The 72089-nt window shown below is 42.6% G+C and overlaps 1 protein-coding gene and 1 long non-coding RNA gene across 2 annotated transcripts; one reads left to right on the top strand and one right to left on the bottom strand.

The window, feature by feature from the left end:
- Positions 1-8097: 8097 nt before the first annotated feature.
- LOC109873258 (uncharacterized) lies at positions 8098-40877 on the top strand. The gene is made up of 4 exons (XR_004206004.1): positions 8098-8591; positions 9348-9401; positions 12874-12908; positions 40197-40877. It is a non-coding gene; the product is annotated as an uncharacterized LOC109873258 (long non-coding RNA).
- A 13639-nt stretch (positions 40878-54516) lies between these two features.
- LOC109873044 (WSC domain-containing protein 1) lies at positions 54517-63165 on the bottom strand. Its single transcript, XM_020464546.2, has 9 exons — positions 62894-63165; positions 60116-60839; positions 59743-59857; positions 58497-58690; positions 58016-58137; positions 57083-57269; positions 56711-56875; positions 56226-56426; positions 54517-55969 (listed from the first exon to the last, which is right to left on the bottom strand). The coding sequence occupies exons 2-9, from the start codon at positions 60522-60524 to the stop codon at positions 55614-55616; spliced, it is 1749 nt and encodes a 582-aa protein (XP_020320135.1). The 5' UTR covers positions 60525-60839; positions 62894-63165; the 3' UTR covers positions 54517-55613.
- Positions 63166-72089: the final 8924 nt, after the last annotated feature.

A 72089-nucleotide genomic window follows, 5' to 3' on the forward strand; every position in this document is an offset into this window, starting at 1 on the left:
TGCCTGAGCACTATGGTTTACCACACTATAATCCTGAGCGCTATGGTTTACCACACTATATGCCTGAGCACTATGGTTTACCACACTATATGCCTGAGCACTATGGTTTACCACACTATATGCCTGAGCACTATGGTTTACCACACTATAATCCTGAGCGCTATGGTTTATGACACTATATTCCTGAGCGCTATGGTTTATGACACTATAATCCTGAGCGCTATGGTTTATGACAATATATTCCTGAACGCTATGGTTTATGACACTATATGATATGACATTTTTGGCCGATACCGATATCCAATATTTTCCTTGCCCAAAAAAATGATACCGGTTTCCCGGGTGGCGCAGTGGTCTAAGGCAGTGCGATGCAGTGCTAGCTGTGTCACCAGAGATTCTGGGTTCGAGCCCTGACTCTGCCGCAGCCGGCTGCGACTGGGAGGCTCATGGGGCGACGCACAATTGGCCCAGCGTCGTCTGGGTTAGGGAGGGTTTGGCCGGCAGGGATTTCCTTGTCTCATCGCGCACTAGTGACTTCTGTGGTGGGCCGGGCACAGTGCACGCTGACCAGGTTGCTAAGTGTATGGTGTTTCCTCTGACACATTGGTGCGGCTAGCTTCCGGGTTGGATGTGCGTTGTTTCAAGAAGCAGTGCGGCTTGGTTGGGTTGTTTCGGAGGACGCATGGCTCTCGACCTTCGCTCCTCCCAAGTCCGTACGGGAGTTGAGACAAGACAGTAACTACTACTAATTGGATACCACGAAATTGGGGAGAAAAGGGGGGCAAAAAAATAAATAAAATAAAAACAATACCAATATTAAAAATGTTAGCGGCCTTTTAAGCATTCTAGTACAGTTAAATAGTTAACACACACACATGGACGCAGTGGTCTCAGGCACTGCATCTCAGTGCAAGAGGCGTCACTACAGTCCCTGGTTCGAATCCAGGCTGCATCACATCTGGCCGTGATCGGGAGTCCCATAGGGCGGCGCACAATTGGCCCAGCGTCATCCGGGTTTGGCCGGGGTAGGCCGTCATTGTAAATAAGAATTTGTTCTTAACTGACTTGCCTAGTTAAATAAAGGTTACACACACACACACCACACTGACCAAAAAGTTATTCTGTTGGCATTTACGAATGTAAATGTAATCAAAACCTATTTCTTTCACTTACTTGCTGTGCTGTTTCGTTGTTCATTTGTTAAGTCGTTTCATCCTCAACCAGGATTTCTATGGAACGCCGTTTGGGTCTTTCCTATGGAACTCTGTTTGGGGCTTGTCAAAAAATATACTATTTAACACGTCAAATAGGCTTGTTGACCAATCAGGACCTGAATATGACTGCACGTCACATAATAATTTAACGCATTCATAAATGTTTTACCTAGTTATTGATTACATTGATTACACATTGATTACACTATCATTCGTATTTCATATGTCACAACGATTCATCGATATGCATGCTATGATGCTAGTAAAGTTGTCTCGCGCACCTACAGTGCTGGTCATTAAAAAAAAAGCTAGCTAGCTCTTGGATGCAAACAATGTTCTTCCCCAAAAACATAGCAAAATGACATAATCTGTTTCAGTAGCTAGCTAACTATATAGCTAGGTGTCATCGAAAATAACCCTAATTTATAAGACGGTTCTTATTTGATTAATGGTGGTCAGACCCATCTACAGTATGTGAAGCTAGCCACAATAAGGATTAGGCACAATAGTGGAATTTTCGGTTTGCCTTCAAAAAATATATAAAAAAATAACAACACACAACACAGTGCGGTCGAGCCTCACTAGCCAGATGAAGCTAGCTGGCTGCTTATAACGTTAGCTTTGGGCAACAGGGTTAAGTAGCTGGCTAGCTATTTATTTTCATGAACTGAAGTTCAATTTCAGTAGGTGAACAGGAAGTGGCTACCTAGCTAATACTTACTCACAAGGATTCCTAAATCATTGCTAATAATAATGAAAAGGACAGCAGTTTCTACTGGTCATTGTTTTCAGGCTGGTTGTATTGGTGCTAGCTAGGTACCCCAGAAGTTGCGGTCGAACAAATTATGTTTTATTACCAACGCGGTATTGTGAACACATTCTTCGTTGCCGGTGTTTGCTTGTTTTCAGACCTTTTTATACAGCTTTGACAGTGCTACTGTATTTTATTTGACACGCAACGACGCAAACGTTCCATAGCATGTATGTTGTAAAGCTAATAGCAGTGACGCCTTTACTGTGTAACTCTGGTCGGGCAACATCTGAAAAATAGCGCACTTGGTAGTGAGTACCGGTGCTCGACCAGTCGGCGAAAGCCAACATCACCCACGACAGAGTACGGTTGATTGTCAAGGGCAATGAATAACATTAACTTGGCTTTAATGTATTTCGCCTGTGAGTTGTCTCGCTGAAATTTTGTTTCTCTTTCAAACGACTGCTCGACTTGTTGACTGCTCGATCCACACAGCAGACATTGTGGGCTAGTTTAGGAATGCTGTATTACATATATAGGGCAAAATTTTGCGTGGCGTCATTACGTCATCTACCTACGTTATATAGGTATGCACGTCAGCTTTGACATCGGTTTTGCACATCGGCGTTAAACTCGACACCGATACCGATGTTGGCATTTTTAGCTAATATTGTCCGATTCCGATATGTTCACAGATATATCGTGCATCCCTATTCCTGAACATTATGGTTTACGTCACTATATTCCTGAGCATTATGGTTCACGTCACTATATTCCTGAACACTATGGTTTACGACACTATATTCCTGAGCACTATGGTTTATGACACTATATTCCTGAACACTATGGTTTACCACACTGTATTCCTGAGCTCTATGGTTTACCACACTGTATTCCTGAGCTCTATGGTTTACCACACTGTATTCCAGAAACATTACCTGAAATAGTCAGTGCATCGTTTGTGTCCGTTTTTTTTTTTACTGTGATAACAAAACCATAAAACATTTTATTGTAATGAATGATTAGGTTTATTTTTCACAGTGCAGAAACAATGTGAATATTCATACAGTGAGAATTGTTCGGGAAAAGTTTAGCAATATCTCACAAATGTCTAGATATCAAATTGTGTTTTGTAAGAATTTAGAAATATGACATAGACCATCAAACATTAATTAGTTGTGAGATGTAATGCATATTTCATATAGAGGTTTCAGTTAAGGGAGCATTTATATTTAGGATCATAGTTTTGTCTGGAATTTCACATCCAACATTAATGTGTCTGTGGTATTTTCAGACAGCACAGAATGATTTCAGAAAAATTTGTGCTAATAGAACAAGGAAATCTGTAGCCTACATTAATTGTGGGGTTTGTAGGACTATAATTTCAAACAGCTTGCAATGTAAAGTGTACATAGTTTGGTCAATGTTTTTAACAATAGATGGTGAATTGTTGTTTTCCTTTCTTTTTTATGTGTGTCTAAATAATTTTACATTTAGTTATATTGGGTGCAAAATCACTGCCCAATTTGCCATTTAGGATAGTTTGCAATACAGTTGATTAACCTGCAAGTCACCTGGCTGGCTGATTTACTCTGCTTGTTTTGGGAGAAGCATTAGCCTAGGAACTGACTAGCAGCTGTAAAGACATAGGCCCGACCTACACAATGGGCTCTACATTCAAGAGGATTGGGGAAAAGGCATCTAATAACACCAATAGTAATTTAAAAGCGATACAATATTAATGAATCTCTCCTCGGTTTATGGGTTTTACCTTATTGACTGGTTCTTCCTAATTGTGTCTGATTGCTTTGCAAAGAGCCTAATTACAGTCTTAGACAGGAAAAAAAAATCAAGGGCTTACACTAATTTGCGTAATTTCCAGTGCTCATTTTTCCATTGTCAGTCAATTGCTTTGATAATGAGAGGTTCGGAAGGGGATTGTCTTTGGGGAAAGCATTTGGTAAGGACATGCTGAGAGAAGGTATCATTATGGAAAGAGCCTACTCTGCTGCCAAATGAAAAGTTATCCTTAATATGGTAGATTACAGCCTGTTCATTGTCTGTCTGTCTGGGGAGGCCTGTGGAAAATCTATGTTGAGATAAAGAAGTGAAGGGTGTTTGCTATGTTTGAACATTTCCAGCTTGTCTCTCTGGACTGCAGAAAGGAGTCAATGGGTTGACATAACTGATGTGTTTAACGCTACCCCTATAGGACCTTATAAAATAGGATTTTAATGAAGAAATCTTGTTGTTATAAGACATTTTCTAACTCAGATTTTTACAATTTCATAAATGATTTCCATTGTTTCATTTGGAAGGGCCGTGCCACATTGCTTGCCCAGAACAGAGACATGGTGAAAGAAAAATAAGCTGTAGCCATCTTTGGTAAATCTTTCATCACGTCATCCTGCAGCAGCATCTCCCATATTGAAGAGATCTAACTTCTCTATGTTACCGGGCAGACTTTGGCCTGTCAGTCTGGTACTTTGTAATTACATTGCATACGGTGGCAATACTGGAGTTTTATCTTCATCCAATCATAATTAAATCAGGCCTATCAGTTTTTAAATGTTAAGCCAATGGCTGTGTGTAAAGATTAGCATTTTTCCTGTGTCCTTGTTCTAATGTTGAAATGCCTGAGCTGTGATATAAAGCCTTGGTAATTAAAACACAATGCCAGGTCATGAGGGGAGCCAGCCACACAATGTAAAGCTCTCGGAGATCCCGGCATGAAAGGTGCCATAGAAATCCAATCCATTTTAATTGTCTTTTGAATTCATTTGAAATGGCTCGGGTCAATTAAGACAATGCATTTATCCAGCTTTGTGTAATGCCATATCCATCGATCCATAGAGATGACTTTATACATTCATTCATGTGTAAGATATGTTTATGTTTTCCAAACTCCTGCCGTTTGGAATTCATTAGGTATTGATCCTTTTTAGCGACGCCGGTATAAAAGCACAAGGTCTGATAGCGGTCTTATCTGAAGACTCACCCAGCCCAGACCAGGTAATCAATTCAGTGCTATTCAGAGATTGATGCCCTTTCATTTTGTTATTGTTTGGCTGACTTCAACATTTGCTAGCTTTGCAAAAGCATCCACTGTCTTTACATCTGTGTGATGACTTTAACTCAAAGCTACTACTGTATCTTAATTAGAGACAAACCCTTCTCCAAAGACTTTGTTTCAGTTCATTGTCATTTTAGAGGGACTATCCATGGTCACTTACCACTGGAGAGAGACCCTGTGGCTCCGTACCAATTTATTGTTTGACAGCCTGCCCTGAATTATCAGTTTTTCATTTGAAAAAGACTTGATGGCAGGAAACGAAGTGATTTTGTCCAGATTCAATGTTGTTCCTGTGGTGTGATATTTCCTTGTTTTGAGGCAGTACCTGATTTGCTGGTTGGGTTTTTGGTGTGTCTGTTCTCTGCTCAACTCTCTTCTTATCCACACCGCTTAGAACCCTGGTCTGCGTACTTTATCCCTCCCCTCCCTGCTGATTGGCCCCGGAGGGGGCAGCTGCAGCCAATGAGGTTTGCCAAAAGTGTTAGTGTTTAGTCTGGCGCTAGGCAGCAGAATCGACTGACAGGCGGGTCAGGCAAAGTCATCGTCTTGGCTGGCTGCCTGGCAAACCTCTGGTACCATTTAAGAAGAGGGGCCAGAACAAGGCAAGGAAAGGCCTCTGCAGGGGAAGCAACCTCAATCCCCTTTCTCTGTCTCTCTCTCTGCCTCTCTCGCTCTCTCTCACTCTTCCTGAAAAGCTCACTCTCTGAAAAGGCTGAAGAGAAAGGCTGAAGATTTGTTTTTCAGTGCTTAAACTGGTTTGATTGCTTGGTTTTTCAACTTGCAACCTCCCTTGCTTCAATGGCAAGGGAGCACAAAACAGCCCTGTTGCCTGATCTGTAGCCTATGTTAACCACACGTAAACAAACGTGGTTCTCTACAGCAGATGCAGATGCGGTACAGTCCTCTCATTAACCTGACCCAGTCAAAGGACAGGACAGTGTGAACCTTCATCTGGATTAACCTGTGGGCGGTATATTTCCTGTCATGGCTGGAGGCAACATCAAATGAGTGGTGATAAGGGTGGACTCTTGGTTTAAGACATAAATAACACTGTCCCGTGTGAGCCTTTGGAGAATAAAACGGCTGATATTATCTTCCCCCAAAGCTTAGGCTGCCTGTAGCGCAGGCTTGTCGTGAAGATTAACAAACCGTGTAAAAAAAAATATATATAATTTTTACTTTACAATTTCACTCACAGCAAATGACATTTTGTAATGACTCTCACTCACATCATGCATTAGGTTCTATCAACATAGTCATCTTTAAACCGTCTTGGGATATTGTTTTTGTGGTTCAGATCAGATTAATTACAATTAGATAAATGCATTAAATGTCCAAGTCTAATGGTTTCCTATCCCCTACGTTTCACCCATTTTTCCCTCCCTGATTCTCAACTATTTCAAATTACTGTGTGTCTGTCAGATTTTTCACCCCTGTCTGGTTTATGATGGTATATTCCATCCCAGGGGAAACTATTTTTTCCTCCCTGGTCTTATTTGAACTTTGACCCTGGCCTCCTGCCTCTCAGGATATGAGATGACCCCTCAGTAGGGGTGAGGTGGGTGAGGGGGATGTTTTGGACCAGAGACTGTGTGGTTAATGGCGCTGGGAGCAGATGAGGCCCTGGCTGGGCCCTGCTTTGTTTGAGCTTCTTATTAATACTGAGGTTATTATTAAAGTCTGGCCCGGCCCCAGCGACAACACTGACTTACCCATTAGCTGACGGACTGACTCGAAACATTAGAAATGATAGAGACTAAACCAAATGTAATTAACGTTTGTAATACATTGGTTGAAGTTGTATGCTTGACTTGTCGGTGTCATACTGAGCTTTAACGGCAGCACTGACAATGATGACAGCATTATGTGTTGTGTTGTACTTCTCATCCATTTGTGTTGTCCCTATTTGACATGAACTTTTATCATCGTTACCATGTTACTACATGTTACTAGACAGGCTCGGAGATATGAAGTCAATATAAATTTACCTCCTAAAAGATAATAAATAATTTGGCTTGGTAACCTCTCCCCTTCCTCCATCTATTCCTCCCACCACAGACAGTCAGTCAATCCCAGACAGTCTCAGGCTCTCAGCGTATGTGTTTTTTAAGCAATGGCAGATTCTCAGCACTTTTGATTGAAGGCTATATTATGTGGGGGAAACATGTAAAAGAGGCTTTTGGGCATAAATTAGAGCTCCTCCATGGTGTATGGCTGGCTCTATGTGAGCCAGAGGGCCATGTTATATGTGTGAGTTATTGCCTTGGACCGCGTGACTCCTGTGGTTGTGTGTACTTCTACTGTGCGTAAGAGGGTCCCGTGGCCACAGTGTGTGTGTGTGTGTGTGTGTGTGTGTGTGTGTGTGTGTGTGTGTGTGTGTGTGTGTGTGTGTGTGTGTGTGTGTGTGTGTGTGTGTGTGTGTGTGTGTGTGTGTGTGTGTGTGTGTGTTTTCCTACTGTACCAGGGCCTCACTGTGAGTTTGTGAGAGAGCAGAAGAGAGGAGAAACATTGCACACTGTTTTTGATTCATGGTATGTTTCCAGGAGAGATCCAGCAACATAGGATAGTTTGACTTTTATCTGTACCTTTCCTGTATGTTCCCAGCCACAGCAGCAGGCTTGCTGTTTGTCATGATAGCTGGGACTAGAAATGTCATTTTACAACCTAGAGGATGAGGAGAAGAGCTGTATGAAGGACCAATGTCCAGTTACACAGACCAGCAGAGAAGACCGAGTATTATAGATGAATGTGAATGCTGGTAGATACTGTATATTCCAAGCAGTGTGTGTTTACGCGTGCTCAATGGGCAGAAGATGTAATCTGTAGAGCCCTTTTCATTTATTCTATTAAAAAGGGAACTGGTATATGAGGCGAATTGAAAGCTCCCACCATGAACATCAAATTGACTTTGGAAGGCTCCAGGCATTCCTGTTCGACAGCACATTAGCCGCGGCTACTCTCCACCTTGAGATGATGGGCAGCCTGCCAGGTAGAGGTTGCCATGACTCCTAACGCCACCCCTTCCCTCTGCACTCCCTGCCCCCTTGAATGTGCCAAATATTCGGGCAGGCTGGGCTGGCTAAGGTTTTGATTTAGACAAAAGATGTCTTAACAATGTCAGTAGAATGCTTTATGGGAATGCTGTGGCTTTCTGGTAGGAAATCATGTGACCTCCTCGGCCAAGGTTTTGTTATGGTGCCAGGAGGGAGAGAACGAGAGAGGGAGTGAAGGGGGAAACTTGGAATGCGATGCCAGCAAAGGGTTTTATTCTTTCTTTTTGGGGCTTTCTTTCATTCTTGTGTTTGCTGAGAAAATGGCGGACGGTGTGGAGCTGAAATGAACCCGACTTGCCAATGGAGCTGGGCACAACAACACAACTCAACTCTAGTATTTTTAAATCAAATTTTTTGCATGGCACCCATGTCTCATAGCTTTTTGATTCCTGATAAATCCTGCTTCCTATCTGTCTGTCTCCGGCTGGGTACAAAAGAGAGGTCTGAACAATCCAAATCAAGTAGAGATGATGAATGTCAAATGGTTAGTAGAGATCTGGGTAAGTGGCACTGGTGCTGGCACATTTGCACTATTCCATTCCATACCTGGCTTTGTCGCACTGCGGCCATGCAACCACAGCCAGGAATATTCTGATGTGTTGGGGAACGATGTAGTTGGCACCATTAATGCTAGCTGACCGTGGCATGCTCCATTACACTGGCATCACATTTGCCATGGCATCCCGTTCACCCGGGCAGATTTATACAGCTCCTTGCCACGATTTTCTAAATTGCTGTTGCTGTCTGTGATAAGTTGGGCTAACCTATCCTCTCCTCTCGCCACAGCCTCAGTGCTGCATGCTGGCCAGGAGGAGAGGAGGACTGCCCCTGCATGTGTCTCTGTGGGAAGAGATTAGACGGGGAGAGATCTTCTCCACAACATTTTTATTCTCACTGAAAAATGGACTTCCATGCACATTTCCTATCTAGAGGGAACTGCTGAAGCATGTGATGCTTATGAGCGGCTGCAACTGTAAATGGAATCTGCTTTAGAATGGACAGAATACTATTGCAATACATTTGCCGGTACTATCAGGGTTTTTGTGAAGCCGTTCTCTCTTCGTCTTTTTCTTTCTTTGCTTTATTATTCACCAGCACATTTATTTTCAGTCTGAAATATTGTGTGTTTAAAGATAATAATTTGTTTATATTGTACTATTCCTATTGATTTAGGAACCATGAAAGTGTGCAGTAGGGTGTGGAACTGCTGGTTTTGAACAAGCCAATTAATGTTGTTACTTTCTTTGTGTTTTCAGAGTGAGAAATGACCATGGGTGACTCCTTACCCTGAAAGGCACACGATCAACAAGGTAAGTTACCTTCAGAAATAAGTTACCCTCTACAGTACATTGTGCTATTATTTGTATCCTGAATTACCAAAAGCCAATGGCTGTTTCTTGAATTGTGGACCTTGGATTTGGCATAGACATTGTGTTGTATTCCTCTCCTCAGCTTGCCCTCTTGGTGCCATGTCTATAGGCCAGACAAAAAGCTATGGAGACATTCTTTGCCTTTGCAGTCTCACCTGTACATTCAAGCAATACATATGTAGTTATTTGGGTTTTGTAGCTGTATTTGGTTTGATCTGACTTAGTTTGTTAGACAGTTAGACAGGTACGGTATATTTTCAGATCATATGTGGGAGATTCTGCCCTGCAGTTTTCGTCTGGCTCTTTCTATTGTGCTGTTCTTTTTCAATTCCTATTTTGCTCAAAACACTTCAGATCCTTATACGATTCAACACATGTAGCAGAATTGACCACTCTGTGATTTAGATGGAACAGGGTTTTATTGTGTGGTTTATTGTCCTCACTGTATTGTTGATTATGATAGTGTAAGGATGACATTATGGATGTATTTGTGGACATCAACCTATGACTGACATTATTTTTGATTGGACAGCCTGTTGCATGCATGGTACAATTGACTTCTCCACTTACATAAAGTGACATATTAACAGAGTTGGGCCCCAGGTTTGTGGCATAGTGTAACATATTGTTCAGTGTAATTTGACATGTTTATTTTGATACTTTCCAACTAACCACTTGGCACAAACCCGTAGATCCGATCTTGTGGCGAATCTGACTTCACAAGCTCCTCTCTGTGGGTCTCTGTCATTGTGGTGTGAACAACATCTTTTTTTAAATGGCAACTTTGATGCCCTTTATTTGTAAAATGACTAATAATAGATATTTCCTGTCCTGTGGTGTTTAGGAGCTCCAATACATTGTTTGTGAGGCAGAATAGAACATTCTGATTATTATAACAAAGCCTGAACCATAATGTTTCAGTGTTGTTTGATTTGATAGCTTATTCCAACCTTTTGATGGTAATGGAAGCAACCTACAGTACAAATCAGAAGATTCTAGTGTTCTTGGCTTGCAAATAGTGGACAAGACAAGAAGAAGGCCTACTGAAAATGTGTGCATCCGGGTTGAGGTAGTAGGTTGTATGGTTTAGAATGACACCCTGGGAGTTAACGGTACAACCTTCTAGCTTTCCTTGGAGTACACTCATGACATCAAGCAAAAAGATGACCCTCATCATGTCTTTCAAAGCATAGCTTGGCTTGGTTTACATCAGCCAACTATTTTTGAGGGCCATGATGTCAAAATCTCACCGTCAATGTATTTTTCTCACTATTTTAATGTACGTGTGCATTTGTTTACACTCTGTAAGAACGTTTGTTGATCCTGTCGCTATGACTACAACAGGCTAGCTTGACTGGAGCTAACTATAGCCGACGTTAGCTTCTATGCTAACAGACTTTTATAAATTAAACTATGAAAACCCTATAAAAAATATAACAACAGTTACATTATTACACTCAGTTTAACTTGATGATAACGTTTAAAATATTGTGTTTATCTGGTGCTTTTCTCTTCAGTTTTAAGTTTGCTCTCATTTTCCTGACACTGACTGGGCAGGCTAGCGCGAGACCCACTGTAGAGTGAGAGCGCGTGAAGCCAACCACTAGAGCGAGCGACTCCCTCTGTGGTCCGAAACAGGCACAACACCCATTGACTATAAATACTGTAAAAGATTAGGCTACCATATACACTACCGTTCAAGAGTTTGGGGTCACTTAGAAATGTCCTTGTTTTTTAAAGAAAATCAAGTTTTTTTTGTTCATTAAAATAACATCAAATTGATCAGAAATACAGTGTAGACATTTTTTTATGTTATAAATGACTATTGTAGCTTGAGGCGTACGGCGGCGTACAGAGGCCCATTATCAGCAACCATCACTCCTGGGTTCCAATGGCACGTTGTGTTAGCTAATCCAAGTTTAGCAGTTTAAAAGGCTAACTGATCATTAGAAAACCCTTTTGCAATTATGTTAGCACAGCTGAAAACTATTGTTCTGATTGACGAAGCAATAAAACTGGCCTTCTTTAGACTAGTTGAGTATCTGGAGCATCAGCATTTGTGGGTTCGATTACAGATTCAAAATAACCAGAAACAAAGCACTTTCTTCTGAAACTCGTCAGTCTATTCTTGTTCTGAGAAATGTGAGCTATTCCATGAGAGAAATTGCCAAGAAACCTTAGATCTCGTTCAAAGCTGTGTACTACCCCTTTCACAGAACAGAGCAAACTGGCTCTAAACCAGAATAGAAAGAGGAGTGGGAGTCCCCGGTGCACAACTGAGCAAGAGGATAAGTACATTACTGGGAAGGCTTTCCACTAGATGATGAAACATGGCTGCGGGGACTTGCTTCCATTTAGCCACAAGAGCATTTGTGAGGTTGGGCACTGATGTTGGACGATTAAGCCTGGCTCGCAGTTGGCGTTCCAATTCATCTCAAAGGTGTTCCATGGAGTTAAGGTCAGGGCTTTGTGCAGGCCAGTCACGTTCTTCCACACCGATCTCAACAAGCCATTTCTGTATTGACCTTGTTTTGTGCACTGGGGCATTGTCATGCTGAAACAGGAAAGGGCCTTCCCCCTAACTGTTACCACAAAGTTGGAAGCAGCAAATTGTCTAGAATGTCATTATATGCTGTAATGTTAAGATTTCCCTTCACTGGAACTAAGGGGCCTAGCCCTAATCATGAAAAACAGCCCCAGACAATTATTCCTCCTCCACCAAACTTTACAGTTAGCGCTATACATTTGGGCAGGTAGTCTTCTTCTGGCATCCGCCAAACCCAGATTCTTCCGTCGGACTGACTCACAGATGAGGAGCATGATTCATCACTCCAGAGAATGCAATGGCAGCAAGCTTTACACCACTCCAGCCAACGCTTGGCATTGCGCATGGTGATCTTGGGCTTGTGTGTGGATGCTTTTGACCATGGAAACCCATTTCACGAAGCTACCGACGAACAGTTATTGTGCTGACGTTGCTTCCAGAGGCAGTTTGGAACTCGGTAGTGAGTGTTGCAACCGAGGACAGATGAGGACAGCACTCGAAAGTCCCGTTCTATGAGCTTGTGTGGCCTACCACTTTGCGGCTGAGCCGTTGTTGCTCCTAGACGTTTCCACTTCACAATAACAGCACTTACAGTTGACCGGGGCAGCTCTAGCAGGGCAGAAATGTAACAAACTGACTTGTTGGAAAGATGGCATCCTATGACGTTTCCATATCGAAAGTCACTGAGCTCTTCAGTAAGGCCATTCTACTGCCAATGTTTGTATGGCTGTGTGCTCTTTTTTATACACAGCAACGCGTGTGGCTGAAATCGCTGAATCCACTAATTAGAAATGGTGTCCACATACTTTTGTATATGTAGTGTATGTGTGTGTCCCTGCTCTTATAGCCTTTCCTTTCTCTACACAGGCTCCTAATGGACCTTTCCTGCCAGTAGACCCAAGGTCAGTCTGCCTTTAGAGGCACAAAACCTTCAATTAGTATTAGGTTGAAAGTGGTGTATTTTTAGGTGGTTGTCATCCACTCTGATAAGGAGGGAGGAATGACCAAACTGCATCAATCACACAGGGGATCTGTAATGTTAGACATCCACTGTATAGTATCACTACAACCACAAAAAAGAACACGACAAACAAAGGCTTTTCCCCTTGTTCTTTCACTATCCATGAGTATATAGTATATTACATGTATAACTGATTTATCTGCAGAAGGAATACAGTGAATGCACATTTTTTTATACTTTTTAAAAATCCATGATATGTTTTGCTATCGTGAATAGATCTAATTTTATTATTATTTTGTTAGAACACCCATTCACCATTTACTGCAGGTGCTGGATCTCACAGCAAGTGAATCTGCAATATGTCTTTCATAGCCTAATTCTGTCAAGCCATTCTGCTATTGCTGTTCAATTTTCTTACCAAGACAATTGTGTGGTGGAACTTATTTCACACAATACCAGTTTCCCCTGCATTTCACATTGCTCCCTGAGCCATTTCTGTGTTTTCGTAGCCTCCATTAGTCAGCCCAGGCAACACTCTCTCCAGTGCAACCCAGGCAACACTCTCTCCAGTGCAACCCAGGCAACACTCTCTCCAGTGCAGGCCAGACAACACTCTCCAGTGCAGGCCAGGCAACACTCTCCAGTGCAGGCCAGGCAACACTCTCTCCAGTGCAGGCCAGGCAACACTCTCTCCAGTGCAGGCCAGGCAACACTCTCTCCAGTGCAGGCCAGGCAACACTCTCTCCAGTGCAGGCCAGGCAACACTCTCTCCAGTGCAGGCCAGGCAACACTCTCTCCAGTGCAGGCCAGGCAACACTCTCTCCAGTGCAGGCCAGGCAACACTCCCTCCAGTGCAGGCCAGGCAACACTCCCTCCAGTGCAGGCCAGGCAACACTCTCTCCAGTGCAGGCCATTCTCCTGTGAGTTGAGCACTGAATCACAGCCACATTTTATGATGCCCAGATGGTTGGATGTAAACATCAAGTATGAAATGTAATAATCTCTGTTTAGCTGATTATTTTGTTTCAGAAAACATCAGACATCACCCTCAGCTTTTACTATGTATCCATTTGTGCTGTGGAATATAGTCCCCAGGTTCAGCCAGGTTCAGTGCCTTTCTTAAGGGGTTTAGTGGCTTGATTATCTCACCTACCTACCTACTGTACCTGCTGGAAGCAAGGCCGTTCCCCAAATTGCTTCAGCAGACATACAGACTGCTGTAATGTTAAAACTGTCCAGCATTGGAACAGTTTGTTTCCATGCACCAAGCCTTAGTTATGATCTATAGGCACTTATGCGACGGGGTGCAGTAGTGATGTCTGGTCTGATCTGGGGTTTATACCTGCTCCAGCCCAGCTTGGGCTGAAGTCTTTATTTACCACAGACCCAGTCGGTTTGTCTACTAAAATCAGGGGCTCTGTCTCCCTCTCTCTCTCTCTGGCAGTGGGGCACAGCTTGTAAGAGTTGGATCAACACAAAGGAGAACAAAATGCATATGTGGATCAGTTTTATCAGTCTACAGATTATTACAAATTCAAATTGAATTTGAAATATACTGAAAGCGAGAGGGTGTTGCTGTAATTCCTCTCTTCGTCAGAGCACCATGTCAGTTTTTTCTGACTTTGTTGATGGCTGATACTGTAATGTAAACCTCTCATATAGGGTCTTGAGTAAATACACCACTGTTATGATACTATTGTCTCTTTCACTTTACACTGTCAGTGGTTGGAAAGCAATCTCTTCAGTCTAGAGTGGATATGGGCGTCAGATTGTCCCTCCAATTCAACCTTAGTTCTCAAACCTGCAATGGCAGCTTTGTTCATACTTTTGGTTGCTATTCACGGCTATATTCCAATACCTGATATCACTACAACGAGACAAAGATGTTTTGACCAAGATGTCTTGGAAAAGACCAGAAGCCTTTCAAACACACTACTAAACCCATAGGGCCATAGCTTGACAGACATTGCCAGTTGCTAGGAGCGCCCTGCTCCACCCACCACCACAACTCTACAGCATTACCTCAGAGAGTACAGCCTCTCTCAGCTGGTGGAGCCTCTTATCAACAGGGCCGCCCAGTGAAAGGGACTTAGCACCTGTTAATTAGGGGCCAAACGAACTCAGAGTGTTATTAATGGGTGTTCAATGGCAGAGCGTGAGAGGCCTATAGGAAGACAGACTCATTGTAATGACTGAAATGGAATTAATGGAACGGAATCAAACGTATGGAAACCACATTTGACTCCGTTCCATTGATTTAATTCCACCCATTCCAATGAGCCCTTCCTTCTATAACTCTTCACACCAGTCTCCTCTGCTCTCCATGTAGGCTCAACAACCAGCCTCAGATGGCTCACAATGCCAACAGGTTGGCAAAACATATATGTTTAGCCTGATCCTGCTAAAACCCTGGAAACCCCAGAAGGTATGGCATTTTATCTGTATGGGGCCTCTTAGCGGATCTCTGTGGTGACTGCTCTGCTCTGTCAAAACAACAACTATAGTGGTACACCTCAGTCACTCAGTCTGTCTGGCCCTCTGGGGCTCTGGGGTCAGACTGAGTGAAAGGATATTGGTTAAGGTTCTGAATGATGTAAAGAACATTTAATTAACCATGTCTGAATGTCTGGAAGAGTACCAATATGAAATATATACTCATAATTCCAGTGTACATTTCTAGATCACTTTTTTGGTGATACATCTCTTGAGTTTTTAAGAAACAAATTAAATGATGTTGTAGTATGTATTATACAAATATATGTTTTGCCATTTACAGCCAGGTATGCAAATAGCCTTGGTTGGGTTCATCCTGTTCCTTCTCAGCCCTCCATAGTTATTGAACAGACTAGAGGAGCCAAGCTGCGTTGTGCCGGAGCACAGAGTTTATTTTAAGAGCTCTATTTTCCCCCTCTTTCCTCACCTCTGAACTGAATGGTCATCCAGATGTAGCTAGCAAGCGAGGCTGAGGCGAAGGGGACCTGCTGCCTCAGCACTCCCTGCTCCAACTGGCCCAGTGGCCAGGCAGGGCTAGGAGTCATTGGTTCCAGCTGTGCTTCCATTTATGGGATGGTTGGACAAATAAATGATGGGATTATATAGGAGAGGGGAGGTGAGACGGTGGGGGAGGTGAGACGGTGGGGGAGGAGAGACAGGGGGAGGAGAGACTGGGGGAGGAGAGACTGGGGGAGGTGAGACGGTGGGGGAGGAGAGACTGGGGGAGATGAGACGGTGGGGGAGGTGAGACGGTCGGGGGAAGAGAGGTTCTATTTTCACTGCACAAACCAATCAAGGCCTGCTGAACAGAAAAGCACACTGACAGGGAGCTCTAAAATAGGTAATTTAAATTATTTTACTGAAGTTTTACTTCAGGATATATCCTGCATTCCAGGTCATGCTAGGTAGCATTTATTTACATAAATGTCATGCCAGGTGAAATTGTGTCATGGCAGGTTAAATTGTAACAATGGAATGTTTTCAAACCAAATTATATGGGGGATTAGGCATGTAATTGTCTGATTATGAAATGTAATTTATCATTACATACAATTTTACATAATTGTTTTTCTTCTGTACACAGGAAGGAAATAGATGAATATCACAATCTCTCCAGGACCAGCTGCATTAGCAAAAGCATTGTTGACCTCTTTATGTCATAGTTGTAGAATAGTTGACTATTTTAACATTTTTTAAGTGTTTTTTTAGCCTCTACGTGTGCACAAAAAAAATAAACCCTATTGTAATAAGTATATTGAAGGTATTTTCAGTTAGTTATTGTTGGACATAATCCCCATACACATATACTGAATAAAAATGTAAATGCAGCATGCAGCAATTTCAAAGACTTTACTGAGTTACAATTCATATAAGGAAATCAGCAGTTGTACTTAAGTAAAAATACTTTAAAGTACTACTTTAAGTAGTTTTTTGAGTATCTGTACTCTACTTTACTATTTATATTTTTGACAACTTGTACTTTTACTTCACTACATTCCTAAATAAAATTATGTACTTTTTACTCCATACATTTTCCCTGACACCCAAAAGTACTCATTACTTTTGGAATGCTTAGCAGGACAGGAAAATGGTCCAATTCAAGCACTTATCAAGAGAACATCCCTGGTCATCCCTACTGCCTCTGATCTGGCAGACTCACTAAACACAAATGCTTCCTTTGTATTTATTAAAGATCCTTATTAGCTGCTGCCCCTGGGGTCCAGCAACATTAAAGCAATTATACAATTTAAAATATGACATGACAAACCCCATAACACCTAACACCTGTTCCCACAAGCCACTACTCTACAATCACATATCTACAATACGAAATCCATGTCTCTTCACAGTCCCCGCTGTTCCATAAGGTGTATTTTTATCTGCTTTTCAAATCTGATTCTACTGCTTGCATCAGTTACCTAATGTGGAATAGAGTTCCATGTACTGTAGCCATGGCACTATGTAATACACTGCGCCTCCCATAGTCTGTTCTTGATTTGGGGATTGTGAAGACACCTTTGTTGGCTTGTCTTGTGGGGTATGCATGGGTGTCCGAGCTGTGTGTTAGTAGTTTAAATAGTGGTGTAAAGTACTTAAGTAAAAAATACTTGAAAGTACTACTTGCTGTACTATATTTTTTACAACTTTTACTTCACTACATTCCTAAAGACAATAATGTACTTTTTACTCCATACATTTTCCCTGACACCCAAAAGTACTCGTTACATTTTGATTGCATAGCAGGACAGGAAATGGTCAAATTCATGCACTTATCAAGAGAACATACCTGGTCATCCTTACTGCCTCTGATCTGGAAGACTCACTAAACACATGCTTCATTTGTAAATTATGTCTGAGTGTTGGAGTGTGCCCCTGGCTATCCGTATTTTTTTTAGAAGTAAATAATAATATACTTAATAAGGAATTTGAAATGATTTATACTTTTACTTTTGACACTTAAGTATATTTTAGCAATTACATTTACTTTTGATACTTTATTATATTTAAAGCAAATACTTTGACTTTTACTCAATTATTTTACTGGATGACTTTCACTTACTTGAGTCATTTTCTATTAAAGTACCTTTCTTTTGTATGAAAAATTGGGTACTTTTTTACAGTTGAAACAGACACCTCAGTGCATTCAGCATGTCAACACTTCTTACAAAAACAAGTAGTGATGAAGTCAATCTCTCCTCCACTTTGAGCCATGAGAGATTGACATGCATGTTATTCATGTTTGCTCTCTGTGTACATTTAAGAGCCAGCCATGCTGCCCTGTTTTGAGCCAATCGTAATTTTCTGAGGTCCATCGGTGGCACCTGACCACACGACTGAATAGTTGTCCAGGTGCTACAAAATTCGGTCCTGTAGGTCGTGCCTTGTTGATAGTGTTAAAAGGGCAGAGTAGCACTTTATTATGGACAGACTGCTCCCCATCTTAGCTACCTTTGTATCAACATGACAGTTTACAATCCAGGGTTACTCCAAGCAGTTTAGTCAGCTCAACATGCTCAATTTCCACATTATTTATAACACAATTTAGTTTAGGTTTAGGGTTTAGTGAATGATGTCTCCCAAATACAACTAATTTATATTTTGAAATATTTAGGACTAATTTATTCCTTGCCACCGATTCTGAAACTAACTGCTGCTTTTTGTTAAGTGTTGCAGTGATTTCACTTGCTGTAGTGGCTGATGTGTGTAGTGTTGAGTCATCCGCATACATAGACAAGCTGGCTTTACTCAAATTCCTGATTCTACCTGGATTATGTTGGAGAGGCTTCCATTAGTTCCCCCTCGGCTCCCAGCTGTGCCCTGGACACCATTTGTGAATTGATCGCCCCCATCTAGCTTCAGAGTTTGTTCTGTTAGGTGACCTAAACTGGGATATGCTTAACACCCCGCCAGTCCTACAATCTAAGCTAGATGCCCTCAATCTCACACAAATCATCAAGGAACCCACCAGGTACAACCCTAACTCTGTAAACAAGGGCACCCTCATAGACGTCATCCTGACCAACTGGCCCTCCAAATACACCTCCGCTGTCTTCAACCAGGATCTCAGCGATCACTGCCTCATTGCCTGTATCCGCTACGGAGCCGCAGTCAAACGACCACCCCTCATCACTGTCAAGCGCTCCCTAAAACACTTCTGTGAGCAGGCCTTTCTAATCGACCTGGCCCGGGTATCCTGGAAGGACATTGACCTCATCCCGTCAGTTGAGGATGCCTGGTCATTCTTTAAAAGTAACTTCCTCACCATTTTAGATAAGCATGCTCCGTTCAAAAAATGCAGAACTAAGAACAGATACAGCCCTTGGTTCACCCCAGACCTGACTGCCCTCGACCAGCACAAAAACATCCTGTGGCGGACTGCAATAGCATCGAATAGTCCCCGTGATATGCAACTGTTCAGGGAAGTCCGGAACCAATACACGCAGTCAGTCAGGAAAGCTAAGGCCAGCTTCTTCAGGCAGAAGTTTGCATCCTGTAGCTCCAACTCCAAAAAGTTCTGGGACACTGTGAAGTCCATGGAGAACAAGAGCACCTCCTCCCAGCTGCCCACTGCACTGAGGCTAGGTAACACGGTCACCACTGATAAATCCATGATTATCGAAAACTTCAATAAGCATTTCTCAACGGCTGGCCATGCCTTCCGCCTGGCTACTTCAACCTCGGCCAACAGCTCCGCCCCCCCCGCAGCTCCTCGCCCAAGCCTCTCCAGGTTCTCCTTTACCCAAATCCAGATAGCAGATGTTCTGAAAGAGCTGCAAAACCTGGACCCGTACAAATCAGCTGGGCTTGACAATCTGGACCCTCTATTTCTGAAACTATCTGCCACCATTGTCGCAACCCCTATTACCAGCCTGTTCAACCTCTCTTTCATCTCGTCTGAGATCCCCAAGGATTGGAAAGCTGCCGCAGTCATCCCCCTCTTCAAAGGGGGAGACACCCTGGACCCAAACTGTTACAGACCTATATCCATCCTGCCCTGCCTATCTAAGGTCTTCGAAAGCCAAGTCAACAAACAGGTCACTGACCATCTCGAATCCCACCGTACCTTCTCCGCTGTGCAATCTGGTTTCCGAGCCGGTCATGGGTGCACCTCAGCCACACTCAAGGTACTAAACGACATCATAACCGCCATCGATAAAAGACAGTACTGTGCAGCCGTCTTCATCGACCTCGCCAAGGCTTTCGACTCTGTCAATCACCATATTCTTATCGGCAGACTCAGTAGCCTCGGTTTTTCGGATGACTGCCTTGCCTGGTTCACCAATTACTTTGCAGACAGAGTTCAGTGTGTCAAATCGGAGGGCATGCTGTCCGGTCCTCTGGCAGTCTCTATGGGGGTGCCACAGGGTTCAATTCTCGGGCCGACTCTTTTCTCTGTGTATATCAATGATGTTGCTCTTGCTGCGGGCGATTCCCTGATCCACCTCTACGCAGACGACACCATTCTATATACTTTCGGCCCGTCTTTGGACACTGTGCTATCTAACCTCCAAACAAGCTTCAATGCCATACAACACTCCTTCCGTGGCCTCCAACTGCTCTTAAACGCTAGTAAGACCAAATGCATGCTTTTCAACCGGTCGCTGCCTGCACCTGCATGCCCGACTAGCATCACCACCCTGGATGGTTCCGACCTAGAATATGTGGACGTCTATAAGTACCTAGGTGTCTGGCTAGACTGCAAACTCTCCTTCCAGACTCATATCAAACATCTCCAATCGAAAATCAAATCAAGAGTCGGCTTTCTATTCCGCAACAAAGCCTCCTTCACTCAAGCCGCCAAGCTTACCCTAGTAAAACTGACTATCCTACCGATCCTCGACTTCGGCGATGTCATCTACAAAATGGCTTCCAACACTCTACTCAGCAAACTGGATGCAGTCTATCACAGTGCCATCCGTTTTGTCACTAAAGCACCTTATACTACCCACCACTGCGACTTGTATGCTCTAGTCGGCTGGCCCTCGCTACATATTCGTCGCCAGACCCACTGGCTCCAGGTCATCTACAAGTCTATGCTAGGTAAAGCTCCGCCTTATCTCAGCTCACTGGTCACGATGGCAACACCCATCCGTAGCACGCGCTCCAGCAGGTGTATCTCACTGATCATCCCTAAAGCCAACACCTCATTTGGCCGCCTTTCGTTCCAGTACTCTGCTGCCTGTGACTGGAACGAATTGCAAAAATCGCTGAAGTTGGAGACTTTTATCTCCCTCACCAACTTCAAACATCAGCTATCTGAGCAGCTAACCGATCGCTGCAGCTGTACATAGTCTATTGGTAAATAGCCCACCCTTTTCACCTACCTCATCCCCGTACTGTTTCTATTTATTTACTTTTCTGCTCTTCTGCACACCAATATCTCTACCTGTACATGACCATCTGATCTTTTATCACTCCAGTGTTAATCTGCAAAATTGTAATTATTTGCCTACCTCCTCATGCCTTTTGCACACATTGTATATAGACCCCCCCTTCGTTTTCTACTGTGTTATTGACTTGTTAATTGTTTACTCCATGTGTAACTCTTTGTTGTATGCTCACACTGCTATGCTTTATCTTGGCCAGGTCGCAGTTGCAAATGAGAACTTGTTCTCAACTAGCCTACCTGGTTAAATAAAGGTGAAATAAAAAAAAAATAAAAAAAAAATAGACAAGCTGGCTTTACTCAAATTCCTGATTCTACCTGGATTATGTTGGAGAGGCTTCCATTAAAGAACACCCTCTATGTTATGTTAGACAGTTAACTCTTTATCCATAATATAGTAGGGGGTGTAAAGCCGTAACACATACGTTTTTCCATCAGTAGACTATGATCGATAATGTCAAAAGCCGCACTGAAGTCTAACGAAACAGCTTCCACAATCTTTTTCTCATGAATTTCTCTCAGCCAATCATCAGTCATTTGTGTCAGTGCTGTACTTGTTGAATGTCCTTTCTATAAGCAAGCTGAAAGTCTATTGTCAATTTGTTTACAGTAAAAATAGGATTGTATCTGGTCAAACACAACTTTTACCAAAAGTTTGCTAAGGCTTAGTAAAGGTCTGATTGATCGGCTATTTGAGCCAGTAAATGGGGTTTTACTGTTCTTGGGTAGCGGAATTAATTTTGCTTCCCTCCAGGCCTGAGGGGCATACTTTCTAATAGGCTTAAATTAAAGATGTGGCAAATAGGAGTGGCAATATCATCTGCTATTATCCTCAGTAATATTCCATCTAAGTTGTCAGACCCCGGTGGCTTGTCATTGTTGATAGACAACAATAATTGTTTCACCTCTTCCACTCACTCACCACTCACTTTACGGATTTCAAAATTACAATGCTTGTCTTTCATAATTTGATCGGTTATACTTGGATGTGTAGTGTCAGCGTTTGTTGCTGGCATGTCATGCCTAAGTTTGCTAATCTTGCCACTGAAAAAATCATTAAAGTAATTGGCAAAATCAGTGGGTTTTGTGATGAATGAGCTCTCTGATTCAGCTGAGTTTACCTTTTTGCTCAAAATTTAATTTAAGGTAAATGTCTGAGTGTTGCAGTGTGCCCCCGACTATCAGTACAATTATTTTTTTAACTAGAAAATGGTGCCGTCTGGTTTGCTTAATATAAGGAATTAGAAATTATTTATACTTTTACTATTGATGCTTAAGTATATTTTAGCAATTACATTTACTTTTGATACCTAAGTATATTTAAAGCCAAATACTTAAAAAAATATATATTATATTCATTTTTTACCTATTTTTCTCCCCAATTGGTAGCTACAATCTTGTCCCATCTCTGCAACTCCCGTAAGGACTCAGGAGAGGCAAAGGTCGAGAGCCATGTGTCCTCTGAAACACTGTACAGCTGGCGATGAAGTCAGTGTGCATGCGCCCAGTCGCCACAAGGTTGCTAGAGCGAGATGCGACAAGGACATCTCAGCCGTTCAAATCCTCCCCTAATCCGGACGATGCTGGGCCAATTGTGCGCCTCCTGATGGGCCTCCTGGTCGCGGCCGGCTCCGACACAGCCCGGGATCAAACCTGCTTCTGTATTTACGTCTCTAGCACTGTGATGCAGTACCTTAGTCCGCTGCGCCACTCGGGAGGCCCCCTACTTTTAGACTTTTACTCAAGTAGTATTTTACTGGGTTACTTTTACGTGAGTCATTTTCTATTAAGGTATCTTTACTTTTACTCAAGTATGACAATTGGGTACTTTTTCCACCACTGGAAATCAATCAATTGAAATAAATTAATTAGGCCCTCATCTATGAATTTCACATGACTAGAAATACAGATATGCATCTGTTGGTCACAGCTACCTTTAAAAAAAAAAAAGTGGGGACGTTGATCAGAAAACCAGTCAGTATCTGGTGTGACCACCATTTGTCTAATGCAGCGCGACACATCTCTTTCGCATAAAGTTGATCAGGCTGTTGATTGTGGCTTGTGGAATGTTGTCCCACTCCTCTTCAATGGCTGTGCGAAGTTGCTGAATATTGGCAGGAACTGGAACACGTTGTCGATCCAGAGCATCCCAAACATGCTCAATGGGTGACATGTCTGGTGAGTATGCAGGCCAAGGAAGAACTGGGACATTTTCAGCGTCCATGAATTGTGTACAGATCCTTGCAATATGGGGTCGTGCATTATCATGCTGAAACATGAGGTGATGGCGCGGATGAATGGCACGACAATGGGCCTCAGGATCTCGTCATGGTATCTCTGTGAATTCAAATTGCCATCGATAAAATCCAATTGTGTTCATTGACAGTAGCTTATACCTGCCCATACCATAACCCCACCGCCACCTTGGGGCACTCGATGCCATACGCGTGGTCTGTGTCTGTGAGGACGGTTGGACATACTGCCAAATTCTCTAAAACAACATTGGAGGCGGCTTATGGTAGATAAATGAAAATGAAATTCTCTGGCAACAGCTCTTGTGGACATTGCTGGAGTCAGCATGCCAATTGCACACTCCCTCAAAACTTGAGACATCTGTGGCATTGTGTTGTTTGACAAAACTGCACATTTTAGAGTGTCTGTTTATTGTCCCCAGCACAAGGTGCACCTGTGTAAGACCATGCTGTTTAATCAGCTTCTTGATATGCCACACATTTCAGGTGGATGGATTATCTTGGCAAAGGAGAAATGCTCACTATAAACTTTTTTGGGGTGGACAATTTCTGGGATTTTTTATTTCAGCTCATGAACCATGGGACCAACACTTTACATGTTGCATTTATATTTTTGTTCAGTGTACATACATGTAAATGCAAATTCAGTTGATTCATGCTTTTGACTGAGTGAGAGCCCTTTTAACAAGGTAATTTGTCTGCTGGTCCTGCCCTCAGTAAACACTATAGAGACCTTGATCAAATGAAAACATGAAGGATTGTAGCCTGACACTGTTGTTACTAGCCAGACAGGCAGCTACTAGCCAGCTACAAATCCCCCCGTTCATACAGCAGCAGCTTGTGATTTGGTGAAGTCTCTGCAATGCTGCTAGTATTTTTCCCCAAGGCGAGATATCCCCTTAATGTGATCCGTTTAGTGGCAAATGAATAACCATAACACATCCATGGCAGACGGGTGTCCCATTGATCTGTCTGGAATCAGTCAGCCCCCTCTCCCCCTTTCCTCTCGGTCTACTGCTGCATCAGCCACTCTCCCCTATCGATACGCTCTTGCCCCTTGACCCCTGGGACAGATCAATGGTATTGATCGAGAAGGGCAAGGGCAGGGTCCGCTGACTGGCCCCACCAATCCCCCCGTCCGTCCGTCAGCTAGTGTGACAAGACATGATCGTCATTAATGTCCCGCTGGCTGGCTGGGCCCCCCTTCCCCCACACACGCATCCCTGTCCCCCCAGTTACCTGCTCGCCACTAATGGTGCTGTCTGTCTCCCTGCTTGTCTGCCTGTATGTCTGCCTGCCTGTATGTCTGCCTGTATGTCTGTCTGTATGCTAGGCGTCCTTTGTTTGGATACTTGTCTGATTGACACTCGCCTGCCGCTTTGTAAGACACCGTTATCTGAATTCAGGCTTATCGTTAAATGGGTGGACGTGGTGTAATAGCGTTTTGATAGTTTATATTGGTTCTCAAGTCATTGTGTGCACTGCCTTCCTGTTAGTTTTTTTTGTGTTCTTTGAGACTACAGTATTTCTGGGGTGTAAATCATAATACTTCTGTCATGACAACGTTCTCTTTTATGTTAGTAGTGCATCATAGAGGTTTGAGGAGATGTACTTACTCTACCTTCCTGATACTTACATTCCTTCTTCCTTTAGATTTTTACTGGAGACAAGGATCATTAATGTTTATGACATTGTACACATGTTCTGTTTCCACAAATACCACGACCAACTGTGGTATTCCAAGATTTGCTACACAGTCTAGCCTAGAGAAATGGAGAGGGTGGGAGTATAGAGGAGGAGAAGTGGGGGGAGGAGAGGAGGGTCAATGCGTGTCGTCTAGTCGTGTGCGTGTGTTGGGGGGGGGGGGGGTAGCTCTGCATTGATGGGAGTGTCTCAGGGATTGTGTGTGTGTGTGTGTGTGTGTGTGTGTGTGTGTGTGTGTGTGTGTGTGTGTGTGTGTGTGTGTGTGTGTGTGTGTGTGTGTGTGTGTGTGTGTGTGTGTGTGTGTGTGTGTGTGTGTGTGTGTGTGTGTGTGTGTGTGTGTGTGTGTGTGTGCGATGGGGTGTGTGTGTGTGGCGGGGCGGTGGTAGCTCCAGACATTGCAGTGACACTGCTGTAATGGAGCTGATTGATCACCAGTCCTGTTGTACAGACTGCCGCCTCCTCTCCTTTTCCTCTCTCCCTCGCTCCCACCTCCCCTCTCTCATACACAATAACTAGGAATGGGGGTTTGAAATAATTTTACTATTCTGAATAGTATCATGAATTTTGGTAGGATATTCAGATATTAGAAATACATGTGTTTATTTATTTTTTTACTTACATTTTTAACCTGAGCACTGCTGCACGAGGTACAGACTGGCACTTTATTGTTACAGCTGCAGAACGGGCCGAGAGAGATGGGAGCGAGCAGACTATAGCTAGCTAGGCTAATTGACGCCACATGCTGCGCATTCCCCCCAACCCAATTCAGATAAAACTACAGCCTACCTGTTTGTTGCTCTTTGTTGCCTACTCCTTCAAATTTCAAGAGGAAGATAATGTAATAATACAATATTTTTTTTAAACTGTTGGCGTTCTAGGTCTTGATGTTGTTTTGAGCTAAAATACACATTTCTGTGTGTGGACCGCCAGAGTGATTTATCTGAAGGATCTCTGCATTGCAGCAAAGCCGAGACTTGGGGGTTTCGCAGTGTGAATTCAGGGCTCCAGGCATAAGTTACATAAGCGGTCGCCGACAAAAATATATCAATACAATTTGAAACTCTTACTGTTGAGAGTTATAATAGTATAATACACAAGGTGCAATTTCAAAATTTGGTTGTGCATCAGCAGTTTTTATATTGTTATATGTCACTCACTGACAGTCACTTAATTAGCCATGTCAGCTAACAATGTTTAGATTGGTAAGTTAGTCTAGCCAGTTATCTAGTCATCATGGCCAAATACCGACAAGGCACATAGGGCACGTGCCCAGTGGCCCTGACCTCCAGGGGGCCCACATTGATTTTGTTAGTCACTCTCACTCAGGTATCATCAACATGGCATAAGTCATAGTGTGTCTACAAAATGTGTAGAATTGTAAGGTGCAGGGAGCTTTAAAACTGAAAAAAAATCTCTCCACCCGATGGCAAAATGAGTAGAATTTCAGGAAATTTGCTTTAAAACAGCTAAAATTTATCTCTGCCCCATGCTAAAATAAGTAGAATTGTACTTTTGTGTTATAAAATTGCAACATATTCTTTCTTCCCCATGGCAAAATGTGTAGAATTGCAGGAGAAAAACGTTTACATTTTCCTCTCCAAGAGGGGGGCCACTAAAAATGTTTGCCCTCTTGGTGGGGAGGCCCCCCATCCAAATCTCGCTTAGGGCCCCTGAAAAGGCTAGCACATAATCAATCAATGATAACAATTTGCAGTCCCCCTTCTCTGTCGCACGGGGTCGCGACCCTAATCCATCTGGGGTGTTGAGGGTGATAGGTCAGGGGCTCTGAGATTAGGACAAGCCGTCAAGGTCAGATCTAACTCAGATAGAGAAAAAATAACCCATCGTCTGTTTTCTTTGTTTTGCTCTGTCTTATGACTTAGTTCCATTTGCTGTGCCTCATAACAACACTTTAGTGTTCATTGTATTCTACCAAGCGATGACAGACTGTATTTAAATAACCTCAACTTAAATAAAGGTCATTTCATTCATCATCTTATCCTCAAATGTGTAAGATGAGTAAGGTCTGTGGTATTTATTCTACCTTGGGATGAGGAGGATAGTGAATCTCGAAGGCTGTGTATAGCAGGGGCTGGACATAAAGAAGTAGTCAGCCTATGTGAGACTATACAGTATGTCTTTAACTGATGGGATGGTTTTGCTAAAGGTCCTGCTTTGTTAACTGCAGTGCTGTAGTGTGGATGTTGTATGAAATCTTAAGGGGATAGATAGACGTGCTGCTAGAAAGAGAGAAACTAGATAGAATACTTCAGGTTAGGTTTAGCCACTTCACTCCGAAACCTGTCCAAGCAGAAAATCTCACAAACAGCCCTGCCCTGTGATTTCTCTGTCATTTAGCACTTTTAAGCTGTTATGCTATTCTTTGTCTGGTCTGGTGAAATACAGTGCTGTTGAACTGCGTCGTCTGTCTGTGTGCACGCTTCAATGCTTCGGTCACAATATTGTGAAAGTGTCAGTGTTTTTGATTGTGTCTGTGTTCAGTGTTGGTGTATGTGTCATTCTGTTTGCACTCTGCCTTTCTATGCCTATATGTTGTGTGTAGGGGGCTTGTGACAGTGTCTGTCTCTGGTATGTTATTTGTGTCAGTTTGCTTGTTGTTTATGTTTTGTCTACGACTGTGTCTGTGTTGTGTGTCAACATGTCTGTGTTGGATATGTACTCTGAGTTGTGTGTCAACATGTCTGTGTTGGATATGTACTCTGAGTTGTGTGTCAACATGTCTGTGTTGGATATGTACTCTGAGTTGTGTGTCAGTATGTTTGTGTCTCTAGTGTAACAGCATGAGCCACTACAGGGCGTCCTCCTCCTTGACCAACCCACCAGGCGGCTGGCGGGTTGCAGTGTGTTCGTGCTCCTTAGGAAAGAGAAGGAATTGATCAGCAGAATGGGTGGAACGTGTGCGTCGGCAGAGGCTGTATGGAGGGAGTGAGATAGAGGGAGGGCTGTCGCTGCAGACTCCCATTGCCGTAGTGTAGTACCACACTCTAGGCGAGTGAACAGCCACAGACAGGAGTCACAGACAGCCAGATGAGCAGACAGGTAGAGACCTGGGGATGGGGAGAAGAGGAGGGGTGATGGGAATAGGAGTTGGCCAGTGTTTTGGGAGACAAAATGTTTTGGCATCACCGTTTTCTCCCGATGGCCCTGTTGTCAATGTGGTGTTAGTCTTGGACCTGCGTGGAAAAAAACAGGATAGATAACAGTGTCACGATGCGGCTGAGATCCTGGAGCCTAAGACGGAGGTGGGGGGTGATGAGATGGAGCTGATGATGCAAGCGGTGAGGGAGGGGGAGGAGAGGCGTCCCACCTCACTGACCTGCGTCTGGCTCAGCCACCGTGGTCTCAGCGTCTCCCTTTCTGCTTTTCTTTTCCTTTGCTTTTCTTATGCCTGCTGTTTTTTTTATTATCCTTTTCTTCCTCATCCTCCACTCAAAGATGGATGACAAAGGCAGTCGGCACAGAGACGGAGGATTGTGCGAGGCAACAAAGACAGCACTTGCGTTTCCGGAAGCTTCCGCTTTGCTGTGTGTTCCCCTGAGTGAGGCATCTATCGATCTAATTATTAGTGGGAGGAGTTATGGGGGTATAGTGTACAAATTACATTTGGTTGCAATGTGGTGCGTTTGCAGTTTGCTTTCTGTCATGAAAATGATGATTGTGTGTCTCTGGTTACCACAGCCTGTGACTACTCTGTGTGTGTCTGAACTCTGTCTGTGATGAGAGGACTGAATGTGGCTTCTCTCGCTTGGCACTGTGGCGGTGACAACTTATTTCTGTACCTTGCCGAGCTCGCCACCATGGCAGTGGGTGCAAGGGGGGGGACGGTTAACATTAGAGAAAGCAGTTTGGGGGGGGGGGGGGGGGGGTACGCGTTGCTGTCTGGAGCAGGGAGTGGGAGGGAAGCACTGTGAAAGCTCTGCACGGAACAACTTTATTTCAAAAAAAAAATCCCTGATTAGTATCGGTTTTTACCTGCCACTTCCGCAAAGCGGGTCAGCCAAGAGTGGTGGTGTCGTGTAAAGATATATTTTCTTATTATTTCATTTCTGACTGAGGTTATCCACAGAGGGTGGGGGGGGGGGGTCTCTGGTCCCCCCAGTGGTGGAACACCTCAGACTGAGGTTGTCAGGCAGCTCTCCTCCCTGGCGGTGGTGTGGTGGTCAGCAGCGGTTAGTGCATGCAAGGTTTCGGAAGGGTACTGTGCAGTGGCCAGCACTGGGTCCAGCCATCCCGAGAGGGAGATGTAGACTGATGATCTGCCTGTATGTCGACACTCAGAGGACAAAGAGGCGAGATGGCTGCCTGGCTAGGGGGGCTTTCGTCTGCCAGCACAAAGGCTAGTTAGCACAGGGCACAGCATAGCAGGGAATGCTGGCTCGTCTGTCTATGGCTAGGTCTGGCTTCTGCGCCGCGACAGGGGAAATTAAGGTCTGACCATCTCCAGCAAGCCTTATTCCTCTTTTTTGCCCTCTTCGTTTTCTCTCATGTCATTATTCTTTGTCTCTGCCATTATTGTCTTGTTGTGCTATGGTGTTACCGTTTACTGTGTTTGTGGCGTGTATTCTGGTAGGTCTATGTCTATGCCCATCTTTGTGTGCTGAGCCATCAGCTCATCTCTAACTCCAGCTCTCTGAATTGAAGGGATAACTATCCGCAGTGAAGGAGGGGAAAAGGGGGACATTTTTTCTCCTGCTTCGTCCACAGAGGACGACTGTTGTTTGACAGAGCCAGTCGGCACATTACCCAAGCGGTCAGACTGGACCGGACACTGGGCAGACAGACACGCGGAGGTGGTTTTGGGTCAGGATGGAGAGGGTAGGCACCTAGGGGTGGTGGTAGTGAGAGATAGAGTACGACCGAGAGGGGTGCCATGCTGCTCACCCCCACGTCCGGCCGACTGGTTGACTGACTGAATGTGTGCGGCTCCTCAGTGCCGGAACCCTGTTGTACTTCTCCTGCTCCCTGAGACCCTAACTTGTGAGCTCTCTCTATGAAAAATCACGGGTTAGGCTCTTGGGACGCGGGCGGAGGGCACAAGCGACTACAGTGGCAACCCAATGTGCCTGCCAAGGGTGGAGTCGGGACGGAACAGCTGCTGACATCAATGTTACACGCATCAGGATGTATGGGGAAAGGGAGGAATGGGAAGACAGGGGGAGATAGAGGGGATGAGGAAGGGGGACCGAAAGAGAGTATTGTTGGTAGTGGAATGAAAACGTGTAGTTGTTTTTGGATGGACTTTACTATCGAGTTATCCCTCACTCACATCCCTGTGTTCAATGTATGATCATCCATACATGGCAAAGAATAGAGGTAGATATTATACTATGCATACCTGTGTGGCTTAGCAAATGTAAAGACAATGGTTGATAACAAAGGTGTGTTTTGTCCATAGCGTCGAGGAATCATCAAGGCCAACATATGTCACCACAGTAATGTAATTCAACACAATGCCCGTCGGTCGATCCATTCTATCACGGTACTCGGCCAAGATGTCGCATTGAACTGGTTTTCTCCATCTTGCTTGTGTGAATAACAGTCAAACTGCTATGGACAAACATGTACCTCCATGAAGCGCACGTTTGGGATTTGCTTTTCCATGTATGTTTCCATATGAAATTGTTGGCGTAAATGTAAGATCCAAAATGTCTTCAAGCCACCACACCCCATACTCGACTAGCAAACCAACTAGATGGCATGACAAAGTCAATATTTTTTGATCAGCATCAAATCAGATACACATTGCATCTACAGTACCTACTTTATTTATTCACACCAATGTTGCTTGGGCCAGTTTGAAACTTGGTATTTTACTGTTACACTACCCTGCTTCAAATATGGTGGTATCATACAGCAGGCACACCTCATATCAAATCATTCAATACAGCAGGCACACCTCATATCAAATCATTCAATACAGCAGGCACACCTCATATCAAATCATTCAATACAGCAGGCACACCTCATATCAAATCATTCAATACAGCAGGCACACCTCATATCAAATCATTCAATACAGCAGGCACACCTCATATCAAATCATTCAATACAGCAGGCACACCTCATATCAAATCATTCAATACAGCAGGCACACCTCATATCAAATCATTCAATACAGCAGGCACACCTCATCAAATCATTCAATACAGCAGGCACACCTCATATCAAATCATTCAATACAGCAGGCACACCTCATATCAAATCATTCAATACAGCAGGCACACCTCATATCAAATCATTCAATACAGCAGGCACACCTCATATCAAATCATTCAATACAGCAGGCACACCTCATATCAAATCATTCAATACAGCAGGCACACCTCATATCAAATCATTCAATACAGCGTGTGTGTGTGTGTGTGTGTGTGTGTGTGTGTGTGTGTGTGTGTGTGTGTGTGTGTGTGTGTGTGTGTGTGTGTGTGTGTGTATGTATATATATATATATATCTTAAAGTTAATATTTCAATGATGTATGAAAGAATCTGAAAGCATACTTTAATTTCAGCATCCCTATAACTGCTTTATGGTTTAAATCTAAATGGATGCAAAAAACTTCCCCTGAAGACACAATTATATTTTAATGACCTCAACCCAGCAAATCTGAAGTTAGGAATAACAATTACTCTTCTGTTGCAAACATTTGTTTTCATTAATTACTCTACTATATTTGCACTGTAAATGATACACTATATGGAATTATAGTACATATTTGTTGGGCACAGAATTTTTTTTTACCTATGTAAATAGTTTTCCATATGGTTTTCCAAATTGGTTCTATTTATTTCCATACATTTTACATAGAGATCTACAAGATGTGTGGAAACTAGGTGATGTTCAAGCAGTTTAATATGTGGTGCTTAAATATTTGTCATGTTTCAAACATGTGTAAATGCTTCTTAAAAACCTTATATAATCTCAAATGATCAACTTCAATATAATAAAGTCCAGGCCCCAAGTTTCTCTGAAATCCATCTTAATTCAGGGAGTCTGAGAAGATTTCAGATAGGATGTAAAATGGGAACACATGATTTGTTGTTATACAAAATCAATCTGAACTTTTGACCAAGACAATACCATTACAAACCCATACAAATTCACCATGATCTGACTGTTAGAAATTCACCATCACAGCCTCATTTTTAAACTTTCTGCTTTTCCCAAGGCAGCTAGCTTTTTTGTAAAAAAAAACGAATTTCTGCTCAATGACCCACATTAGAAATGCAGTTTCAAAACAATAGATTTTCTCTCTATGCCCCCCGCCCCCTCTCTGTCTTTCTCTTTTCTCTCTCTCTCTTACTAATTATGTTTTTTCCTATCTATTCCCCATTTGGTGTTCATAGTGAACAATGCCGATGCCAACTAATCAGTCTGTGTCTGTGCCACAGAGCCCCCCAGCACTAGCTGAAAGAGTGAGTGCCATGCCCCAATGAATACCAAGCAGCCAGGCACGGTGCGGCGAGCTCCTAGCAGTCAGACACGGCGCAGCGAGTGTAGAGCTGGTGCCCACAAAACAGCCAGACAGTTTTATTAGGATGTGTCTGACACGCAGCAAAGTCTGGCAGTCAGGGAGGCAGCTAGCGCTCGCAGGAAGCCCACTGATAAAATGGTCAATGCATCAATGCATTTCGCTACTCTCGCAATAACATCTGCTAACCATGTGTATGTGACCAATAAAATTTGATTTGATTTGATGCAGTGCTAGACTGCTAGCTCCGCTAAAACGAACAAAGCAGGCAGGCTGCTCTGCTCAGCCCATATCGTCATCTGAAGGAAGCAATAAATATTACATTCACATCATCTCAGCAACCCTCGGGGCTTTAGCCTCTAACACTGTTCAATACGGAATAGCCTAGACAAACTATTTTACAATGAGAAACTGGTCCAAATTATATGGATTTATTTTGTATTGAAATGCAGTAAAGTAGCCTGAGTCTGAAGGGAAAATACTACAATATGGAGAGAATCCCGAAATAGTGTAAAAGAGAATTCTGGATATTACTTTTGTGAATTATAACTTTGGTTCTCTTCTTCCTGTGTTGAGTGGATTCTACAACATGAGAGGAGGAATAGACAGACACATTGCAATAAATGAATAGCTCAAACATGTCAGATTTCGGGGGTGTAGTGTAAAATCCATGTAAATTGAGAGGCAATTCACAATTCAAACAATTAACTCTCCCTCCCTCTTCTAAAGTGTGTGTTGATATGGTAAAGGTTGATGAACTCTGATAGAAAACTGTTTGTATAGTCTGCAGAAAGAAAATGAACAAAGATAACAAGGAAAAACAGTGCCTACCAATAAAAAAACAAAGACTAATCTTGTGGAACTTTATTTGTATTATTACAAATCGGCAACGAATCATCCAATTGTTTTCTCATATTTATTTCAATCATTTATGCCAAAAATTGCGATATCCTAATTCATTCATTTCAAACAAAGACCGACAAGGTACAGTAGGACAGATGCTATTACTATGATCTGCCTCTTGTCTGAAGCTGGTTTTGACTTTATATCATGAGATTATATCTTGAACCACTGTGGAGGTGGGTCCTCAGGTTAAAGACATAGTAAGAGATAAACATACTGTCTTGTCATTTCCCGCATTGATCATCAGCAACAGTAGTTCTATATTTCATTATTACGTCATGTATCAAAAGCCCCTCTTGCCATTTTGCCATATAGAGTAATTAAACCATATTACATTTTGGCTATATGGATTGTAATTGGATGTATTAGAAGAAAAATATTTGTGCATTCAGTGTGACATTTTATACAGCATTCAGACTCTGTAGCTCAGAAAAAATGTGCTTGATTGATACTGCAACCAGCTGTGGATTAATCCAGGCTCCAGATGATTCTAGATTAAAGTCCATTCGCCAACGGACCCGGGGTGTGTAAAGACTGGCATCCGCACGCCCGCCAGATGGGCCGGACCATCATTTAATGGTGGCGGGCTGGTTGAAATTGACAAAATCATAAAAATATATGCAATGCCTTGAGAAAGTATTCACACCCCTTGACTTATTCCACATTTTGTTGTGTTACAGCCTGAATTCAACATTTATGAAATAAACTACACACAATTCCCCAAAATGACAAAGTGAAAACATGTTTTTAGAAATGTTTGCCTTATTTATTGAAAATGAAATTATTCACACCATTGAGTCAATACATGTTAGAACCACCTTTGGCGGCGATTACAGCTGTGAGTCTTTCTGGGTACGTCTCTAAGAGCTTTGCAAACATGGATTGTACAATATTTCTTTATTCTTTTCAAAATTCTTCAAGCCTTGTCAAATTGGTTGTTGATCATTGCTAGACAACAATTTTCAAGTTTTGCTATATATTTTCAAAGCAGATTTATGTCAAAACTGTAACTCGGCCACTCAGGAACATTCACTGTCTTCTTGGCAAGCAACTCCAATGTAGATTTTGCCTTGTGTTTTAGGTTATTGTCCTGCTGAAAGGGGAATTCACCTCCCAGTGTCTGGTGGAAAGCAGACTGAACCAGATTTTCCTCTAGGATTTTGCCTGTGCCATTCTCTTTATTTTGTATCCTGAAAAACTCCCCTGTCCTTAATGACTACAAGCATACCCATAACATGATGCAGCCACAACTATGCTTGACAATATGGAGAGGGGTACTCAGTAGTGTGTTGTATTGGATTTGCCCCAAACATAACACTTTGTATTCACAACAAAAAGTTAATTTTTTGCAGCATTACTTTAGTGCCTTGTTGCAAACAGGATGCATGTTGTGGAATATTTTTTTTATTCTGTACAGGCTTCCTTCTTTTCACTCAGTTAGGTTAGTATTGTGGAGTATTTTGGAGTAACTACAAAGTTATTGATCCATCCTCAGTTTTCTCCTATCACAGCCATTCAACTCTGTTTTAAAGTCACAATTGGCATGGTGAAATTCTTGAATGGTTTCCTTCCTCTCTGGCAACTGAGTTAGGAAAGACTCCTGTATCTTCGTAGTGACTGGATGTATTGATACATCAGCCAAAGTGTAATTAATAACTTCACCATGCACAAAGGGATATTCAATGTTTTTTTTTACCCATCTACCTATAGGTGACCTTCTTTGCGAGGCATTGGAAAACCTCCCTGGTCTTTGTGGTTGAATCTGTGTTTGAAATTCACTGCTCAACTGAGGGACCTTACAGATAATTGCATGTGTTGGGTACAGAGATGTTAAACAAAAATCATGTTCAACACTTATTGCACACAGAGTGAGTCCATGCAACTTGTTAAACACATTCTTTACTCCTGAATTTATTTAAGATTACCATAAAAAAGGGGTTGAATACTTATTGACTCAACACATTTCAGCTTTTATTTTTCTATTAATTTGTACAAAATAAAAAATAAAAAAACATAATTCCACTTTGACATTATGGGGTATTGTGTGTCTGCCAGTGTCAAAAAATATAAATGTATCCATTTTAAATCCAGGCTGTAAGACAAAATGTGGGGAAAAAGTCAAGTGGTGTGAATACTTTCTGAAGGGACTGTTTTTTAAAATGACTTTTGCGCTCTTTATCTGTTTTCCTAATGATCTATTTTGATGCATTTGGTTGACCAGTGGGCAACGGCCAACCCGGTTTTCTGATTGGCTCAGTTGAGGTGGCGCAAATTCACATTCAAAGTCAAACGCTCATCATTAATGAGTGAGACCCACTCTGACTCTGTCAGAGAAAGGCACACTGACACAGATCATGCCTACTACTGAGATGGTTTGAGATGAGTTGGACCGCAGAGTGAAGGAATAGCAGCCAACAAGTGCTCAGCTTATGTTTGTGTGGGTTTTGATGTCATCACTATTATTCTACAATGTAGAAAATAGTAAAAAATAAAGAAAAACTCTTGAATGACTAGGTGTGTCCAAACTTTTGACTGGTACTGTATACATTTAATTTTATTTATCATTTCTACTAATTCTACTAAAAAAAAAATTATCTGCGTTGTTGGGAAAGGCCCTTAAGTAAGCATTTCACTGTTAGTCTGCAGCGTTTGTTTATGAAATGACAAATACATTTGTTGAGATTTTCAAATTGCATAGGCAGGACTTTCCAGCCTTCAGTGGCTATCTCCCTCTTATTATATTCGCTGAAAGGCCTGTCACTTCTTGATGTAAATCTATTCGCAGCCACTTAAACTTCTCCCGGCATCATTCTTTGAAAAAACACAGAAGGTTGTATTTTGAATTCAATAGAAGAAAACAGAGGGCGGGAGAGACTGCCAGTTCCTTAACTTAAGTTCCTTAACTTCAATCTAAGTAGCATAATAAAAGAATCCCCATCAAACCTCGTTAATTTAAGCTAGGGATATCAGGGCTGCGTCTCAATCAACCACATTCGCTTATGTCAGCTTTCCACATCTGCGGTGGAAGGTGGCCGAGCTACAGTTGTATTTGTCAGACCTCGAGACATCCCGAAAATCGGTATTTTCACGAAAATGTCTGTAGCATCCGAATGGTTAGGCCTACAAACTATTATGACCACTCTATGGAACACGATGGTGTTCTCCGTTTCCCTGTACGACCCCCACAAGTGTCAGGTAACTCGTCTGAAGGAAACCCATACAAACAAATTGAAATATGGAGGTAGTTTTGTGTAATCTAAAATAAGGGGTTAAATATGTGTCAAAAAAAAAAAAAATATATATATATATACGGCATATCCTAGATATAGGAAAGACACTTCAAAAACGTATTCCTTATTATTTATATTTTGACTGTCTTTTTTTCAATTTATGAATGCGTTATTCAGTGTGTTTCTATGGGCTATTGTAGTAAAGGCCAAATTTAATATTTAATCAAATAATGTTTTTATTTATTATTTTTATAGCTAAAAGGGTCCTAAATTCTAAATCAAATAGCTAGATGATCCATCATATGACCATCTTAAAACAATTCCGTATGTTAGCTTTGTACTTTGTAAATGTTTTGAGTGACCAGTGTAATTTCTCCCAAAAAGATGAGCATGCCATTGGACATTCCTGATGCACCTGGTAAAAAGAACAAGCACACAACATAAGATGTTTCTGGAAATATATATACATGTGTGAATAACTAGCTTACTAACATTTACCAATGTGGTAGTAAAGGTTAATAAATGGTGAGCAAATGGTTTGTAAAATGCCTTAGAAATACCTTATAAATGAGTTTATTATGGACACTTAAAATAGAGTGTTAACCTAGGATGTTGCTGGGCCCAGGGTCTTCTGGTCCCAGTGATGCTCGTCTTAGAACATTGTATTTGTCTTAAACATGAGCTGGTTAAAAAAGGAGGACCATGTTTCATGGGTCACTGGTACAGTAAAAGTTGAGATGCTGTACTATAGTTACCTATGTTATGTGTCAGTAGCATTACTGCCTTTGTGTGTAACAGTCACGGTGATGTGGGCTGGTGTGGCTGAAATGCCAGGGCAGATTTTTTGTCCAAGTCCGTGTGTGTGTGTGTGTGTGTGTGTGTGTGATGCTCAGCGCTTCCCATTTGTGTGTGATAAAATGTAATAAGGGCAGATTAAAGCCCGGCTCGCACATTTCAAATGGACAGAGTTGACACAGAAATTTGATGGATTTAAAGGGATTTTTTAATTTGTTTTCTACCGTTGATTGTCAGGCATTGTTGTGCCTTGTGCGTTGCAGCTCAGCAGATCTCTTATCTCAGGTAGATGGGGGAGCAGCAGGTGTGTGAGAGATCGTGGGGGGGGGGGGGGGGGGGGGTGACTATGTCTGTGTTTCCAGACACTGCGGCAGGAGGCCAGACAGTCACCTGAAAACACACAAATTAAAACTTTCGTTCCCCGAAAAGCCATCCAAATTCAAATGTCATTTTATATTTTAATCTAATTTAGGGGAATGTAGTGCTCTCCTGCCTCCCAGACGTTTCACATTTTGGTTTTAACACTTAACTGGCACAACGTGATTCAATTATTCAACTAATCATTAATCCTTTGACTAATTGAATCAGGTGTGCCAGTTTAGGGTTAAAACAAAAAATAAGGAGATGGTTCGGAAACCCTGATTTAGACAATATACGTGCAGCACTTTACACCAGTGTTTCCCATACTCACACCTCGGACCTCCAAGAGGTGCACATATTGGGATTTTCCCTAGCACTACACAGATTATTCAAATAACTCAATATCAAGCTTTGGTTATTTGAATCAGCTGTGTAGTGCTAGGGAAAATCCCAATATGTGTACCTCTTGGAGGTCAAAAAACAAAATGTGCACCCGGGGGGGACCCAGGACCGAGTTTAGGAAACTCTGCTTTAGACAATACAACCACGGCACCAAAATATACAGGGCCAAGTTTTCCCTTTTATGCTCAGGGCAGCAATGCCCAGGGATACACTTCACTGCAGTAAGTTGAACAGTGGAAGGGCAGTATCTCCCTCTTCCTGACCTGAGACATCGTTTCAACCATAGGTATGGGGATGGAGTATAGAGACACTGATGTATGTGCATGACCATTAGCATGTCCACTGGTATGCACTTTGTGTGTGCCTAAGTATGTGTGTGTGTTTGTATGTGTACTGCATGTGTGAGTGCATGTCTATCTGCGTGTCATGTGCATTCTATCTGTGTACGTGCATTCTAACGGCCCATGATGGTGTTCTAGCTGAGTACTACTCCCTCCCTCTTCCACCCCCTCTCCATTCCCCCGTTCCTCCCTCCCTCCCTCCTCCCTACATCCACGGTTACCTCCCGTCTCACTCTGATCTGCAAATCACTTATTCGTAGTCGTTGCCACGGAAACGTGGTATCTTGCTGCCAGCTTGCTGGAGTTATTGAACCGCAACTGCCTGGGATAATTAGGATCTGTCTTGCAGGTTGGGTTTCAACTGGCTGGGACTTGAATGTGACCTACAGCTGGCCTGGCTGTGTCGCCACAGGCAAATGCTTTTAACCCATTGGTTGGTTGGCCAACAGCTACTTGGACCAATTAATGAATGTATCTTTTACCTGGCAAGGACATGCCCAGTCAGAGACTGTAGACCTAGTCACAGAGACTGCACACAGACCTGCACAAACACATTTACACACACACTCAAATACTGCATACTGGCTCCCTTGTGTCACTGCTGAAAGCGATCATGACAGAGGAAATTCTTTGTGTGTCCTCGAGTGCACTGCACTGCCCAACCAATGCATAGGTGGTCACATGGACCCAATCTGTGTAGTCATATTTCACACTGAGTGGTTATGATGTGAATTACTATGCCTGGATGTTTGTGTGACTCAGATATATGCATTCCCAGAATGGTCCTGTAATGTTTCTCCTCTAATCATTGTTAACATGATTAACATCCTTTTCCCCTTGTACTTTTTATGCTCTCACTAATTACCCCCCCCCCCCCCACCCACCCCTTCTCTCTATGTGTCTGCTCACTCACAGGTAAGACCAAATCACAGTCACTGTAACACTGGGGTCTGCCATTTGCCATCTCCAAATCTGTTACATTTGGAGAAATGAATCTCTGTGTTTTCATTTAAGTTTTTCCTGTTTTGGTACACATGGCGTATTGGCTCGCCATGAGTCAGTAGAAATGTCAGGCGTGCTGGCTGCTTTTCTAACTGACAGACAGATAGCCTGGAGCTGGGTAATTAGCCAGAGTCGTTTGGGGCTAGCTGGTAGCACTGCTCTGCAGATCTAGATTCCCACTGTGCAGAGGGAGACACCATACAACCTTTCAGTCTGTCCTGTCCCACTGTAGTCACTTAAAACACTGGTGTATGTCCCTCCCCCTTTATGTCTCTCTCCCTCTTTCTATTTTTTCTTGTTTCTCTTTTTCCATCTGCCTCTATTTCCCTCTCACTCTCTTTCTCTCTCTGCCTCCCTCTCTCTTTCCCCAGACCGAAGAGGAGGAGGTGGTAGCGGAGGTGTAGGGGAGGGGGTGGCAGAAGGGAGGCTGTTCCTCAGACGGCACAGAGCGCTCTCTTCTCGTCTCCCCACATCATTGGTATGCAGTGACTGTTCCCCAGGCGACAGGGCCACTGGGTTGGGGCTAAACTGACTGCAGGAGAGTCAGGTCTACAAAGTAAATGAGAGGAGAGCAAGATAGCAGGTAAGGGTAATGAGAACAGGCAGAGAGAGGGAGGGAGGAGGACAAGAGAAAGGCGGAAGGGAAGCTAGATGTCCCAAGGGGCTTTGGGGGTGAGGCACCGCCTGACCCCTCACACTCCGTTCACTGTCCAGGCCCACACACATACACACACACATATTAATGCTTAAACTCCCGACCAGATACATTATGTTCAAGTGCACATCATGTATCCAAAAAACAACATATCAGTTAGGCTAACGATTTTTTTTGCAAGAGCTTTTATGACTATATAGTGATAATGTAATGTTTCTTGAGATGTGTGCATATGATTTCCTCAAATATTTGTATTTTATTATGTTATTCCATAAAACATGAATCTTTAAACAGTATATTTGAATATATTTGTAAAGAAAGCAAATGATGGAATGCAAATAGTGCAAAATGTCATTACAAATAAAAAGAAAGTGTGAAAATAAACGGATGAATATTACACATCTGTCTTTTATTTCTAGGGATCCCTACAACCTACAGGATAAGTTAAACCCAGGTGATATATAAGAAACCCCACATAGTGTTGTAACAATTTGATTTCCACTTCTCTAGTAAAGTTTTTATTCCCTGCTCATGAATTGGTTGAGTAGGCATTGGTTGGTGGAGGTGAATTAGCAACAAATATCCTAGGTTCACTGTGTGTATATATATATATATATATATATATATATATATATATATATATATATATATATATATATATATATATATATATCTCATAGCCAGACTGTGCTTGGGGAGCACTGGGGCCACACTGCATATATCATCCATCATTGGCCCAGGGGCTGCTGGTAAGGCAGCAGACAGCTCCTCGGCATTGACGACGGGAGCTGCATCCTAATTCTTCAACTCGGATCGCTCGGAACACTCACTCTCTACGCTCCTCCCCCGCCACCCAGGACGGAAAATCGTTAACCCTGCAATCTGGGAACAAAGCACAGAGCTTAGCCAGTCCACCAGAGCCTGCTGCTAGCGTCATCTCTATTACTCTTCATATTTAACAATGTCTTACAGATCACACACTCAATGAGAATTGTGTTGTTACTGAGGTGAAAGATAAGAATTTAAAAAATCTGTAATAATGTGAAGCCATGGTCATAAACGTTCTTTAGATGGATTATTATTATACTGTATTGCATAAGTCATAAACTTCCAACTGTTAATAACATGCATATAGTCCAGATGTTCAAAGATACTCATAAGACGCTATTCAGCAATGTAGGGCCCTCTTTATACAAAGTTGTACAGTTAATTTGCCTTGGTATAGTATTCCTATACATGCAAGACAAGGGCCTTCTATGTATTACAAGACAAAAAAGGCAAACCTATGTTTACATTTATAGGCTACACACTTCAATGTGTCATGAACATGTCACATCGTGAGGTAACCAATTAATCAAATCATTCATGAATAACATGAAATCTCAAAGTGTATCCTACTGTAACAGTTCTGAAGCAGTTGGTTATAATTCATCTACCTCACAAAGTATGTGTGTAACATTAATGACATTATACACTTCTTGTTCTTCAGGCTGTTGATGCATTTTTATGAATAATTGTTTAATTTCTTTGATAAACAATTTCCATTTGAATTCTTCTCCCTGGCTCTCCACTGAGGATGGTGGACTCTTTCATTCCTTTGCTCGTGGTGGGTGAGAGAGAGTTAACAGAGCACTTCTGCAGTCTGTTTTTCTATCGCTGGAAATCAGTTGAACCACAGCTCTGAAATGTTGTTCTGAACTCAAAAGACCCTCCTGAACTAGCAGGCTGGGGAATAAAATCCTGCTCCACACAAAGGCCACTTTGATTTCTGATGAGTAAAACAAACACCCTGCTTGTACATGTTATCAGAATCTGCTGACTGTTCTCTTATAGTTTTGCCCCCAAGGGATCTCACATAAAAAACAAGACATCAACAGCATATGGCCAAACACAAGCTTCTCACTGTTAGGAAAGGGGATGCCTAGCCAGTTGTACAACTGAATGCCTTCAACTGAAATGTGTCTTCCGCATTTAACCCAACCCCTCTGAATCAGAGAGGTGCGGGGAGCTTACAAATTACACTTGAAAAATACATTTTACTCAACCAAAGCAAACAACTGTCAGAGGGATAAGTGTGTGTGTGCGTGCTCACAAGCAAACACATTCAAAGTACATTAACAGTACCAACACCTGGTCTATTCATAGACTTCAACTGCAATGTTGTATGAACATTTTACCTTTGACTTTGCATATCATCATTCAATGGAGTTCATGTTGACAATTCATATTGAAACTATATTTGAAACCCCCAGGACCACATATTTGGTCCCTGGGATCATCAACTAAAGACAATTACTCTTTAAAGAGCTATAAACACACAATTGGAGAAATAGGCGTTTATCAAACAAAGACCTTCATGTGCCTCATTTGCACCAAAGCAAATAGACACAGAGCCTTTAGATTCATTGTTATTTTGCAGAAGAAAAGAAACTGCAACTCAGCTCACATAACAATGATGGTGGACAAGGCTTGCCGCGCACCACAGCCAGGCTTGTATGTGTGTGACTGCATTTGATGTGCTCTTGCCATGCGCTGTGAGCAGCAGCTTGTAGGAGCAGAATAGTTGGATATACAGATGTCTCCATCCTTCACAGGCTCACAAGGCCTACTGTACACCCAGTCTGTGCTACTGGAGAAAAGACACAACAGCAGTACTGTACACACAGAGACATACTGTAGGGTTCAGAGCAGATACTTACTGTAGGCTATAGCAGTGTTTTGTTACACCAAGCGCTTGTGCTGGAAAGACTGGATGTAGATTGATATATATGACCATTTATTGAAGTGCTTTTTAGTGATGCCTTGACACATCATGGTTCATGTTCTGAACAAAAGGCCCAAGCCTAATTCCCTAAAAGACAACCTATGGTGATAGTTGCATTAATGGATAATGGGCTATAAATGGCAGGGAAATGGGTTAGTGGACAGAGGGTTAATTCACTGTTGAAAATATATCAGGCTAATAACTTTGGAAATGAGAAAGTTGGGAACTTCCAAATTTGTAGTGATCAATACAGTAGGGTTTTGGTGCAGTGCGCTATGTAGAATGTTCCCTCTTAAAAAGAGCTCTGGCGCCATCTTCTACAAGTTAAGTACACTGCACTCTGTTTTGACCAACTCTTGGCATTTGAATACCATACAATGGACACAATTACCTGATCAATGTTCTTTTTGTCATCTTTTTTTTTTTTTACAAATTGTATATAACCCCAAATATATAAAACGAGCATTCCTTAATGTAACCTTAATTTATACAGGCTAATCTCATTGAGAATTATATGCCTACAGTGTTAGGAAAGGGCAGTTTGGATTATTTTGTTTAGACATTGTACAATTCTTTTACAAGAGTTTTGCTATTTCATGATACATTTATGTCACAGATAGAGGATCTTAGGTCTTTGCACCTGTGCCATTATGGAGTCTGTGACAGTAGTACATTTTCTTCTTAGTTTGTGTTTAAAAAAAGCATAATATTCAAGTCAAGTCATATTGGTGATGTACCTCCAACTGCAGTGCTGGAGTCCTGTGCTGGAGTCCTGAAATAAATAGATGTTTATGTTTATTTCTTGATCTAGCTTAAAGCCATTTACTAACCATAGGCAACCAAATTTGAATAAGACAATGCTCTGATAATAAGCTGATCGCTCCCGACCCGTAGGAATCCCAACCCAGTTGACTACTTTAAAATGGTGGAAGCCCTCAATGTCAATGCTAAAATGGTTTATATCCACCTACAGTCCTCTATCTAACTCTATAGTTTATGCACATCTCTACCATGGAATCTGCTATTTTGTTATTTACCTGGTAACTATAATTATATAATTATATCTGATTGGCCAGCGCTTTAATTGTATGGTACAATTCCCAACTACTTCCTGGATTAACCCTGCATTCATAACCAAGTGGGAATGTGGTATTTACCACATATGTTTGTGAAAAATTCACTTGAACGCCCCTCGAACTGGTAATTACTGGTGGGGAAACTCGTCTATCATCCCTGGGCTCCAAATTCTCCCACACGGTGACCTCTGATAAAACATTTATACAAAGCAATCTATTAATATGTTATAATTATAATTAACACTATAATTTGTTTGCGAGCATGATTGCAATAGTTTTAGTTTATGGTTGATGAAGCTTGTTTGGCAATAGCAATTCAACGTTTCTCAAAAGCATGTGAATACATCCAACTCATATATACTACTTCACAACTGGAAATTATACCTTTCCACATGGATATGAATGCAGCGTAATTGAAAGAAAACGCAATCAAATACCTTATTTACATAAGTATTCAGACCCTTTGCTAAGTATTCAGACCCTTTGCTAAGTATTCAGACCCTTTGCTATTGAGCTCAGGTGCCTCCTGTTTCCTTTGATTATCCTTGAGATGTTTCTATATCTTGATTTGAGTCCACCTGTGGTAAATTCAATTGATTGGACATGATTTGGAAAGGCACACACCTATCTATATAAGGTCCCACAGTTGACAGTGAATGTCAGAGGAAAAACCAAGGCATGAGGTCAAAGGAATTGTCCGTAGAGCTCCGAGTCGAGGCGCAGATCTGGGGAAGGGTACCAAAACATTTCTTCACCATTGATGGTCCCCAAGAACACAGTGGCCTCGAGCATTCTTTTACAGGTAGGCCATCAGTGTAAATAAGAATTTGTTCTTAACTGACTTGCCTTGTTAAATGTAAAATAAAATCTTTGGAACCACCAAGACTTCCTAGAGCTGGCCGCCCGGACAAACTAAGCAAACGGGGGAGAAGGGCCTTGGTCAGGGAGGTGACCAAGAACCCAATGGTCTCTCTGACCAGAGTTCCTCTGTGAGAGTTTCCCATGTCTGGAATACACTGCCATCAGACACACATAACTGCACCACCTATCACACTTTCACAAAATGCAAGACATGGCTAAAGGTCAATCAGATTTGTGAACATGGTCTCTAGCTGTGTGTTGTCGCTTTCCATGTCTGGTGTCTGTAGCTTGTGAGGTGTGGAAACAATGTTGCTTTTATGAATTTTGTCTTGCTGCTTTTTGTTCTATGTTGCTATGTCTGTATGCTACGTCTTGCTTATCCTTTGTTGCTCTGTCTGTATGCTATGTCTTGCTTGTCCTATGTTGCTATTGTCTATATTGTAATTGTTTTTAATAACTTGCCCAGGGACTGCGGTTGAAAATTAGCTGGCTGGCTAAAACCGGCACTTTTACTGAAACGTTGATTAATGTGCAATGTGCACAGAAGGACAACCATCTCTGCAGCACTCCACCAATTAGGCCTCTATGGTAGTGGCCAGACTGAAGCCACTCCTTAGTAAAAGGCACATGACAGCCCACTAAGAGTTTGCCAAAAGGCACCTAAAGACTCTCAGACCATGAGAAACAAGATTATCTGGTTTGATGGCCTGAATGCCAAGAGTCACGTCATGAGGAAACCTGGCACCATTCCCACGGTGAAGCATGGTGGTGGCCGCATCATGTTTTGGGGATGTTTTCAGCAGCAGGGACTGGGAGACTAGTCAGGATCGAGGCAAAGGTGAACGGAGCAAAGTACAGAGAGATCCTTGATGAAACCTGCTCCAGAGCACTCAGGACCTCAGACTGGGGCGACGGTTCACCTCCCAACAAGACAACAACAAGAAGCACACTGCCAAGACAACGCAGGAGTGGCTTCGGGACAAGTCTCTGAATGTACTTGTTTGCCCCAGCCAGAGCCCGGACTTGAACCCGATAAAACATCTCTGGAGAGACCAGCTCGCTCATTAATGTCTTAATCTAAATTACGGATCGCCTCTTATCCGCTCTTATCCGCTCCGCCCCTTATGCTATAGTTTGTACATCTCAATTCTCAGTAGAAACTACATCTGTTTAAGCAAGTCAGCCATGTCAGCTATGTTTTTTTTAAAGGCAGTAAATGAAACTGAATGTTTGAAACTGTTTCGCTGCCAGACAAGGCTCCGCTGATAGCCAGGTGTAGCAGTGGTAAGGATTCACTCCGTGGTGCTGAAAAGAAAGCTAGGCTGTTGGGACAGCTTAATGTAGACCCTAACAGTTTGTGGGCACCGATTGTCACCGTTATAGTGCAATTAATGTATTGTTTAGTGTTGTGTAGAGGCTTTGGTGGCATGCATCTAAAAAAAAATGTTTTAGTTTGCCCCACCTAGATTTACATGCCTAAATGACCACTGGGTAGAAGTAAATTAATCCACAAATATAATTTGACATATTATAAATTACTTTTCATTAATTTGATTATATAATATTGAAGGCCATTCAAAAACAGTGTGAGACATGATCCAGGAAGTAAGCAGGACTTTCATACCATATTGACACAGGACGTTTGTCTAATTGTGTTCTATGTGGTTTGATCATTTAAGGCGTAAAATAAGTAGTTACATACTAATAGTTATCCTTGTCCAGTCAGTTCTTGCCCCTTCTAGAAAGTAATCAATCCACCTCTACAAGGACCCTCAATTTCATGGATGGTAGCTACACTTTCAAGGCTACTCCTTTTGGCTAGCCCACCCTCTGGTTCGGATCTTCCAGATGACACGTGTTGGAGAAAGAGATGGACATTTGGACTGTATGGACTGATCTGGGACACAAGCCCTTTTAAAGTATTGCATGTAATGGTATCACAAGAACTGAACGACCGAGCGCTGGAGCTGGCCGACCCAAAGTCATGTCAGAGGTAAGCAGCTGAAGAAGGTAAACGGTCTTGTACCCAGATTTGACTTAGCCTAGCTGTACAAATAGATGTAGAACTTCATTAACCAGGTGGTTCGAGGCCTGAATGCTGATGGGCTGAAAGTCGTGGTATATCAGACCATTTACCATGGGTATGACACAAAAATACTATTTACTGGTCTAATTATGTTGTTAACCAGTTTATAATAGCAACATTGGTGGTTTGTGGTATATGGCCAATATACCCCGGCTAAGGGCTGTATCCAGGCACCCTGCGTTTCGTCTTGTATAAGAACAGCCCTTAGCGTGGCCATATTTTTATTTAAACTTTATTTAACTAGGCAAGTCAGATAAGAACAAATTCTTATTTACAATGACAGCCTACCGGGGAACAGTGGTTTAACTGCCTTGTTCAGGTGCAGAACAATAGATTTTTACCTTGTCAGCTCGGGGATTCAATCCAACAATCTTTCAGTTACTGGCCCAAGGCTCTAACCACAAGGCTACCTGCTGCCCCTAACCACACCTCCTCGGGCCTTATTGCTTAATTATACCAGCAGGTGGTAGCAATGCAGCACCCTCTTCAACCCATAGACCACAGTGCTCATCAACTGTTCATAAATAAAACCTATGGTCCATAAATGACAATCAACTTTTACAAGATGTAATTTGAAGTTTGGGTCCTGGATGCTGATCGGCTGAAATGTGTGGTTTGTATATCTAGCCTGGTCATCTGTTACTGGGCTTTGTGGGTCTCCATTATCATCTGGGTTTAAGGTGGCCAGCCGTTCAGTGGCAACCCATCATTCAAGGCAGGTGGGGCACCTGTTTAGCAAAAATAATTAGATATATATATCTAAAAAATGTTATTTTGGTATTATTATGTGTCACATCAGTTTGCAAACAATGTAAAAAAATAAAAATAAATTGTCCCATTGTCTTATCGTTCTTCAGTACCGTTGTGGAATAGCTGTGCAGGTGCCTTATTTTGCACAAAGGGAGGGAGCTCCTGTCTCACTTTGTTCATGGTGCCTGCCAGACTTGTTTTTGTTGCAAGCAACTTGTTCACCAATGACATTTCTACCCTTGCCAACGTACGGGGAGACTCAAATGATGTCAGTTAGCCTATCAGAAGCTTCTAAAGCCATGACATAATTTTCTGGAATTTTCCAAGCTGTTTAAAGGCACAGTCAACTTAGTGTATGTAAACTTCTGACCCACTGGAATTGTGACACAGTGAATTATAAATTACATAATCTGTCTGTAAACAATTGTAGGAAAAATGACGTGTCATGCACAAAGTAGATGTCCTTAACCGACTTGCCAAAACTATAGTTTGTTAACAAGACATTTGTGGAGTGGTTGAAAAACGAGTTTTAATGATTCCAACCTAAGTGTGTGTAAATTTCCGACTTCAGCTGTAGAACGCTTGTTGATTTCTGAGCATTCTTCTATCTCCTAGATATAGTACAGACACCTCAGCCTTATTCCTTATGATTTATTTGTTTTGAAGATCTGTTTTGCCATTTTTTTGTGTGTATTCAATGCATTTCTATGGGCTATATATAGCAGGCCAAATTCAATGTTTTATCAAATAATTTGTGAAGAATTTTTATATATACCTACAGGGCTCCTCAAATTAAAAATCGAATAGCTAAATGATCCATGGTAAGCTCATCTTAAAACAATTCCATATGTTAAATTTGTAGAAATATACGGTGCATTCAGAAAGTATTCAGACCCCTTGATCTTTTCCACATTTTGTTACGTTAGCGCCTTACTGACAAAGCAAATACATGTTTGTAGAAATTTTATCAAATGTGTAAAATAAACAAAAACAGATGTCACAAATACCGTTGAAAAACATCCCCACAGCATGATGCGGCCACCACTATGCTTCACAGTAGGGATGTTTCCAGGTTTCCTCCAGATTCAGGCCAAAGAGATCTTGGTTTCATCAGACCAGAGAATCTTGTTTCTCATGGTCTGAGAGTCCTTTAAGTCCCTTTTGGCAAAGTCCAAGCAGGCCTTTTACTGAGGAGTGGCTTCCGTCTGGCCACTCTACCATATAGGCCTGATTGGCGGAGTGCTGCAGAGATGGTTGTCCTTCTGGAAGGTTCTCCCATCTCCACAGAGGTACTCTGGAGCTCTGTCAGAGTGAACATCGGGTTCTTGGTTACCTTCCTGACCAAGGCCCTTCTCCCCCGTTTGCTTAGTTTGTCTGGGCGGCCAGCTCTAGGAAGTCTTGGTGGTTCCAAAGATTTAACTTTTATTTCACTAGGCAAGTCCGTTAAGAACAAATGATTATTTACAATGACGGCCTACCTGTAAAAGAATGATGGAGGCCACTGTGTTCTTGGGGACCGTCAATGGTTAAGAAATGTTTTGGTACCCTTCCCCAGATCTGCGCCTCGACACAATCCAGTTTCGGAGCTCTACGGACAATTCCTTTGACCTCATGTCTTGGTTTTTCCTCTGACATGCACTGTCAACTGTGGGACCTTATATAGATAGGCGTGTGCCTTTCCAAATCATGTCCAATCAATTGAATTTACCACAGGTGGACTCCAGTCAAGATACAGAAATATCTCAAGGATGATCAAAGGAAACAGGATGCACCTGAGCTCAATAGCAAAGGGTTTGAATACATAAAAATGTAAATAAACCTGTTTTCGCTTTGTCATTATGAGGTATTGTGTGAAGATCGATGATGAAAAAAAGTCATTTAATACATTTTAATATAAGGTTGTAACGTAACAAAATGTGGAAAAAGTGAAGGGGTCCGAATACTTTCCAAATGCACCGTATACCATATACAGTAGGTGTAACAATATCAGACAATTAAAAGTGGATATGGATATCTTCCAATGGAGCAACTCATGGGTCAGACAGCCTGTTCCATCAGCCAAGTACATCCCCTAATAAAGAGACTGAGGATCCATTCTGGAGAGCGGAGGCCCATTGTGTTTGAGCCAAAATGTTCTGTTACTTTCCCTGGTAGGCTACAGAGCCAGTCTCAGTTCATTTAGATTAAACATCTCAGATGCCTCACAGTGCACACAGAGGGGAAAAAAGGTCTACTGGGTTCAGCACACACAATTACTCTGTCCGGGATGGATGTCATCCACTCCACTGTCTAGTTGTGCTCGTCAAGCTTGATTGCCTATTCTCATGTTTTCTGGCCGCTTATACTTTTTCATGGCCAATAAAGCATTAGGGAAAAGGGATTTGAATGGGAATTGTAGTTTCCAACGCTATGGCTCATTTTATTTTGTTATAAAAGTGATACATTTTGTTGTCATCCATCTGTCTATTGAGATGAGAATCTAAATGAAGTAATTAACAGTCAGTGCATTCTATTCCAATTAGGATGTCTGATATCCTCTTGCTTTCCACTGTAGTCCACGGCGCCACTGGTTTTCCCCTCTGGCTAGGACCTTTTCAAGGTTGTCATGTAATGGAATGATTGGCTGGTTCAATCGAATGAAACACCTTTTCATAGCCACAGAATGTGGTGACTAAACAGAATGGTTGCCAATGTGTTCTGGAAAGGTCAAGGTCACTATTAGTTAGGATTCAACTCTTTACTCTTTCTTTCATGCACTTTGTTAAAACGTGACAAAAAGTAACCTTTTCCAAGGAAACTAGAACTGTGCATATAAAAATCTACCAACCACTTAGTAAAAAATATTCATTTGAATCGGGGTGTTCATCAGGATGTTCATCAGGATGTTAAAAGGCAAAATAGAAGGCAGCAAGTTTGAGTTTGAAGAGCCTTTTATCTTGACATTTCTGAAGAAAATGTTTAAATGCAGACATGCAATCAAAACGCCAACATGTTTCGGCACAGCTCATTTTAGCACAGGGCCTTCATCTGTTAACTTTTCCTTTCTACATAAAGGGGCTTGAATAAAGAGTCTATAATTCAGAAGGATTCATATACAGCTTGGAGAGAACACAAAGTCTGAATATCTTACAGGAAGCACTCTGGCTGTCGTTAATGGCTGGAGATGGTGGAGTAGATAACAATTCTGTTTTGATTCTATGGTGATGTTAATGTTAAATGACTATTAGAAGGCAGGTGTAATTCTAACTTTGATTTGAATGCTCTCATAACTCACTCATTTTCAGAGGTCACTGAAAAACCTCACCTCTGGTTTATCTTTTCCAGACGTGGGTAGTAAAACGGGAACATTCGTTCACTCATGCCCCATTAGCAGATGAAGTCAATTTAGCGGAGGTACTAAAGGCAAGGAAAAGCATGGTGGCAATATACATTTATAGGAGTAATAGCAACTGTGACGGGTGTGAAGAGAGGCTTTCAGTGAAGCTCACCTCTGAGGAAAAAAAAGGATTCTCTTACTTCTGCCTGGTTCTGTTGTCATCATTGGGATTTCAGTTTTTGTTCATATCAGGAAAATAATTGTTTCTTACCCATAGAGGTCTGGCTTGAATGTTCTTAGACAAGTGTGACTTGTACTGATACCTCATTAACAGAGAAATATGTTTGGGTTGGGCAATTGCAACATAACAGAATGATGCTGAGACGCCTATTTTTCACTTTAAAAGGTCTGTCAAACAAAAAACGCTGATTGAAAAGTCAAACAAACCATACAACTCTATGCACAAGGATGACTTTGAACAATTTCCACTGAAAGTTTTACAAAAGCACATTTACCTGAAGAACATTTCAGATGCAAAGTTTGGTAACAGAATGACGGCAAAAACAGCATTCTGTTTCTCATTCTGTTACCAAACTTTGCATCTCCACTGCTCTTCAAGTAAACGTGTTTTTGTAGTGTTCAGTAGAATTTGTGAAAAGTAGTTCTTCCTTGTACATAGTTCTATGGTTTGTTTGAATTTGCTCATTGTGTTGGTTTGACATACATTTTAAAGTGAAAAATCTGAATCTCAACATCATTCTGTTACCGTGGTATTGACCGGTTCTTTTGCATAGTGTCAGGTCCAGAACAAAGAGTTGAGCTCTTACATCCATAGAATGGAGCCTAAATGTTGGTGATGAGGTTGTGATTATTGATCAATCCTCCCTCTCTCCTCTTATGACATGTGTGGGGGGTAATATAAGCGTTATTGGACACCTTGTCCTGAGATTTAAACTTTGAGTGATTAATGACAGTCATAATAGATGTTGAGCCTGTCACCATCAGGGCCCCCATGGCAGCAACGATTGCACAGCCCCCCCACCCCATTCAAAGATGACACATGTCCTATACAGCCAACCTGCTTTCAGCATGAGTTGCTTATGCAGTAAGTAAGAATTTCAAATGTTTTCATTTGAATAGCGAAAGATTGTTTGAATGCACTGTGCTGTATTCTCTCAGTGAAAGCTGCTCATCCAGATGTGTTATGAAAGTAGTTGATCAACAATCTACTGTATCTGGATGGTGATACTCAGTCTGTGTGTCCTTTATCGTTTATCTCCTCTCCCTCTTCCCAGAAAGATAAATCAGTATGTTTGCAGCACAAAGATAACCCACAAATATAGACTAAATAATAAAACTGTCCAACGTGTTCTGAAGCAACAAAGATTCAGAACACGTTAGACAGTTTTATTATTTAGTCTATATGTGTGGGTTATCTTTGTGCTGCAAACATACTGATTTATCTTTCTGGGAAGAGGGAGAGGAGATAGATGATAAAGGACAAAGGTGGGATTCCACTGGAATATTGGCAATCCATAGACAACACAACAGTCTGTGTCTCATTTGCCTCAGGACAGTTATAACCAACCTATTGTAACTTTGCTGCTCTGCATTTCACCCAGGAGAATGTTTATGATTTGAAAAAGGGCCTGTTGAGCCAAAAGAGGGCTGTATGAATACATGATGAGAATTAGCCGTGTCTGAGTTACTGTGTGTGAACGCATACGGCTGAGTTAGAATTGATACCAACTGGCTGCTAAAGTTTTTTGTTGGCTGAGTGGGCTGACACTTAGGTTCCCCCAAGCTCAGTTTTCTGATTTTTCTACCTTGGTGCTGAAATAATGGGCATTGTGGAAGTGAATGTAAATGCTGTACTGTAGACCCACTGAGTTACTAATGATGAATGGAGTGTGCATACTGATACAACTAGTACACCATATTCACTGGCAACTCCAGCTAGCTGTATAAGTAAAGATATCAGAATGAATACTGAGTGAGACTGAACACTTTAATGGAAAACGATGTATTGTGAAAAGCTGTGGAGAGAGGTCAGGAAGCAGAATAAAACAACATCAATTTGCCATGAAAAGTAAACTTCTTTATCCTCAATGTGGGAAACAGAAGGAAATGCTCTCTCTGGCTGTGGAGAAAGGGATTGGGAAGCATTGTCACCATGCTGACTGTTTCTGTGGGTTTTACTGTCACATGTTATTTGGCAGATGGAGTCGCCTGTTTGGTGCGTCAATTCAACACAGACACCCTGTCAGTACAAAAAAAACTATTTGGCAGGCTACCACACAGGGGTCCCATATGCCTCTGCTTCACTATTTCAGCTTTCGTTTGAACCCTAGTATTCACACTATAAAGTGTTGCTGAGAGAACATATTGAGAGAGAGAGAGAGAGAGAGAGAGAACAGTGAGATGACAGACCTGTTCTAGTAGCTAAGGCAATCAACATGATGGGCCGACTTCACACTTGTCACTCTGGACGCAGCAATTAAGAGCCGTCAGAGTTTTATCAGGAAAAGACCGTTTGGATATCATTCACTACAGTTCTTCACTCTGCACCTCTAATGAACATCCCCCTGAGAAATGGTTCTCATACTTTGCTCTTTTCAAAAGATGCATCATTTATTAGACTTACCCTGAGCAACTTTCCTTCAAATGCTTTTCTGAAAGTTTTAGAGTATCATTAATCCAAAACCGTTGACTTTCTAGTCGGCAGTACTTAACTGTTGACTTGATTTTATAGTCCAATAGTTTTTATTTATTTTGGATGAAACAAATAAACTACACCTTTGAAAAATACATTTGAAAAAACATTGAGAGCAATGCATTGACTATATTTCAATGAGCTAGTTACACTATAGTCGTCACCCTTGTGCCAGGGTAAGAGACGATGAATAATGACAATGAGTTACAGACTCAGCCTTTTGACAGATGGGTTAATGGTATTATTGAGGGTTTTGATAGGGAGTGGCTCTTCTCAGTGGCTTAGGGCCCACATCACTATGTAAATAGTTAATCCTCTCATTTAAACTATAGGGTCCAATGATTTTAATTTGTTATGTTGTCTTTGTGTGAAATTCAATGGCAGACATCCAGAGAGAGTCACACCTTATTTATTTTCTAATGAATCTGTGTTTGTTTTGTTCCACCACTATGCCACTGCTGTCGTTTGTCTGTGCATGGATCCAGCTTTTAGATTTATTAATATGACACATTTTTTGTTCGGCATTTTTTAAGATAAACAGACAATCTGGACATTATCTTTCCAATGTGTTGACTTGTTGTTTTGCCGTCACAGACTGAACAATAAGGCATGCAATTAAAATTATAATTTGGGAAACTGCATTCAAGTGTAAGTATTCTATTCTCACGAGGTAGCCTACACTCTCCCTGATAAACATTAGAAACCTATTTGACCAAGATTCACAGCCACAATTTGAACAAGATATGGTACAGAACGTGATGCAAAAGGCCTGTTCACAATGTCATGTCACTTTAGGTCTCTCAGAGAGATGGAACGCACTTACAAACATACAAACCACCAGGAATACATTTGTAGAATTGCCTGTATATGACCGAACACCAGCAGTAATGAAAAAGCAGACAATAGAGCTAAACATATGGAGATTTAATTGGCATAAGTCCATTACAACGATCCGAATAACATTGTTGAATGGCACATTTTGTGTTTAACTGCCCTCTACCAGTAAAACTGATATTAAACATGACAAAAATCCCAAACAAATAGAAATAACCTAAAGATTCCATGTAAAGCTAAAAGCCTCAGAGCCTACAATGCTTGATTGAATTGTTTTTGCAGACAGGCACTTGCTCCATACTCCCAACGCCTGCAGTGAAAAGGGGGATGTTTCCCTTTTCTTCCAATAGAGAGAGTCTGGCTCTTGCCCTGAGACCTTTCAGCAGGAGCTGTAATGTTCAGCCATGTTTTCATCCCAGTGACACTGACAGTTTACACTGACGTTTAACTCCATGTTACTACACTCTCGGCAGCCACTCACGGTGGGTTGGACATGTCAAGTGTGTCAAACAATTACCCATTGGTGTGTTCATACAGTCACTTTCCCTCTGAGTCACTCTTCTGAAAATGTTCTGTAGCTGACAGAATTCTCCAACACATGTAAAAACCTTTCACCCAACCATGCTAATGACTAGACTGGACCTTTGGAGTGGTGGCAGAGATTACACCTTCCCCCTCCCCTTTATTTGTTGACGTGTCCTTTTGGACTCCAGTTTGGATCAGCTGAGGAGGATCACCTGGGTATGTAGTCGTGCGGCAGGCCGCTGTAGTTCCTGTCCCTCAGGGCCTGGTCCACTGTGTGGATGTAGGAGTCAATGGTGCTCCTCAACTCTGCTGTGAAGGGGTCGAAGGAGGGCCGCTGGGCCCTACCAGAGCGTTTGAAGTGACCGTCCTGGTTGCTCTGGGCACACATCAGCCTCTCCTCCGTTATGGTGGCGTTGAGGAAGGAGGTGAGGAGGCGGAGCTGGGGAAAGAGCGCCCTCTGCAGGTCCTCGTAGTGCACCACCAACAGGCGACGGCCAAACTGTAGCCAGCTCAGAGCGTGGGACGCCCACCAGGGGGCATAGCTGTCAACAAACTCTGGCCACTCTGAGGTAAACAGAGGAGAGAAGAAACCGAGGTATCTGATCAGTGTGTACTGTGCACAGACATGGCTGACATCCGCCATTCCTTTTATGCAGCGATATGGCAGCTGACTATTTGTCACCATTTATGAACATCTGTTTGAAACAGACCAATAGTTGACCAAAATCTCTTTTTGTTGGTTTATGTGTTTTGCATGCCTTAGTTGGCACATAACCCCCAGTCCATTTCCCAAACCACTGAGCTGTGATTGTTGTGTTACCTTTGCTCCTCCACTGTTTGTCTGTGGCATAGCCAAGGTGTCCGGCACACTTCCTGTTGAACTCTGCCATGAGGGAACGGTAGGGGTTCCGGATCAGTAATATGGCAGAGTCAAACATCTCGATCTCCCTCTGCCCACTCTCATGGGTCTTCACACAGATGCTACGCCCACTCTTCCAGTAGTCCTTCTCCCCTTTGAAACCTGGTAGAAAACCCCAGATACACAAGAAGATCAAACCTCCGCAAGGCCATGTGTCACAAAGCACTAAAGGTCCAGATCAAGTTACTGTCATAGATATTTGTAAGTACTGTACAAGTAAATACATTAGAGAAATTCTATGAGAGCCCACGGTTTAGAAAATGGTACCGTGTACTTGAAAATGATACAATGATATATTCCAGGAGAGAAACATCAATCATTCCTGGTATACTGTATGTTATTATTATCCATCACAACACCTGAGCTGTGTTCACGTTCTGCCTCACCTCTGTTGTAAAGTGTGCCATCAAAGTAGAAGCTGCCAGTGTAGTAGCCCGTCACGAGCTCGATCAGGTGGCGTACCCAGGTGTTGCCAGCTCCGGGGAAGCTGGAGAGAGCCACCAGGGAGGTGGACCTCTCAGGTAGAAACATCCTCTCTTTGCACCTGGAGTCTGAATGAGGCAGAAACATCAGGGTTGAACATCGCCATAGACACAGGCCATTGATCGATCTTTGAGCTACTGTATTGAAGCATGCTGTTGCTAAGAGTTTAAATTACAGTAAAGTATAAAGCCTGAATATTTGGCAGTATGTTATGTTTATGGTTTAAATCTTGGATTGTAGTATAAGTGAAACTGAAGGTTATTCAAGACTCTCACCAAGCACAGGTGTCTGGTAGACCTGGTAGTAGTATGGGCCCGCCCGGGATGTGGAGGCAACTGTGTGTGCTGTGCCGTTGGTCTCCAGACATGGCTGGTCTGGTGGCAGACGTTGGTTCAGTCTAAACAGAGATGAGGCCCAGGCACAGTAACAGTGTGGGTTCCTCAACACAGCCAGTGGGAGCTCCTGCAATACCGAACCAGGACCATTAAAAACATCAGAGGCATAACTTCAAGCAGTAATTTACAGTTCAAGGAATATGACTGGGCACTCATTCCCCCTCTGGTGGATTGGATGTGATTTCACCCTTGGGTAACGTGATGGGTGGGTTATATAAGATGTCTGAACCACCCCTGTCCTATTTCCTTTGATTCCTTTTTTTCCCCCAAGTTCAGATATTTTTTGCACAAGTTGTCCTAGTTTTTCTATTCAACATAGTATAGCCCCCACCACCCCACACTATATGGAGTTACAATTTCTATGGAGGCTGACTCTGACGGTGCTCTTTGTTTATTGACACTGGGAGTTACACAAATGTGAAAACACACAAAGCACAAAAGTGTACACACACACACAGTGAATAGGCTAAATCAAATTCAATATTATCTCCCAGCCAATTGTGTGTAGAGCAGAGTAAAGTAGAGCAGAGTACCCTACTGATGCACCCAGACTGTGTGAAGGCCTGATTACAGCCCCATCTATTTCTCATTAGAGGGACATTTAACCTTAAACAGTCAAATGGTGTTCCAGTAGCTTCATCACACAGAGCCATGCCATTCTAATCTACCATCTGAGGAGAGCAGAGACAGCGCATGATCCATGATACCTCACCCCTGGGTCTGTGTGAGGAAGACTTTGGTCTGGGCTGGTGGTGAAGATTAAATAAATGTTTCAGTGGTTTTCAGGGTTTCTTGCTGGGAACAGAATCAAACCTTATCTGTGCAGGTCTCGATGCAGGACTGTGACGTGGAGTTTGACTGGAGGGAGTAGACAGGGAAGACTATGGTGATGTTTTTGGGCAACTTGAAGCAGCCACTGTAGCGGACGTTTCTGACTGTAGAACAGAGGTATGCAGACATCAGGCCACAGCGTATAAACATAACTAAATATATTCCATGTATTTTCTCTTTGTGAGCTGCAATGTTGATCAATGCAAACATATTAGTCTTACACTGCCAAGCTTAAATCAAATGTTGCCCATAGAAATCGACCTATTATCCACTTACCCTAGATGGGAAATGACTAAACTGCATAGTGGCTATGGCTCATATAGTGTATGCATTAGTATAGCACTGGTCTCTCGTGACACTTTTGGCCAGGACACATGTCAAGTGCTTCTGGGTTCAGAGATTAGTCAAGCACATTACAGCCGCTCAGTCAGCCAGTGCTCTATACCAGGTTCCGTGTACTCACATTTCCTCTGTCCTGGGAGCTGTTCCTCCACCTTGTAGATGGAGAGGCGCCCCACGCCCCCACAGGGTGCTCCCCTCTCCCCCCTCTCCCCTCTGCAGCCCAGGCTACAATCCTCCTCCTGGGCCTGCGGGCTGCTGATGCGGTTACCACAGTGACACTCTGCTCCGTACTCCAGACCTGCGAACCGGTAACCACTGCAGAGAGAGGGAGACATAAACCACTGGCTCACCTCAGTGCCTTAGCCCAGGGCTATCTTTAATCACAGGCTATCATTAGCCCAGGGCTATCTTTAATCACAGGCTATCATTAGCCCAGGGCTATCTTTAATCACAGGTCATCATTAGCCCAGGGCTATCTTTAGTCACAGGCTGTCATTAGAACAGGGCTATCTTTAATCCCATGCTATCCTTAGAACAAGGCTCTTTAATCACAGGCTATCATTTTCCCAGGGCTATCATTACCCCAGGGCTATCTTTAATCACAGGCTATCAGTAGCCCAGGGCTATCTTTAATCACATGCTATCATTAGAACAAGGCTATCTTTAATCACAGGCTATCATTAGCCTTGGGATACCTTGTTCCATAGGACACCAGATTGCATAACCCCAGGCCAGCGTGTCAATAAATACTAGACATTTTAATTGAATCAATCAGGGCAGGCAGCAGTGAAGCCCAGCGTTAATTTCTCTGTGGTGCTGGCTGGTAACAGTTTTCACTGTTGACAAGATCACAGTAATAGTTCTGGGTGGATGATGGGGGTCCTTTATCCCAAGGGCTATATGAGTCATCCTACTTTAAGTCTCTTTATCCTCTCTCTTTGGAGATTTTGGAGATATCCAAAATGACCTTTTAGCATTTGCTTTGAGCCCCACCATAAACAGGCTTATGATTCTGGCTGAATATCCTCCCAGCAGTCCACATGGTCTGATTATATTTGCATTGGATATTTGTTTTCGTGGCAATCATTTCCTGCTTCTAGACCTCCTGTGAAATAAGGCCCTGTTAAATGTTTTGTCATAAATTGATTTATTCAGTTTTGTAATGAATTTGAATGATTACTAACACCCCCTAATACCCACTATATCTCATTCTGCATCTCTAACACAGATCTGGCCCTCCACTACACACCACCACCATCCTGCCACCTGGCTCCCCATTGAAACACAGGACCTATTCATCCCAGTGACTGAGACAGAATAATTAACCAAATAGCAGCAGCTCACCATGGTTCCTCTAGACTCATTACCTTTCTGAGCAGGTGTCTTGACACAAAGAGCTGGTCATTTTGCGCAGATCATACAGCATGGTTCCCCCCAGGGCTCGTTCATTGGCATCATGCATGAAGCAGCCCATGTAGGTCCCTTGCCATGTAAAAATAAAACAGTAAATGAAAAGCCATATTACAAATCCATTCGTACAACAATATACAATATGAATTGTTTAGTACAACACACTATTGAGCAGAGGTAACACAGATTTTCAGCAGATTTGAGCCTGTCAGCCCTGTCATTAAGCCTGGAACAAATACAATTTCAACCCAGATCTGGTATGTAGTCAGCAGTTAAACGACAGACATGTTGGCATTCAAAGTCAATTATGTTGCATTAGGTAGGTGGTACCTTTGTGCCTTTTATTGCGTTGTAGAGGACCTCTCTGCTCCTGCGTGTCTGGCATGAGACCGTGGAACCAGCGGTGGTGCAGGTGTTGGACCCCCAGGTGTCGGGACGTGGGCCAGTGTCTCCCCGTCTTGATGCCCCCTCCACCACCCAACACACCCTGGGTGGCTGCCCATCTGGAGCGCGCCCTCAGGCCCAGGCCGGGGGAGGCCCTCACGGCTGTGGGAGGTGCTGGCAGTGCCATGAGAGAAGGGAGACTGGCGTCGCCTGGTGGCTGAGCGGTCTTTAGGGTCAGGCTGGAGCGCTGCAGCAGCAGGATGCTCCCCGCCATCAGGTAGGCGATCCCCAGGAAGAGGAGGAGCATCTGAGCTCGCCGCAGGAAGCAACGCAGCCTGTAGAGGGCCGTGGCCATCCCCACTGTTCAGCTGGTGGCTCTTTGACCCTTAGTGAGCCACCATTCCAGAGAGAAGGGTGAGGGTTAAAACCTCATTATAACCTTCCCAAGGCCCCATCAGTCCAGTCACACAGTAGGTAGGCTACCTGGCTGCAGCCTTAGATGGTTAATGACTCTTTGTGGTTTATAGCCATGCCTTTGGACTGGTAACCAAAAGGACCACTGTGTAATCAGATCCCTCAGATGTGTCACAGCAGCGCCAGACTTTACAGTAATCTCCAAGGGAACAGAACAGCTAGCAAGCCCTGGAAGCAAGTAGTTTCTTGGAAAAACCTAGGGCAACAAAATAGAAGCAAGCAAGTCAGATGTAAATTGGCAGAACATATTTTTCTGTGTATATGACCTCTGTAGAATATAGGAGGGAAACGTATATAGCTTGGGGGATTAGATCCATAGTTCATGTTGACATATTTTTGTTTCTGTTCTAGAGCACTGAGCATAAAGTAATTTCAGTTGATGTTGACATACACTGTAGGATTGTGTTTCTGTTCTAGAGCACTGAGCATAAAGTAATTTCAGTTGATGTTGACATACACTGTAGGATTGTGTTTCTGTTCTAGAGCACTGAGCATAAAGTAATTTCAGTTGATGTTGACATACACTTTAGGATTGTGTTTCTGTTCTAGAGCACTGAGCATAAAGTAATTTCAGTTGATGTTGACATACACTGTAGGATTGTGTTTCTGTTCTAGAGCACTGAGCATTAAGTTATTTCAGCTCATGTTGACATACACTGTAGGATTGTGTTTCTGTCCTACAGCACTGAGCATTAAGTTATTTCAGCTCATGTTGACATACACTGTAGGATTGTGTTTCTGTTCTAGAGCACTGAGCATAAAGTCATTTCAGTTGATGTTGACATACACTGTAGGATTGTGTTTCTGTTCTAGAGCACTGAGCATAAAGTCATTTCAGTTGATGTTGACATACACTGTAGGATTGTGTTTCTGTTCTAGAGCACTGAGCATAAAGTCATTTCAGTTGATGTTGACATACACTGTAGGATTGTGTTACTGTTCTAGAGCACCGAGCATTAAGTTATTTCAGCTCATGTTGACATATAGGATTGTGCTTCTGTTCTAGAGCAATGAGCATTAAGTCATTTCCCTTCGTTGTTTCTTCGTTGTTTGTCTTTCCTCTGAACCTGGTGTGATACTATATCTGGTGTTAATGGGTGTGTGGGAAGAGGCTATCTTCCAGTTAGCTACAGCACATCCTTAGTTTCTCTGTTTCGCTTGTCTTTGCTTCGGAAATCTCCACCATTCTGCCTCAATTACACTGGCAGCATGACAGCATCACAGCACCATCTGTATTATGTTGTTGTTTCCCTGACTTTAATCAGTGTGTTGGTATGTTTGTAAAGCTCCACACTGACTTGTGTTTGTGATTGGGCTTTGTGAACCATCTTTTGATGATCTGTACCATAACAAACCAATTACGTTCAAGCGGCAACTCAGATCCAGACATGGAAATTAGTGCTCCTCAATTGGACAAGTTCTCTCTCTAATTTTGGAGTAGTAGGGTAGTGGAGAAATGCCAGGTAGTGTATGACAGGCAAGAGATGAAAGCCACTAACAGTCCCACTGGGCACAGATATCAGTTTACAGTCTAGTTTTGATTTACATTAGGCTGTATTCACTAACGTGAATTCAATGTGAAATCAACAAAAAAGTTCATCATGTAATTGGATTTAAGTTGGATGAAACAATCTAATCAGTTTTCCACGTTGATTCAAAGAGTCACATGCTTTTTTTTACTTTAACAACGTGGAAACAATGTCGATTCAACCAGTTTTGCCCAGTGGGATGCAATCATCACTAAACCGTCTGCACAAAGACAGCAGCCAGACCATAATGTAATATTACAGAATTATGGCCATGACGCTTCCTTTTAGGACTTTTTTTGCCACTAATTCCAATAGTATAACTTTTCTACTGTTTCGACCTTATCAGGCTACCTCTTCTTGGGGATCTTGTTCATAATGTTAGGCTACCAACCAAGAGAAGCAACAGTTTGCACATACACTATGCTCCCACCACATAGCACATCATTTGTTTCTAGTGTTTCATGAACCGCCAACTTCTCTAACTGATCAACATTTCTAATGATTTCTAGAAGTAGTCTATAGATTAGCAACATTTTCGAAAATAATGCCCGCTGTCAAATAATAAACTATGATTTTTGTCAGCGTTAATCTAACTGTGTAATGTATAAGGCATAATAACACATCACCCAATGGAGGATCAAAACAAGTTGCAAAGCGCACATTTACTCAATAATGCATAATCAGTGTTATAAAATACACATCTGAATACCGTTTAGCCTACCTTGGATGTCGACGGTTCGAGACTGCGTGTTATCATACAGAACGCTATCAGATTCAGGGTCGAATCTCTCTCCCACGTATTCTGAAATCTAAAATATTCGCTCCTATTTTATATCCAAAACCAGTGAAGCCACGTTTGTATTGTTACGTTTAAGAATCGTCTCCCCGCTCCTCGTCTTTCTCCACTCTCTTTCCCTCTCTATGGCAGTGAGGGAGCAAAACTAGATGGCAGTGAGGGAGCATACACATTTGCATTGGCGATCCCCGACGCGTCACGAGTCCGCTGTCCTTGTTTATGGGAGACGCGTCCCCCAGTGGCCGTGAACCACTATGGTATGCTATGATCCCTTGGCTAACAGTTACTGTAAAAAGCTGCGTGCATGTTGCCTGCGTCAACACATGTATGAAGTTCTAACAATTTAAGGGTTACTGTGCTGCCCACATGCTGTCCATTCTGACATTGACAATTGTCCATTCAGCCCTTGTGTTCATTCATTAGAAGCCTCTCCGTCATCCGTGCAGAGAACGTAGCCTGCATCAAATGAGGAGAGGTGACAGTCTAAGCCTGTAGGATTTTAAACAAGATATCAGCACCACGGACAGCGCCAATTCTGACCTTTACTTCCAGTGTTTGATTTTCTTTCTTTCAGGCCAAAACTATTTTACTGATTGTAGCCCTTAATTATTTACATACATTAAATGACCAGATACTTACTCAGCAATTGTATGGTAAAATGTAACAATATAGCTAATAATTTAAAAAAGTGTTTGTTAGGAATGATTCAAATAAACACTAGAAGTAAGCCTAGTTAGCGGTTGTGTTGTCCATTATGTTTTGTAATCTATTAGGATTAACATGAACCTATTCATATGAATTCATATGAAAGTACATTTCTATAGCACTTTTCATAGAATCAAAACGTTCAAGAGCAAAAAACAAAAAAGTAATATATCATGACAGGTCAACCAATAATAGAGGCCAAGTACTTGCAAGCTGCATCCTCTGAAGATGGAGAGAGTCCGCTCATGGCTTGAGTGGAAAGAGCTGGTCAGAGGATGGTAGATGATGGTGATGGAGTCTGCTGATGATCTTGTCGAGGGCAAGTCTGGGAACCAGCCTGACTCTTAGAGCCATTGGACATATCCTCTTCCACTCTGTGTAGCACCCACGCGATGCATCAGCAGCTCCCCCCCCCCCCCCCCTCTCATGCTTCAGACGACTCTTCAAATGATGTAGATCAGGAATTGGCATCCAGGTGAAACAAAAAAGCTGGTACTATGTCCTCCACATGCATTTCTCAAGCAAAAACATCAGCCAACCTGATAGCTAGCCAGTCAAGCCAAAAAATGTTCACCTGTCAGTTAGTATATGCAAATCCGTGGCTCAAAAACACCAGATATATGCAATAAAAACCATGTTATCAAAAACAAAAGAGCTGATTAAAAATCAACAATTAAAAACAACAACAAAAATAACTAAATATATACACATTTACAGGAGCTCTGTGCTTAGGCTGCTACTAGGGTCACATGGCAACTGTATATATTGTAACACATACTAGACTTGTTCTGATCTTTTTTTTATGACCAGTGTGTAATTGCTGACCAGGAATTTGAGCTGTTAGATCAAGTGGTGGGATAGCGGGGTGGCTGCAACTCACAACACTTTGTAGTTAGCCTCACATTGATTAAGTCTTCTTCAACTGATTAAAACATCCAACAGACTATTACAGTAAGACATGTTTAATTTTACACTAATATTCATGGTATTAATATATGGAATTTGAGGAAATTACATATGCATCTGGGGCAGCAATGCAGAAGGTCTTCTCTTCCTGGCAGATGTCTGAACTGTGTGAATCAAGCGGCCAGTGAACCTTGCCTGTCTAGACTCAAACATAATTCTCTATGAGGATGTGAGCCAACATTCAAGGCCCCATTACATGTAATAAACATACAACCCTTCAATGATTCTGCCATCTCTATTTCCACCCTTCCCTTGCCTATATGTTTTGCAAAGAGCCCCCATTTACAATCCTCTTCCAGCTTGCAATCTATTCCTTTCATTCTGCGGTAGGGAAGTGCACCCTGGTGAACCTGACTACCTGAGATGAGATGAAAGGGGGTAATTGTTGCAAGGTTATTAAAATAAACTGATGATTAGTCAGAAAGAATCTAGCTTCCAGGTCTGAGTCTGTGGGTCTGTTTCTCTGGCATGGTTTCCATGCAGGTGAGGTGACTTGTTTAAAAAGAATTCCAATTAGAGCACAGAACAATGCATGTAATTGCCTTGAAAAGGAAACGCATTTTAGGACATACAACATTTCATTGTAAAAAAAAAAACTTTGACTAAGGGTGCTGACCCCCCAACTTAAAAGCATGCCCACGCATACATGCAGGCATGTAGACAAACACACACACACACACACACACACACACACACACACACACACACACACACACACACACACATAAACGTACACAAATCTCTGTTTTTCTTCTTCTCGGTGGGTGGTTAATTGGGCTCTGACAATTAAAAGAAACATCTGGGACTAAAGATTCGTTATCACCTCTGTGTGCTGTGTTCTATACCCTACCCTTGGAATGAAAATGGCTCTATTTTTTATTCGTCTTACAAATCTCCGTGGAGACATCCGCCTCATTTCTCTGTTTTACCACTAATCCTGCCAAGTTTTTCTACCCTATTAAACTGGGATCTGTCCAACTACACAGGGAACAAGCAGCTTGTCCACGCACAAGGGAATGGGATTCTAATAGTGTCTCTCTACACCACTTTGGATCCACTGGTTCTTAGCCGGATACAGGCAATATTATATAGCTTTGTATGCTCACAGCCAAATGTCCACAATTCAGTACATGGTGCCCTGTCCATTTAATATCTTGGCTACACCACATCAACAGTCACCATTGTTGGACACTCTGTGTTGACCTTGGCTGTAAAATTCCATTCTAATAAAAGCAGACAGTGAATGAGGGACCTTTTTACTGACCTGATGTCCAGAACATCAACCAAGCCTCCCATACACTGTAAATCAAGCAGTGCTATTCACTTCAATAGAAACTTCTTCGTTTAGATGGATTGCAAGCTCCCGATGATGCTGCTGGCTTAGACTGGACTGTTGTGTTTATCAGTAGTTGATCACTGAATTTGTCACATTGCCACAAGTGTTTGCAATGAGACATGATCAACTGTAAACAGTAGAAAACCATTCAAGATTTTGCTTTACGGCTCAAATGAAAGCCACAGGTTGGCCACATGAAAGCCAGCAGTGGGTGCCACAGTGTCTGTAGGCTATTTCCCTCTACAGATCCATCTCTAACCCTGATCTGAAGTCTCCAACTAAACTGGCCTGGAATCAAAACCCTGATCAGTTAAACGAGATGAGTTTACTTTAATTCTCTTTGAGGATCGATCAGCACAGGGGGCATTGTTGTCTCGTGTGGATCTCATGGGTAGACAGTGGTAGTGCCAATTCCCAACCTGGTGGATCTCGGAGCTCGTCGTTCTAAGTAATCCTATTGGTTTGCCCAAGGTCACAGAACAATCAAGAGATTGATTATGAGCAATCCTCCATCTCTCCATCTCTGCCTTTGGGGGATAAACTGGATTAAAGCACGCAGATGACTGTGGAGTTAAGGCTTTAGGGATAGCAGCGAACACAATCAGTATGTCTCTACATGCCTTTTCTGCTTCAATCATCCACAAGTAATCACTGGAAGAAATGGAACTCCCCTGCATTCCAAAGCTGATAGAAAACAGCTAGCGAGAGATGCAATCCTCATATTCTGTGTGACAAAAAGTTGCCGCATAGGCCTACTCACATGTTCCTTCACCTTGATGTTTCTATTGCGTGTCACTATTGGTGTTTATAATGGATAACTATTCAGTCCATACTCAGGCATTTGAACATTAATTTCTTTCCTCTTCTCTATCCATTTCTCTCTCTCTCTCTCTCTTCCTTCCTTCTTTCCTCTATCCCTTGGTGTGTCTCTCTCTCTCTCTCTCGCCCTCCCTCCTATCCCTCTCTCCCTCTATTTTCCATCCATCCTTCTCTCTCCCTCTTTCAGCTCTTCAGAGCAGGAACAATAGCCCCGAGTGTTTACGCTTCACACTGCATTACTTATACATGAAGAAGATCCTCTTCATTCGTCTTTGGGACTCCCGCAGCGCGTGGCACTCTCAGTTGTCTGTATCACTCTCATTCTATGTCTTCTCTCTTCACTTTTCATCTTCTCTTCATGGACTGAGTCAGAGACGATGCCTGGCTTTTACTCAGGGCTGAGTCCAAGAGCCGCTGGGAAAATAGCCAGTGCTGAGTGGAATTGAAATAGACAGATGATAGACCTGGCCCTCATATTTGGCCACTTGATTATTTCCTGGTGTGTGCGTGGAAGATCTTTCAAGCAGCCCATTAGATTTTCTGTCCATCTGAGCCTTAACATGTCCATTGAAACAGGTTTGTCTCATTATACCCTGTGCTTTCAGTTGTTTATCTAATTGGTATCCCACTGGGCACACACTGGTTGAATCAACAGTGTTTACATGTAATTTCAATGGTATTACGTTGAACCAATGTGGAATAGACGTTGAATTGACGTCTGTGCCCAGTGGGATGTTGATGGTGTGTCCTGAAAGACCTTTGTAGATTATTGTAGATTTTATTCATTTGAGCGGCAGAAACTAGTATTTGAGTTCCATTCTTCTTAAACAGTAGATTAATTAAGTGTGTTTATAAACTATATATATTTTCATGGCATTTCCTTTAAAAAAAAACTGTCAATGAGAGACATTTGTAAGGTGAGGTGAGGAAATCTTAACATTTTCCTTGCTGAGCTAATGAGGTAGAAGAATGTAAAGTCTGGCATCCCATAATGTCCATGGTGGCTAATTAGAGATCTTGGCTGGTTTATGATCACAGAGCAGAGGGTAAACTGTAACTCCCCCGGCCACACACGTACACACACACACACACACACACACACACACACACCATTTTCACAGCTGTAATAGGCTTAGTTCAATAATGAATGGGCATGTAAGGTACTCAAGGGTTGAATGTGTTTCATATTCTAATTAAGATGTGTTTGTCAACAGGGAGAGAGTAGCTGTCTGCATACATGGGGAGGAAACACTTTGCGAACATTAGCCAAATCAGATGGCAGAGAGGCTAAACCATGAGGGACGGTATGCCAATTACAGTCAATGGGAAGGATTAGATCACATTGAGCTCTATCTGAATCCCTGGCTTGAAAATATATTTGATTAGAATTAGGGGTAAAAGGTAACTTTGGTTGCACTTCATGAATGTAATGTTTCTCCTCTTCATCTGAGGAGGAGTAGGAAGGATCGGACCAATATGCAGCGTGGTAAGTGTCCATGTTAATTTATTAGAACTGAACACACAAAACAAAATAACAAAGTGAATGAAAGAAATGAAACAGTCCTGTCTGGTGAAACAACACACTAACCAGAAAATAACTACCCACAAAGCATAGTGGGAACACAGGCTACCTAAGTATGGTTCTCAATCAGAGACAACTCGACAGCTGCCTCTGATTGGGAACCATACCAGGCCAAACACAGAAATACAAAACCTAGAACAAAAACCTAGAATGCCCACCCCAACTCACACCCTGACCAAACTAAAACAGAGACATTAGAAAGGAACTAAGGTCAGGACGTGACAATGAAGGCCAGTAGATACTGTATGAGGCTAGCTATGTACATTTAATTGAAGTTCATTGTAGTTCATCCTTAATGTTTTAGGCACAGATGGGATAATGTACATAGTCTGCACTGTAACAGCCCATCTGAACCTGGCTGTTGTTCAGGAGAATATTTGATCCTTTTATATCAGTTTTTCATTTCCTGTTATTAAACCAAGGTTATTGCTGGGAAATTGAACATGTATGAGCCTCTTTTATATTCCTTTCCTAACATGTTTGTTGCTACCCCACTATATTAAATTAAATCAAAGTGTATTGGTCGCTTACACAGTTTAGCAGATGTTATTGCAGGTGCAGCAAAATGCTCATGTCACTAGCTCCTAACAATGCAGTAAAATCTCAAACAAGTACATCAACAACAACAAAAAATACAGTATACAGTTGAAGTCGGAAGTTTACATACACTTAGGTTGGAGTCATTAACTTGTTTTTCAACCATTCCACAAATGTCTTAATAACAAACTATAGTTTTGGCAAGTCGATTTAGGACATCTACTTTGTGCATGACACAAGTAATTTTTCCAACAATTGTTTACAGACAGATTATTTCACTTATAATTCACTGTATCACAATTCCAGTCAGTTTGGAAACAGCTTGGAAAATTCCAGAAAATGATGTCATGGTTTTAGAAGCTTCTGATAGGCTAGTTGACATCATTTGAGTCAATTGGAGGTGCACCTGTGCATGTATTTCAAGGCCTACCTTTAAACTCAGTGCCTCTTTGCTTGACATCATGGAAAAATCAAAAGAAATCAGCCAAGACCTCAGAAAAAAATTGTAGACCTCCACAAGTCTGGTTCATCCTTGGGAGCAATTTCCAAACGCCTGAAGGTACCACGTTCATCTGTACGAACAATAGTATGCAAGTATAAACACCATGGGACCACGTAGCCATCATACCACTCAGGAAGGAGAAGCGTTCTGTCTCCTAGAGACTAATGTACTTTGGTGCGAAAAGTGCAAATCAATCCTAGAACAACAGCAAAGGACTTTGTGAAGATGCAGGAGGAAACATGTACAAAAGTATCTATATCCACAGTAAAAACAAGTCCTATATCGACATAACCTGAAAGGCCACTCAGCAAGGAAGAGCCACTGCTCCAAACCACCATAAAAAAAAGCCAGACTACGGTTTGCAACTGCACATGGGGACAAAGATCGTACTTTTTGGAGAAATGTCCTATGGTCTGATGAAACAAAAATAGAACTGTTTGGCCTTAATGGCCATCGTTATAATTGGAGGAAAAAGGGGGAGGCTTGCAAGCCGAAGAACACTGTCCCAACAGTGAAGCACAGGGGTGGCAGCATCATGTTGTGGGGGTGCTTCGCTGCAGGAGGGACTGGTGCACTTCACAAAATAGATGGCATCATGAGGAGGAAAAATATGTGGCTATATTGAAGCAACATCTCAAGACATCAGTCAGAAAGTTAAAGCATTGGTCGCAAATGGGTCTTCCAAATGGACAATTACTTTGCTACCTAACAATTTGACATTTGTACTTTTTAATTACCATTTATATTTTTAGTTTTTCCCTCGCTCTACTTTTTTAATTCAACTTTTTCACCCCAGACGCTTTATCTGGACATGGTTCGTCAGGACCTCCACCAGCCGATGCTAAGTAGTAACATTAACACGATGCCTTCTAATTGCAGTCGCTGTACTCATAATATACAGGAGAACGATCACCTTATGGCGAGGATAGCTGTGCTGCAAGCCCAGCTTCAGACGCAATCGTTAGGCAAGGGTAATTTAAGTGTAGGACAGGATGAAACAGCGTCTGTGCCACCAGTAAGTACAGATGGTAGTATAAATCCCCTCGCACAGTCCCCACAGCCGGACAATTTTCTCATGGCTTTTGGAAGGAAATGCTGTAGGAATGCTGAACTGGTGTTGCTCATTCAGCCGACAAACTTTCAACCGGTTCTCCCCATTAAGCAACGGGTCGGAGTCAGAGGCCGAGCCTTCTCTGGGCTCTACTTCTCTCGTTACGGGTTGTGAGACACCGAAGCCTCCCGCCATCAGCTCTGACAAATTGAAAACCCTAGTCATTGGCGACTCCATTACCCACAGTATTAGACTTAAAACGAATCATCCAGTGACCATACACTGTTTACCAGGGGTCAGGGCTACCGACGTTAAGACTCATCTTAAGATGGTGCTGGCTAAAGCTAAAACTGGCGAGTATAGGGATATTGTTATCCACGTCAGAAACAACGATGTTAGGATGAAACAGTCAGATCACCAAGCGCAACATGGCTTCAGCGTGTAAATCAGCTAGAAAGATGTGTCGGCATCGAGTAATTGTCTCTGGCCCCCTCCCAGTTAGGGGGAGTGATGAGCTCTACAGCAGAGTCTCACAACTCAATCGCTTGTTGAAAGCTGTTTTCTGCCTCTCCCAAAAGATAGACTTTGTAGATAATTGGCCCTCTTTCTGGGACTCACCCACAAACAGGACTAAGCCTGGCCTGTTGAGGAGTGACGGACTCCGTCCTAGCTGGAGGGGTGCTCATCTTATCTACGAACATAGACAGGGCTCTAACTCCTCTAGCTCCACAATGAGATAGGGTGCAGGCCAGGCAGCAGGCCAGGGTGCAGGCCAGGCAGCAGGCCAGGGTGCAGGCCAGGCAGCAGGCCAGGGTGCAGGCCAGGCAGCAGGCCAGGGTGCAGGCCAGGCAGCAGGCCAGGGTGCAGGCCAGGCAGCAGGCCAGGGTGCAGGCCAGGGTGCAGGCCAGGCAGCAGGCCAGGGTGCAGGCCAGGGTGCAGGCCAGGCAGCAGGCCAGGGTGCAGGCCAGGCAGCAGGCCAGGGTGCAGGCAAGGCAGCAGGCCAGGGTGCAGGCCAGGCAGCAGGCCAGGGTGCAGGCCAGGCAGCAGGCCAGGGTGCAGGCCAGGCAGCAGGCCAGGGTGCAGGCCAGGGTGCAGGCCAGGCAGCAGGCCAGGGTGCAGGCCAGGCAGCAGGCCAGGGTGCAGGCCAGGGTGCAGGCCAGGCAGCAGGCCAGGGTGCAGGCCAGGCAGCAGGCCAGGCAGCAGGCCAGGCAGCAGGCTGTTAGCCAGCCTGCCAGCTTAGCGGAGCCTGCCATTAGCACAGTCAGTGTAGTCAGCTCAGCTATCCCCATTGAGACCGTGTCTGTGCCTCGATCTAGGTTGGGAAAAACTAAACATTTTGGTGTTCGCCTTAGCAATCTCACTGGAATAAAGACCTTCTCCATTCCTGCCATTATTGAAAGAGATTGTGATATCTTACATCTCAAAATAGGGCTACTTAATGTTAGATGCCTCATTTCCAAGGCAGTTACAGTCAATGAACTAATCACTGATCATAATCAAAATTTAATTGGCCTGACTGAAACATGGCTTAAGCCTGATGAATTTACTGTGTTAAATGAGGCCTTACCTCCTGGTTACACTAGTGACCATATCCCCTGCACATCCTGCAAAAGGCGGGGTGTT

Source organism: Oncorhynchus kisutch, linkage group LG28 (assembly GCF_002021735.2).
Source record: "Oncorhynchus kisutch isolate 150728-3 linkage group LG28, Okis_V2, whole genome shotgun sequence".
In the NCBI taxonomy this organism is placed as follows: domain Eukaryota; kingdom Metazoa; phylum Chordata; class Actinopteri; order Salmoniformes; family Salmonidae; genus Oncorhynchus; species Oncorhynchus kisutch.

Coding starts and splice junctions, on each gene's coding strand:
- LOC109873044 (XM_020464546.2), bottom strand. CDS start 60,524: ATGGCCACGGCCCTCTACAGGCTGCGTTGCTTCCTGCGGCGAGCTCAG. Junction 58,138..58,496: donor GCTCCCAGGACAGAGGAAAT/GTGAGTACACGG, acceptor TCTGTTCTACAG/TCAGAAACGTCCGCTACAGT. Junction 56,876..57,082: donor CTACCAGACACCTGTGCTTG/GTGAGAGTCTTG, acceptor TGCCTCATTCAG/ACTCCAGGTGCAAAGAGAGG.